Raw genomic sequence first — 72,089 nt, forward strand, 5'->3', positions numbered from 1 at the left:
TTCTTAAAGCACCTAGTGACCTGTCAAGTAATTGAATTAAAAACTAAGGTAACTTCTTAAAGCACCTAGTGACCTTTCAAGGTATTAAATTAAAAATTAAAGCGACCTTCTTAAAGCACGCAATAACCTTTAAAGACATTGAATTAAAAATTAAAGTGACATCTTAAAGCACCTAATAACTTTTCAAGGCACTGAATTAAAAATTAAGGTGACTTCTTAAAGCATATAGTGACTTTTCAAGGCACTAAATTAAAAATTAAGGTGACTTAACCTAGTGACCTTTCAAGGTACTGAATTAAAAAATAAGGTGACTTCTTAAAATACCTAGTGACTTTTCAAAGCACCGAATCAAATATCAACTAACTTCTTAGAGTACCTAGGGACCTTTGAAGGTACTAAGTTAAAAATTAAGGTAACTTGTTAAAGCACGCATCAATGACCTTTTAAGATACTAAATTAAGGTGATTTCTTAAAGTATAGAGTGACTTTTCAAAGCACTAAATTAAGATCGAGGTGACTCCTTAAAGCACCAATTCACCTTTCAATGGACTAAAACAAAACTTCGAATATCAATTATGAAAGAGGTTATTATTTTGGAAAGATCCTTTAGCCATAAGATTTTTTAAAGCTAAGGGGGACTGTGTAGTGATAGGCCAAAGGTTGATCTGTTGAAGAGCCCAAATGTCGATTGGGTTATTATTTAGGAAAGATCCTTTAGCCTTATGTTTTTTTCAAGTTAAGGCTGAGGGGACCCTTTCAAGTTAAGGCTGAGGGGACTATGTATTGATATGCCAAAAATCGCTCTGTTGAAGAGTCCAAATGTCGATTGGGTTTAGGATGATCATTGATGGAAAGGTTATGCTAGTATATTAGAGTAATAATTTAGAGATTTGAAGGAAATTTTTCAAGCAACTGGTTTGGGCATATTAGGGGGTACGAGTTAAATGGAGAAATTTAAGAAATTTAAGGTGAAGTGAAGGAAGATGATAGAATGTTGGGGGGGGGGGTCTGAAAAATAAAGGATAAAATGAACCTTGAGGGATAGGAAAAAGGACAGAACACAACTCTAAATGCTCTGAATAATCGGCCTCTTACCACAACTCTAAATATTTTTTGTTAGGGTTAGAGTTGGTTTAAAATTAGAATGAAAATTTTAAAAGTGGAGAATAACACTATTGATTTCAAAAATTAAGAGGTTTAAAACCACATAAAGTATTAAAAATCACATAAATATTATATTAAGCAGTTATATTACTTTATATTATTTTTAACTTCTTAAAAATTTTAACCAATTGTGTCATTTCCTACTTTTAAATTTTTCATTTCAATTTTAAGTCAATTATAACTCTAAATTTAAAATATTTAATAAAAATGTGAATTTTAATAAAAATATCAATATAATATTTATATAAAAATTAAATTTGATTTTAATTTGGAAAACAACAAAATTACTAAATTTTATAAAAAAATTGAAATCAAATCAATTAAAAGAGTCGAATATTAAGAACAAATTCAATATAAAAATTAAGACCAAATTAAATAAAAACAAAATATTATAACCAAATTAAAAAAATTATAAAAATATTATGATCAAAGCAATATTTAAGTCTAACTCTCAAAAATATTTATTCTATCTTCAAATTTCTGAATTAACTTTAGTACATATTTTAAATAATTTTATTATTTTTATTTTTATTTTAGATGTTACAACCAATGACATGAGTTGTTAAAGGAGAAGACTCTAGGATGATATGTAGAGAGAAGAGGAACACCAGGCGTGAGGACAGCCGGTGAGGACACGACGACACCACAATCCAAATTGAATGACATTAGTGATCAACGATGCACGATAATAACACAGATATCACAACCAGGGTGAACGAGAGCGGTGGTGGTTGGAGACAATAATAAAAATTTCCGATTTTTGAAATAAAACATGAAAATTAGTGATGGTTCTATTAATAATTAGGAAAATTACCTTTTGACAAACAAAATTGTGACAAACTTAAAAAATTCTTAAAAGTAGAATTAAAGTTGATTAATTTTTTATTTTTAATTAAAATAAAATAATAAAATAATATTTTTTACCTAAATAGGAAAGTTTGTCAAAACTTTGTTGAAAATACTTTGTTAACATATCATAGCTCTAATAATTATAATTGTCATCTCTTTACGTCTTTGTTTTTATGATGTGTTTAAATTGGGGTATGGATTTGAGGGAGTAAATTTTTGTTGATTTACAGATAAAGATAGGATTGTTTGGATTAAAGGGAAGATGATATGATTTAAGTGGAAAGTTTATGAAAGTTTATATATGACGTTATTCATAAAATTTAATAAATAATAATTTTTAATAGAATAAATTGTATTATTACTATTTTATCCTTTAATGTAAATAGAAAAAATAATATTCAAATAAAATTAAAAATGTTATTTAAAATTAAAAAATATAGTTTATTCATATTATAATTAATAACTTAAAATAATAATTATTATTCTCAATTATAACCTGAAATAATTTATAATATAGACCGTATAATTTTAACTCCATATTTATTTAAATATATTTTATTTTATAGAATTAATTTATTTATAAAGATATTTATTTGAATAATAATAATATTATTATATAATACTAATTTATAATAATTAAAATTAAAATTATATATATATATATATAAATAAAAGAGACAATAAAGTAATTTTAATATGATAATTTGATTTTTTCTGCACTTCTCTTCATTTTAGTGAGTGCCAAATTTTACAACTTACCTATAAATTTAGACTCTCAAATTAGCATAAATATACAAATTCAAACACGTTTTTAAATCAATTTTCATCTACATGAACGATACTCACGCAAATCCAAATATATTATTAACGATGGTTGTTTGTTATCTACAATCGTTGTCAATGAAATTTTGACTTTTTATGCCAATCACCATTGTTAGAAGAATAAATTTTTATATCGACCGTATTTCTTTTAATGATATTGGCTTTCCAATGGCATGTAAATACTTATTTTTCATAAATAATTTAAAAAATGAGATATAATTTATATTCATAATCCATTAATACAAAGATTATATATATTTTTATTTTAATAAAATAGTTATATACTTTTCATTTTATTTGTTTTTCCTTATTACAATTAATACATTTCTAAATTATTTGAAGATTTAAAACATACAATATAATTAATAACTAAGTAATTAATGTGATTTTAATTTTTTTATAATAAATTAATAATTTTTTTCAATTCCAACACGTAAAAGAAAATTAAGAGAGTAAGTTGCAGAAGTAAAAGTTGAAAATAAAGACAGATGTTGATATTCATTTTTGTTCTTTCTAGAAAAGCTAAGAATTCCCGTCTAATTGTGGTGGCCCCTGGAATCATGATTTTGGAACAGACCACGTAAAAAAAATGCTATAGCCATTTTAGGATATCATTTCGTGTCTAAGGCCAAATTAAATTATATATTTTAATGTCAATAACAATTTATGTTTATGCAGCGGAAAAAAGAAAGATTTCTTGTTAACTTCTTCTAAATTTTATTTTTGAGAGATATATACTAATTTTAATTTATAGAAAAAATCAATTTCAGTTTTTGTTATATATATTTTTGTGACATAACATTTATTGTGAACGCATTTGTAATATAAATGTGAATGTAGATATAATTTTTTTATTTCCAATAAATTAATCCATAAAAAAATAATAGCATATCTTTTTCAAGATATTTAGTTTATCATGTAGTGTTAAAAATGAGAAATGATATTGTAAAAATTTAAACATATTTGAAACTAACTCTTTCATGGATTGGATTTCTAATCTCTTCGTGTATAAGTTGAACTATGGACAGTAATGAATAGTAAAGCATAACGAATGAAAAAGATTCACTCAGAACGAAGTTTAAGTGGGTAAGTAAATACAAAATTATAAAATAAATAAATATTGAGAGTAAAATGGAGTTTAAGTGAGTACCTTTTTTATATACCATTATATAAATTTGTGAATTTAATTTTTAATATGCTACGTGATATCTCTTATCATATTATGTATTATATCATATCAATTTATTACAAGTGAAAAATATATTAGACTTAAAATCAATATGTTAATATGTTAAGTTTTATTTGTTGAGAATTGCTTGTTGAGAATTGCGACGACCTTAAAATTAAACTATTCTTTTGTATGGTTAAATATTTTTATTTTATTTTATTTTATGTTTTTTAATTAAATATTGACTTATTAGAAATTACACATATTTTTTTCATGTCACACTATATTATTTATATTTAACTTATTTTACAATCATGTATGTATATTATATTTTATGTCATTATATTTCTTACATTAAAAAGGGAGTGAGTATTATTTAGTTATATTTCCTTTTTTATATATTAGTTTTCAAGTGGTTGGAGAAAAAAAGTTATGAATAGAATTCACTTAGACCTTAGACAATTGAAATAGATGAAAAGTGACTCAAATTTGTTTTTCAATGATAATAAGTGCATTTGAAACGGTTAGGAAAGTGATGGTAAACTTTCTTGTTCTTTGAAAAGTTACTCTTAGAGATATCATATATCTCCTAATTTTAATTTTATATATATATGTATATATATATAATATTTTATTCACTTGTATTATTATCAAATATTGATGTATTATGAAGATTAATATTAGGTTTTATTTTTTTCCCTTATATTATGGGATATTCTATTCTATATATTGGACAAGTTTCAAATAGATCAAAATGAAAACTATAAACTATATTTTAGTTGTTTTTCATCAAACACTTCTTCTTCATATTTTTTTTTTCTTCTCATAACTTATACATATTTAATATGGTATCAGAGTCATAGTTAAAAAGTTTATCCTAGCAAAATATTTTTTTTTTTTACATATAGTTCCACTCGTTATCTTGAGCCGCTAACAGACCATCCATTTCTAGTCTCACGCACAAGATGAATATATCTTGACATGAGGAGATGTGTTGGAAGTCCCATATTGACTAGAGATAAGACAATTTTTCATAGTATATAAGTGAGGTGCAAACCTCATCTTACAAATTAATTTTGTGAGATTGAGTTAGAATTAAAGTGCACTTATAATATGGTATCAAGCAAAAACACCTTCTATTGATGGAGATAAAATATATTTTATTCTCTTGTATTATTATTGAATATCGATGTATTATGATGATATATTAGATTTTATTTTTTCTCTTATCTCTAAAACATTTATATCGGTCCATGTTTGTAATGTTAGACTATTCTCTTGTTTGTTAACTATACCCTACCCTATTATGCTCCACTTATTCTATCTTTTCACTTCCTCCTCTTCATCTCTTTCTCTCTTCTTTTTTTCATAACCTTTGGTATTTATATTAGTAAATTAAATCATTGCATTTGATTTAAATTAAACCAAATTTTAAATAACTATTTTTCGTTTAGTTGGATATGGATTGTTTTTAGAAGACTTCTTTTTTTTCTGATCACCACAGTAAAAAAGATAAAGTATGTCCCCCTTATGTAAACAGTGACATCACTTTGGTATTTATTACCTTTATTACTTAATAATAATAATAATAATTTATATGTGAATTTTAACCCTTATACAGAATACTTAGGCACAGAAAATATTCCTTGCATTTAACGCAAGTTATCTTCTAGGATTTAAGCTGAAACTTCAATATATTTTTTTTATATTCATGGATATTAGATGCAGAAATTTCTAAATACTTATCACTTGGTACGGAGAGATTAGTTTCATTAATTTTTTATAATGTATTTATATAATGGTTAACACTAAATTATTAATTATTTATTTAGATATATGGATTATTAATATTCTTATTATTTTTTTACTAAACTTTAATTACTATTATTAATTTCTTTAGTAAAAGAAACATTATCTTTAATTAATTAACTAATACGTATTTTTTTTTTGTAAAATAATAAAGATATAAATAACATAATTTTAATACATTGTATATGAAAAATAATGTATCATAAAATTTTAGGTGTTACTATACTGAAATCATTGTATTATAAAATTGTGATGTTACAAGAATAATATAACCGATTTTATATAAATAATAACTTAATTATAACGTACAAATTTAAGACGAAAAAACAAAATATCTTAGATAACATTACATATACAATATTCTAAAGCTCGTAATCTGTATAAAATATGAATCAAACATATGAATAATTTGTTATAGTTGAAATTTTAAAGAAAATGAAAGAGCTTTGAACAATATTTGTAGTCCCTGTGTTGTATAGTTAAATATAATATTCGAATTAAGTGAAACTTAACACAGTGATAAATTCTATATGTGGTTTGGACATGTTTATAAACGAATTTTGCATTTTACTTATTATTTTTTTTATATTTATTTTAGAGTCAAGAATGTTTGATATAATATCAAATTTTATTGATAAAATATTATTTTCATTATAAAAATAATAAGACTATTGATTATGTTTTTTCAGAAATTAACGTAAAATATCATTTCTCTTATTGATCAAGTCTTTACAAGAAAAATTAAGTTGAACCAAAATATGTATACTTAAGACTTAAAAAATCTTAAGCACTAATCATAGAAGCGGCTGAAAAATCAAGTTGAATGACAAAAACTTTGATCAATACTTAAATATATTTAAAGAAAAATGCTTGGAAATTTATTTATTTAATAACTATATTATCCCCGTTGCAATCGCTGCCTATTAAGCCTACTACTACACATGTACTAAGAATAAAATAAATATATAATTTGTAAATACTTTTGCTAAAATAGTCTTAGATTTTTCATAAATGATTACTATAAATAATAAATAATTAATTTAAAATATATGGTAGAAAAAAAATTGTGGTGTTGTTTGAAGAGAGAATTTTAGAAGAAAATTGATGAATTTAAAAGGATGAAGAAAAGATTATGACATAGTTTGGGTTAAGAAAAAATATAATATAATTCAAGATAAAAGTTTGTGTATGTGATTGATATGATAGATTATAAAACATATTTTAATAGATAGAATTAAATAATAATCATTTTATTTTGAGGATAAATTAATATAAATTTTAATATAAATAATAAAATTTATAAAAAGTGAATTGAAGTTGTTAAATATAATAATAATTAAGTTAAATTACTCTTTTTAGTCATCTTATTTATTATTAAGTTTCAAAATGGTCCTCTAAATATCTGGTGTCTCAATTTATGTACCAATTCTTAAAACCTAGCGGTTGAGAAAGTTTGTTGACAAACATACTTGTTGTGTGTTGTTGGGAGTTTAACAATGTCTAATCATTGCAGAGTGGTTAAGATTAAATTGAGTAAATCTTAAAAATTAGAGAACTAAATTGAGACACGAATATAGGACCCTTTTGAAACTTAACAACAAATAAGAAGACTAAAACAATAATGTAGCTTAATAATTATTATTACTGTAATTTTTTTAAAATCACTGAATTTTTTTTAAACATTCACAGATTCATCCTCAGACTTTCTCTTCATCTTCTGTCGTGTTATATCCCGAAATAAACTGTGTAAGTTAGTTTTAAACTAGGTTAAATCATTCCATAGGTCCCCAAATTTGTAGCAAATTCTCAAGTAGGTCCCCCAATTTTCATTTGACTCAATTGGGTCCCTAATTTTGAAAAACTGCAACAATTCAGTCATAACCGTTAAAGTGGCGTAAACGACGTTTTTAGATGATGAAGTGGACAAGTAAAACGGATACGTGTCACTGGTATTTAAAATTAACTATAGCCTACGTGTCAAATGTCAAATAAATCCATTAAAACCCTAAATGGATTCATCTTCTCCTCAACATCTTCTCCGCTGAAGTCGTCTTCTTCCTTGGAGTTATCTTCTTCGAACTGGTGCATTTCTTTCTTCATCCTCAAATGTCGCTTTGCCATTCTTGTTCCTCTTGCACTTGTAATGGTTGGGGGAAGAAGAACCCTAGTTTATCTTCACATGGTGTTGGAGGATCGAGGAGTTTGGGTTCACAACCCCTTTGCTACTGTGGAGAGAAAGCAATTTTAAGAACTGCTAAAATAGTAAAGAACAAGGGAAAACAATTTTGGGGTTGTTCAAAATATAAGGTGAGAGAGGTTGAAGGTATTTTTTTGTGTTTTTAAATGGTATATTGGATAACTATTTCTGTAATTTTGTCGCAGAATGGAAATGAAGATGGTGGATGCAATTACTTTAAATGGTGGACTGAAGATGCCATTGAAGAGATTGGTAACAATGAGAATTGCGAAGGAAGGGGTGAAATTGTGGTGAAGACTGAAGAAAGTGATGGTGATAGGAAAACGATTACTAACTTGGAGAAATCAATTGCCATATTTGAGAAATGGATGAAGTTGTTGATTGGGATGGTTATCTTTGTTTGTGTGGTTAATGTAATAGTGTTGTCAGTGCTGATAAAGAATGCGTGATTAGTTGTTGTAGTGTCCCTTAGTGGTTATAACTAGGTATCTAATTTGGAATGGTTATTTCCAGTACTGTATTTATGTTTGAGTATCAATAAAATTGGAAGTTATTTCCTTTACTGTTTTAAGTGTATCCACATATGGTAATTTTAAATCTGATTCTACATACAGTGAATGAAAAGCATGAAACTTGTAATTCATAATAGATTTCATATCAAGAGGTAATTCATAATAGATTCCATATCAAGAGGTCATGAATTAACACAAAGTACATCAAAAAGGTGGTCCTCCCACTAAGTAGCAATATTAAATTACATAACAAAAGTGGTCCACCGACTGAATAGTAATATTAAAAGATGTGTTCATGGAAGTAAAGAAATTCAAAAGTTCCAAAGTGACCTTAAAGGTTCACAACTGTTACAAAACAATATCACAAAAAAAACAAGACATGCAGCTTCATGCCATTCGACCCCTTCTAGCATTCAGTTTGACTCTGGCATTTAATGCACCTCGTGATGGTTGGTGTGATGGTTGTGGTGGAGGTGGCTGCTGAGATGGTTGAGGTGGAGGTGGTTGCTGGTATGCTTGAGGTGGAGGTGGCTGTTGGGTTGCTTGTGGTGCAGTTGGTTGTTGGGTTGCTTGTGTTGGAGTTGGCTGCTGGGATGCTTGTGGTGGAGTTGGCTGCTGGGAAGGTTGAGGTGGAGGTGGCTGCTGGGATGCTTGAGATGAAGGAGGCTGCTGGGATGTTGAGGTGGAGGTGGCTGTTGGGTTGCTTGTGGTTGTTGTTCAGATGCATCAGTGAGTGGGGTCTACTGGGATCCTTCACTTGGACGACGCTGTTGGGCTTCCCTTAATTCAGCCATATGAATTTCAATAGCTTTCAGACAAGCCCTTTTGTTGTGCCCAATTTGCTTACATAGACGACAAGTTTTACGTAAACCACCTTTTCTCAGTCTTGTCTCATCTCTTCTGATCTCCAATTGCTCCAATCTTCTTTTTTTCTTCGGTCTGCCTGGTAAAATTCTCTTCGAGGGGGGCAAGACATCAGGGTATGGAGTTTTCTCTCACAAACTCTGGCCATTGATGGGAAATATTATGGAAGTGTATATCTCTTCATAAGTGGACTTCCTAAAGACTGCTGGGATGAAGTCTTCTCCATTGAGGTTTAGAAACTTTATTGCAAACAGTGAATGACAGAATACCAGTTATACTCCATTTCCTGCATGTGCAGGATTGTTCATCTATATTGACAAAGAACCTCTCCCTTAACTACGAGATGTGCCTAACTTCAAATAATTTTTCTGCTGATCAGCTGCAATTGTTGCAGTTTTTCAAAATTAGGAACCCAATTGAGTCAAATGAAAATTGGAGGACCTACTTGAGAATTCGCTACAAATTTGGGAACCTGTGAAATGATTTAACATTTAAATTATTATACTAATTTAAAGTGTGGTACTATTTTAAAGTAGAGATGATAATATCTCAATGTTTGCATTATTAAAACAATCAATATAACTAAAAAATGCCTACGACTATTATTACATTAAAAGTAATTAATAAAATAAAATGTTAAATTGTAATATAATATGCATGTATATAAAGAATAATTTATTTTTGTAGTCATTATTAAATTATACAATAAAATACTTTTAATTTCTTATCATCTTGTGGTTATTATTAATAGTTTATTTTCCTTATTGAAGCTAACAAATTAAGAATATAAAAGATAAAATAAATGAATAGTTTATAGTAAATTAAATTAAAAAATGTTAATGAAATCACATTGTTCATAAAAAAATAAAAAAATATTAACTATTTGTATTCTATTTAATAATATATTTTTTAAAAAAGTTTTTAATTTTAATTAATATCCGACTTTTAGTTATATCATCGTAATTGATCCTGGTATTTTTATTTTTTGTTTCAGAGAGAATATTAAGAAATTTAGTCAATACAGGTGATTGATTTCCTTAATTTTAGTTTGTCTATTTTATGTGATTTTTGAAAGAAAATAAAGGCATTATTAGGCATGCTTAATCAAGTATTTTACTTAATGGGGGTGAGACCAACAACTCCTCTTGCCTCCAAAATGTTGATGTATGACAAAACATAGTGACCCAGTGGCCAGGGTATAAAAACTTCTTCAAATCATCAAATCAATGGAGGAGAACTAAAAAGGCTCTAGTATTCCTTTTTTTTTTTTTGTTTAATTATACAACTAGATAGAGCTTTTACTTTTTCTAATTTCAAAATATTAAATTAGTTTATTCTACATTTTATTATATAAAATAGTAAAGTATCTTTATTCATTTTTCTCTAAATGGACGAGTCGTATTAAATCTTCAGTTTTTAGTAATAACTAATCACGTTTTACACTGCGGTGATTAGCGTATGAATTTTGAAAGCAGTAAAGGAATTCAAGGCCGAAAAGCGTATTGATTTAGTTTTCTGTTCTGCGCAGAATTCTTTTTTTCAAAAATACTTTAAGAGAAAAATAAACACAGAAATATATAAAATGTTCAGTAATAATAATTATATAGAAGATAAAAATATTAATTTAGGAAGTTGCATATTGAGTTTTTTATAAATTAGTTTTGTGCATACATTTTTTTATTAGTATGTTTAAACTATTTTTAATTTATGAGAAATTTCATTTTATTATTTTATTAATTATTTTCAAAAAGTTATTTATGAAAAAAATTGTCTCAAAACCAATCTATATAGAGATGACAATATGACAGGATGAAAACGAGTTTTGTTGTCCCATACCGTTAGATTTAATGCACTAATATTTTGGATGGATTGGTTTTCTCAAAATTTAGTTTGTTTTCTTACTTTAAAATGTTTTCAAAAGATCTTTAATCAATTGACATAGTGTATACAATAATACATAGTTTTGAACCTTTACATTTTAATAAGATATAAAAAAGATAAAATTGTCTCAAAACCAATCTATATATAGGAATGACAACAGGGTGGGACGAGGACGAGTTTTGTTATTCCCATACTCGTACCTATACTCATATCTATACTTGTACCTATACCTATATCTGTTTTCTTACTATTTCAATATCAATTAATTAATTTTTATAAAATAATAAAAAATTACAGTAAATATTATGAAATATTCAATATTAAAAGGAGTATTGTTTTTTCAATATTATATATATATATATAACTTTTTTTTCTTTAACTAAATATACTGAAGATAATTGGTATATTATTGAAAAAATTTAGGTCGAATCATGAACTGCTTTATTTTAAGAAATATGACGTCACTTCCAATTTAAAATTTTAATACAATATATTTATGTATTTTTTTTCCATACATTGTTTATCACACTCACTCAATATAAGATACCACCATACTTAAATTTATCATAATATTTATTGAAATATGAAGATTTATAAACCTCTCATATCACCTAAAAAATAAGGTGGTGGCAAAATTTCACTGTGCTTGGAATAAATATAAGATAAAATTAGTAATTCAAATAATGAGATGGTTGTTGACAAAAAAAAAATTGGAAAGAACACATTCAAACAAGATATTAAAGGTACTGATCTAAACCTGAAAATGGAGACATCACATCTATATATTTTTTATGACTATTTAGCCTATGTGAACAATCACATATATAATGCCTTTTTTAACAAGGTTACATGTTGATCCTACTAAGCCCATAATAACAGAGACATTACAACCTACACTTTTTGTGGCTATAATGATGTTTAGCCCCATATGAACAATGCCTTTTTTTTTAACAATGTTACATGTTGATCCTACTAACTCCATATGTAATGCTTTTTTTTAACAATGTACATAAAGTACTTAATACAAAATTATATAACTGAAGATTCCAATCTCTTTTAGATATTATTTCAGATTTTATATTATCCATATATTTATTAACTATTATGGCGGTTCTTGATGATTTTATGAAGGTAAAATATATGTATGCATGTTGATACTGGCTCGTACACCAAAAAACGAGTAGTTATAAATTCGTTCTCTACTTTGTTTGACAATCACATGCGATACTGTTGTGCATACTTACATTATGATGTTTCTTGATTGAGATGGAATATATAATCTCTGTATTTGTTGTCGGGGATAACATGATTATAAATAATAGTACTATTTTTCTTAAAATACAAATGTATGGAATTTGTATGTTGCCTTCTAAGATACTAATGTTGGATGTAATTATTTTTAAATGCATAAATTATTTTTAGTTTGATTTACAATATTATATTATGTATAAAGTATTTATAAACATATACGTAATTTTAAATCAATTCAATTTAATCTATGGTGGGTTTTTTTATGTGGTTGGAGTGTGAGGGAGTGAGTTGCTCAAATCTGAATAATTTTTGTAATATTATTGATTTTTTAATTTATTATGACTAGGGATGTCAATGGGACGGGTAAGGTACGGGTCCCCGTACCTTATCTATTGGATAAATATCCGTCCTGTATCTGTACCCATATCCGTTAGGTTTCCGTTATGTGGGTACCTGTCTATTTTTTTTCATATCTGCGGATATCCATGAGTATTCGCGGGTATTTACAAAATTATTTAAAAAAATATATTTCATCATAAATTTCAATAAAATAAAATAAAATATATCACTATCATAAATTTTAAATAAAGTTCAAATAAATTCAAGTTCATACAAGTCCAAATAATTATAAAAATAAATATAAAAAGACGTTTAACACAATGAAAACTTTTATTTTGATTTCATCATTTGACAACAAGCATACCATAAACGTCACTGTCTATATAGGGTTTGATGTATATGTCCAATTTCAAAGAAATGAGAGAGAAAAATTTCAGGAGATGTACCTGGAAGAAAACAATGTATCAATACTTGAAGCTGAAAGAATGAAGACAAAAGACAATATGTGTTGCTTGGAAAAATTTAGATAAGAATGTTTTTTACTAATACACACACACACACATATATATATATATATATATATATATATATATATATATATATATATATATATATATATATATATATATATATATAGAAATTTTTGTGAATTAAAGTTTAGCAGGTATGAGTATCCACAAGTACGTATACTATGATACACGTACCCGCCCCATTAACATACGGGTATCAAAAATACTTGTGTCTATAAGTAATAGATATCCATTTTTAATATTCGTTTCCTACCTATTGTGAATTTTATCCACAGATTCCTACAAATACAATTTTTTTTAACATTCCTAACTGTGACTAGAAAAAAAGAGCTAAATAATTTTGAAATGAAAAGGAAAAAGAAAGAGACATGATTATTTTGTATGAAAATTCAAAAGGAAATTGACTAATCTCATTATGAAATTATAGATTGATTACATCCTTTCATGTGGGTCAATTCCTTCTTTGTCTCCATTTTTTTTCTGACTCAATAAACTTTACGAGTACCTGCGACCCTTCAATTATTGCACTCATGTCAAAACATAAATCAAATCAAATCATCACAAAGTAGCCATGTTTGAATCTCATGCTCTTTGGCTCCTTCTTCCCAAACTCTAGAAGAAGTTGTTTCACTGTGTAAATTATTTGAAAGGGTACAAACAAACAGCTTTCAAAACACATCTTTTGTCCCATCACCCATTCTTATATGTTACAAATATATGCAAATGTTAGAAATATATAATTTTATGTTACTAGTAAATTTTTACGATTTAAGAATATTTATTCGAGATAGATTTTAAACTTTCAATAACATTAGCACAAAATATATTTGATGATAAAAATATCAATATCCTTGTCTCGCTAACTTTGTCAATATATGTAAGGACTTATGTCAATTGTTGTGTTACATTTTTGTTTTGTTTTATCTCATTCTCGTATACTTTCGATCTTCAATTTTTTATTTTTTTTAAATTTAACAGTTAAGTTAAATCGTTATGTAGACTTTATATGAACATAAATTTTGAGAATAAAAAATAATTCTTGTAAAATTAATTATTCGTCTTATTATTAGATATGACAAATAAACTCGTTTCAGTTAATATTGTCCGAACTCGTTCATGTTTTGACAGAGAATTTCCGTATTAACTAATTATGGGTATGAGTATGAATATGGAGAATCTCCGACTTTTTTAAATGGGTATGAGGATAAGTATGAGAATATACATATCCCGGCACAATACCCGTCTCCGCCACATCTCCCTCTCTATTTAAATTATTAAAATATTCATAATTAATTAAGTAACCATCATCATAATAATAATTATTCTATTAATTTTTTATTTAAAAACTAATTATCTAAATTTAACTTTAAATTAATTTTAATTAATTAGAATATATAAATTCAGGTTCTGTGAGGTCGATATCCAAGCCTAATGTTGTTTTCACTTGAAGGGATTTACTGTTGAAAGAGATTAGAGAGATATGATTTGAGCTTGAGTTTCGTGTTAACTTCTAAGTAGGGATGGCAATTAGGACCTGGCCCGCGGGCCCGCAGAAAAAACGCGGGGCGGGCCAGGGTAGTGAGCCCACAGGCCCACACGGGCCTGACCCGTATAGGCCTGTGGCCCGCTCAGGCCGCCCCGCAAGCCCACATAAAATTAAAAAAAAAAAAAACTTGCACTTGTGTATATTAATTACTTCTTTTATGAACTCTTGCATTAATATTTCAAATTCTTGTATAACTGGAAAAGATAAGTATTATGTAATTTTTAATGTACTAAAATTTAAAGAATACATTGTGTATGTCATAGTATGAATATGATGAAAATGTTGAATTATCAATTTATCATCTAATTCCCCAAAGTCTTTATTTAATTTTGTGAACTTTTTAAAGTTTCCCAATTTTTAAACATTGAAAGTTTTATCATAAAAATTAAAAAAAAAAAGCGGGGCAAGCCAGCCCGGCCTGCATTGCCACCCCCTACTTCTAAGAATTTGAGAGAGAGAGAAAAAGGAAGGAAGAGAGAGATTTCCTTATTTTCTGCATCTCTTCTCTTATGAGATGATTTGAGAAAAATTACCATTATGCTCTCAATTCATTTATCATTTTTCTTAATTCACATAAGTTTACTAACAATGTTGCATAGTTATAATAATGATGTAAAAATATTACTTTTAAAATTACATTTACAACCATAATTAATACCCCAAATGTCTAAATTATTTATTAAAAAAACGTTGAAGAAGTAAATATATTGTATTTTTATTATTATTTTATTAAAATATTTTTTTTAATTATTCATTTAAATGTTTTTTATAAAATAAATTTAATTCATCTAAATATAATTTTATATTATTTTCAACATCAAGGGTAATTTGATTTTTTTTCTATTAAACTTAATTTTTAATCTATCACACCAATCAAATTACTCATAAACTTTCATACACTATACTTTTAAATTCACTCACTTTCATCTTTAAATCCCTTCAAAAAAACAACATAAACTTCACCTTCCAATTCATTCAAATTCATCATCTACTTCTCTTTCTCAAGTGAATCTTCACATATAAACACATCTTAAATATCCATTGTACTCCAATTTATTTATCCAATATTATCTACTTATCTAATTTAACCCAATTATATATTCAAATTACTTTGATTTTCTTCATATTCAATCCGATATATTTTTTTCTCATATTTCTCAAGTCACGTATGATGTTAATTTAAAGTTAACAAATATAATTTTTTGGGACAAAAATATTGTGGACTTAGATAGTCCAACCGAGTGAAAAGTAAATTACATTAAACAGTTAAGCCAAAAATCTTTATATCACATCATTCGAAAAGACATTTACCTGTACACCATAAAGGAGACACAGTAAAGTCAATTGTTTATGTCTCTGTCGTTTTCCATGTACGCATGTTTATTCGTTTGAAGTTATATTTAAATGAATCCATGTTCAGGAATTAGTTTTAAAGTAAAACAAATTTTAACAATTTCTCTATTAGATAAAAAGATATATCAAATTTTGTCACTAACTGATTTTTGAAAGAAAAAACATAAATAACAATTTTTCTAATAATTTGGACCAAAATTAATTTTATAAAATCAAACTCAAACAAAGTGATTTTACATACCTATTTTTTTAATATGATCGAATTGGTAATTTAATTGTATTTTAATAGATGATATTTTGTATTTATTTATTGTGTGTATAATTATTTTTCATATTTTATTAACAAGATCAAGATTTAAAATAAAAGTTTATACATTCCTCACTGTCAAAAGAAAATTAAAGAGTTTTATTTGCTTATAAATCTTCATTTACTTGTTTTTAAGTTAATACATTTATATTAATGGGTCGTCACGCTCGATCCTGAGTTTTATCCGTCTCGTTTTTACCTTTTGATCCAATTCAACTATTAATCTTGATCCGTCAAGAGTCAAATTGATATTTCTAATAATTTTGTTTTAAAAAATATCGTGAATACATATTTGCCAAAATATAAAAGACACGTTTGTAATTATTAATATTATTATGTGAATTTATGCTTATTTTGGGCAAACTTTTTAGCTTAGATGTATAGGTTAAAATATTTTCTATATTTTATGTACTAATATTTTGGATGTAAATAACAAATGTAGTGAGAAGAATGAGTAAAATCATAGATCCTATATTTCAATCAAACTTATTTTTGTTAATTAAGTGGATACAACGCTAAAAATAACTACTGACACCTACATGCACCTACCAAAGCAATCATCTCGTGCATCCGTAAATTTCATGCACGTTTATTTCAATTTCCATCGTTCTTGACGAGGAAACACAAGATCCCAAAAAATATATAATTATCTAGTGAGAATGAAAGAAACATAATAAATAGTTTATTTTTTAAATTGTATTACAAATAAAGAATCAGATGTCTATTGTGAGTGAAACAGACTTGACCAGTTATGGTATAAAAATACAAAAGTACTAAATGCCATCTCAACCATCAATGTTTTAAATTGTCTTGAAGTTATTAAATTTATAGCTTAAGAAACTAATTACTTAAGTTTAATTTATATGTTTAACTAAATTTAGTTACAAAGTTAAGTTTCTTAAAAAATATTATTTTCTTTTCAGAAAGTTATTAATTTACTTTAGAAAACTAGTATTTTATAAAAATCCAATTCAATATAAACTAATAGAACCTAAAGTTCAAAATAAATGTACGAATATATCGATAAAAGATAATAAATCTTTTGAATATTCAATTTAATAAGCAAACTTGAATGAGTAATCCACAAGTCAATCCTAAATAATTCTCTCTCTATATATATATAGAGAGAGAAAATTAATAAATATTATTTATTTGTATGTTTATTTACTCTTTTAGACTTTGTTTGAATTGAGAAGTAAATTTGAGAGTGATTAAGTGAATGAATTTGAAAAGATGGAATCATGATATTGTTTGGATTAAGTGATTTGAAGGGATAGATAAAAGATGTTGAAAAGAAAGTTTTGAAAGAATTATAAATAATATGATATGTATAATAAATTAAATATATTTTTAAAAAATTTAATACTTTATAATTATTTTCAAAACTGGTTTTCATACACTCTTGTATAAGAAAGTGTGTGAACAAAAGTAAAATCTGAGAATGACGTTTTACATTTGTGAGTAAGTTTACAGAGCACAATAAAACAAAATTGCACAGTGCAGAACAATGGAATAAAAAAAAAATTATCTCATTTTTTTCTTTTTGTGAAAATGCATCGAATTTTTTAACTTTGATAGTAAATTTGCGCTCGACCATAATCAAGGGTGGATCTTGACCAGAAGTGTCGGAGGGACTAAAGTAATATAATTTTGAGATCATTAGATTCGATAATTAGTATAATGCTTCAAAAAATCACTTCTCTAACTGAACATTTTTTATTATTAGTATAATGTTTCAAAATATATGAAGAGATAGAATCTATCTTGTTTTAGTCAATAATTTACTTTTCATTACTCTTAAACTATTAATTTATTCTTCCATTCTTTATCAATATACCTTTTTTGTAAATAATACTAAAAAATAATTGATCATAATCTAATAAAAAATTAAGACACGTAATTATTAAAAGAAAAATATATTCATTATTATTAATACACAATACATTATTATTTTTTTCTATATTCATAAAAAAAATGAATATACAAAAAACTCATGAGATAAAAAAAATAATGTTTTCATTATCAAGTAAGACAAAAGACGGAAAAGGAAGAGGATAAATAAGAAATATAATGAGTTTATGTCTAACTTTTTAAAAAAACAAAAACAAAAAGATGAGATATGAGAGTGAGAGATTATTACAATTTGTGAAAAACTAAAAAGACAATGAAAAGGAAAATAAAAATTATGTTAATAACTATTTGATTTAATTACTTTTTTTTATTCATGCTTTCCTTTAAAATTTTTAAGTTGGTCTTCCAATTCTTTTTTAATCTCAAGTTGGTCTCGATTTTTGAAAAACTGATGTAATTCAATCTTTTACGATAAATCTCGTTAAATCCCTTTCAATGATCTTTTCATTAAAATTGAGACTTTTAATATGAATGATGTGTTTTGTTGGTGTAATTAACCTAATCCTAATGTCAATTTTTAAATAAAAACAAAAACCAAAAGAAAAATTAAACCTGAATATTTTTATTTTTTATTATATTTAATTTTATGTTTTATTATGTATTTACATTAAATATTATATTTAAATAAAAGAAATAAAAATAAACAAATTAATTTTTATTAATTTTTAATATATATTACCTACAATTTAAAAAATTATATATATATATATATATATATATATATATATATATATATATATATATATATATAACTCAAAATTTTTGGGGATCAGGGCTCCTCTCTGCCCCTAAAGAGGTCCGCCTCTGACCATAATCCATCATCAGATACAAACACTACCTTAAAATAAGACTAAATGTTGTTTTTAGTATTTTATGTTTTGATACTTTTATATTCTGGTATGTTAACTCTAAAAAAAATCTTAATATGGTACTTGATATTTTAAGAATGATTCATCTTTATCATTTTAACTAAAATGTTAGATAGGTTAACAAAATAACCTAAAATGTTTGTTAACATAGTTGCTTTAGAAAACGTTTATTGAAACAGTTTTTAACTAAAACTTTATAAAATGAAAATGACATTTTGTATTATATACTCTTCTAATTTTGTATCATACTCAATTCCCAAGTCTCGTTATTTTTTTTTTTTCATATATACATGGACTTAAACACAATAATTATCACATTTTTTTAATGTTGTAACATGAACGAGTAGTTAAAGCAACAAATATAACCTATTTTAGTGAAATAAACCAATTATCAATAATATTCAATTATTCTTTGCTTCATCAAAGCAAATTCGTTTTCCAACTTACCTAGGTTTAGTTGAGAGAAAGTAAAGGATGAATGGAGGTGGTTTGATTGAGAAAAACAAAAAGAACAAAATATAGGAAAAAAAATCCATGCTAAAATATAACACAAATTGTTTAAAATGTTAGTTTAACTATTTTTGTGTGTTTATAATTAATTATGTATGACTCAAAACTAATTAATAATGTTTTATTATTTTAATTTTTATAATAATAAATTATTAAAAACCAGCCAATAGTTTTATTAATAACAAGTTTTTCACTCATTTATTTTCAAATATATTTCTTGTACTTATTTTTTACTTTTTCTATTTTCTATGTTCTATTTCTCTCATGTCTCGAATGTCCTGCTGGTGGTTATATTCTGCAACCCTGGATATTGGTACTTCTGCATAAAATATGCAAAAGTAAAATTTAGAAAGAATGTTGAACGGTTGAACCCCTACTTTCCAACTATACCTGACTTTCACCGTTATGTTCTTACTGCTACACATTGAAATTTATGTATATACGTCTATTTATCGTAAAATTATTTTTTGATAATTTTTTTTAATGTCAACCTAATACTATCTCATTGGATGAAAAGAAAGATTTATACCGATCTAGATTTGGTCATAGTTGTTGGTTTATTTCACATTTATTTACATGTGTAATTGGTTGCAGAATCATTGATATATGTAGAAAGAAGGTCCATACATAGATGGACCCCCCAACAGTGATAAGAGTGGCAAAAAATTGTCTTGTCTCCATAACTGATTGGCCACCGATGAACATCAATATTGATGCTCAGAGATGTAACTGTCTTTGGAAAAGTGGATACAGACATTTAATGTATGTTCTCTTCATACCATGCTAGTTACTACACATATGCACTGCCATACACAATTATGATACCTCAATTCTATTGTAACTTTCAGCACCACACTCACCCTCTTCTTCTCCAACTGTAGCCAGAGATTATAAATGACTTCTCCATCCACCCTTTCTATTTTAATTGCATCATTGTACTGTGATTGAGATGGAACTATCAGTGTTCTAGTGCCCTCCATTTAAACTCTGAGCATCAATTCTCAAACATATAATTAATGTTCACAGCATTATGGATCCACCTTAATTAATTCTTTATTTAGAAGAGAGGCGATTGAAAAAAAAAATTCGGTTAATAAATAGATTTTAAGTTTAATCCAACTTTATAAATTGACTAAGATTATGAGGTTTCTATTCCGTTATAAACTATAAACTCACATTATATATGGTTGATGTGAGATTTCTAGCCCACCTCCTCATTGGGAGTAATATAAATCTTAAATGTGGAACTAGATATTAATTAGTGGTCTGATAGCGGGTAACACGACTACGGATGACAATGAGTCGGGTCGAATACGGATAATGTCTACCTGCGACCTGACCCGCAACAAAAAAACTCACCCGCTACCCACTTGTTTACCTACCGGGTACTTGTTTAAAAAATAACCATGGGTATTTTAAAACTTGCAGGTACATGTGGATACCGGCGAATATTTAAAAAAAGATATTTTGTATATTTTTTTAATAAATTATTAAAAATATATAAATTAAATTAAATACAAAAATTAAAATATAAATAAAATTTTATTTTTAATTAAATTAAATTTAATAAAAAATAAATTAAATTTTATTTTTTTTGCAGGTAACGGATAACCGTGAGTACAAATAGTATGATACTTGATACCGCATCCGATCCATTTATGAACGGGCATTGAAATACTCCATTTGCAGGTCACTTCAAGTTGAACTCAAAGGAGTGTCATACAAGTGAGAATGACAAAGAAGAAATGCAAAAGATTTCATACTCATGTTGTTAGTATTGTAAGTTGTTTCCTTGCTAATCTAATAAAAGAGCATTGATAAGTTGTGAAGTGGATACTTAGGTATCTCAAAGGTATTCTATAGTTTGTTTATGCTTTGGAAGTGGTAAGTGTGTGTTGAATGATTACACATATGCAGACATGGATAATGATGTGGATTATAGAAAATCTATTTCTGGTTATATGATGACTTTTGTAGGGGGAGTAGTGTCATGACAATCCAGATTACAAAAATATGTTGCTTTATCTTCTACAAAGGCATAATATATTGTTGCTACAAAAGCTGCTAAGGAGATATTGTGTACGCAGAAATTCTTACAAGAGTTGGGATTATCACAATAAAAATATGGTTTGTATTATGGTAGTCAAAGTGCAATTCATCTCAGCAAGAACTCAAATTTCCATTCAAGGTCAAAGCATATTGAAGTCCAATATCATTGGATACGGAATGCATTAGAGATGAAACAATTATCATTAGAAAAAATCCATACAAATAAGAATTGGTCAGATATAATGACAAGGATCTTACTTATAGGAAAATATGTTATCTGCAAGTAGAAAGCCAGGTTGACTAGGTACCGTGAATTTTTTCTTCATATTGAGGTTTTCCCACATTAAAATGTTTTGGTGTTTGCTGGTTCTTCCCTTCTCTATTATATGCATCTTAAATTTATTGCATGTTATTTGTTTAGGGAAGATTTGATATATGAGTTGTTGTGCTTCCGCTTGTTATTTAATATTTTTATTATCTTCCCAACAACTGGTATCAGATCCAAAGGCATCTTAGTGAGAGGCTCAAACAAGTTCCTATATTGAAAGTGGCCCACACTCGTGGCTTAAAAAGCTTCTCCTTTGAGAGGAAGTAATATTGTGAAGTGACTCACATTTGAGGGGGATATTTGTCAGGTGGGTCACCAATTTATTGGGCCCACACTGATTTAATTAAGAAAAATGTAAAAGAGGTATTTTCTTTATGGGCTTTCGGCCTATTATGCAATTTAAATATGCAACCCTCCACAAATTTGAGATTTGAGAAGATAGAAAATAGTGTGGGGAGACAATGAGACAGAAGTTGTGAGTGCCTCTGGTAAGAAAAGAAAAAAAAAAACATCAGAGAGAATGAAAATGAAGGAAATAACAACCATTTTATCTCATGCAAATCTGGACAGAGAAGCTACCTTCGAGAAAATGTTTCATTCTTCATCTCATTTATTGGGGTTTCCTTTGTTGTTTATTTAAAGTACCCATTAGGGTTTGTTATCCACTTTGTTGGCACCGACCAACCTTGGTGTTGATAGGAGAGCCACGGTTCCTCTAAATTTTTTTTGTTTTAATTTTTACATATATTTATATATGTTTTAAAATTATATTTATATATTTACATATTATTGATATTAAGTTTATATTATGGAAAATTATAAGAAAAAATTAAATAAAGATAAAATTAAAACTAACGGGATAAATACCTTGTTCAATAAGAGAAATTAGAGTTTTGTCTCTAGTTATAAGGTAAATCATCAAGAAAGTATGAGAAGAGAAAAAAAAAAGACAAGAAAATAGATTGAGGAACGGATATTGAAAAATAAAGATACTGAAAAATGTATTCTCACATGATCTCACATAGAGATTGAATAATACTTTCTCACACGATCTCTCACATAGAGATTGAATAACACATTCACATGATCTTTCTTAAATTAAGTTTTTTTCCATAGTAGTATCAATCATAATTATGATTTTAGGAATTTTTTATGAAATCGACATAAACCTTAATTATATATTGTTTTTCCAAATTAGTATAATCCTAAATTTTGAAATTTAGGGATTTTGTGTTTATTTTATGGTTATTTTATGATATAATAGTGAATGATAGTCATATTTTTCTTATTTTACTATCATGTGTATGATTTCTTTGAGTAGAGAAAAAATGGAGTGTCTTTTTTTAATTAAAAATAATAATTTATATATAAAAAATCTAATTTGGCACCCTTGGCATTTTTGTCGAAGTTTCGCCACTGCTTGTTGACAAGGAGAATAATACTCTGTTGATTCGTGGGAGCTCCAAGAGAACTTGGTGTTTGCTGTGTTCTATGCATCTTATTATTTTGCATATTATTTGTTTCGGGAAGATTTTATATGGGTTTTGCTTTCGCGTTATTTAATATTTTTATTATCTTTCCAACAACCGGTGTCAAAGCCAAAGGCATATTGGTGCAAGAACAAACAAGTTCCTATATCGAAAGTGGCCCACACTCGTGGTTTAAAATGCTTCTCCTCGTGGGGTAAGTAGCAATGTAAAGGGGCTCACACTTAAGTGGGTGATTTGTTAGGTAGGTCACCAACTTATTGGGCCCACACTGATTTAATTAAGAAAAATAAAAAATTTGTATTTTTTTTAATGTGTTTCAGGCCTATTATGCAATTTAAAATATGCAACCCTTGCATTAGATTTGAGAAGAGAGAAAAGAGGGAAAATAGGGTGGGGGAGACAAGGAGACAAAATTTGTGAGTGCCTCGGGTGAGAAAAGAAAAAAAGAACATTAGAGAGAATGAAGAATGAAGGAAATAGCAAACAATTTATCCCATGCAAGTCTGTATGGAGAAGCTACCTTCGTGAAAATGTTTTATTCCTCATCTGATTTATTGGGGTTTCCTTTGTTTATTTAAAGTACCCATTGGGGTTTGGTATCCACCTTGTTGGCACTAGCAGAGCTTGGTAATGATAGGGGAGCCACAGCTCCCCCAAAATTTTTGTTTTAATTTTTACATATATTTATATATTTTTAAAATTATATTTATATATTTACATATTATTTTTATTATTTTTATATTATGAAAAATTATAAGAAATAATTAAATAAAGATACAATAAAAACTAACGTGATAAATACCTTGTTCAATAAGAGAAATTAGAGTTTTGTCTCTAGTTATAAGGTAAACCATCAAGAAAGTGTGAGAAGAGAAAAAAAAGATAAAAATAGATTGAGGAACAAATATTGAAAAACAAAAATACTGAAAAATGTATTCTCACATAGAGATTGAATAACATATTCTTACATGATCTCTCATATAGGGATTGAATACGTTATCTCTCTTAAATTAAGTTTTTGCTCAGAGTAAAATCAATCATAATTATGATTTTAGGAGTTTTTTTATGAAATCGACATAAATCTTAATTATATATTGTTTTTCTCAAATTAGTATAATCCTAATTTTTTAAATTTAGGAATTTTGTATTTATTTTATGGTTATTTTATGATATGATAGTGAATGATAGTCATATTTTTATTATTTTACTATCATGTCTGAGTATAGAAAAAATGGAGTGTTTTATTTTTAATTAAAAATAATAATTTATATGTACAAAATCTAATTTGGCACCCTTGAAATTTGTGTCAAAGTTCTGTCAGTGCTTATTGGTGAAGAGAATAATGCTCTATTGATCCATGGGAGCTAAAAGAGAACTTATGTTTTTCCTTCATATTGAGGTTTTTCCACATTAAAAAGTTTTGGTGTTTGCTTTGTTATATGCATCTTATTATTTTGCATATTATTTGTTTAGGAAAGATTTTATATGGATTTTGCTTTCACTTGTTATTTAATATTTTTATTATCTTCCTAACAATTGATATCAAGGCCAAAGGCGTCTTGGTGACATGTTTAAACAAGTTCTTATATCGAAAGTGGCCCACACCCGTGGCTTGCTCATACTTGAGAGGAAGATTCTTGAGAATTCAAGTATGAGTCTAAGTCTTACATTGAATAAAAATGAAAAAGTTAAGCATCATACAAAAATGAAAACCTATAAACACATTTCTTAAGATTTTGGATTAAGAGTGGTGTTAATTCTTATGTGTGGGTTGGATTCATATCTTATTGAAATGTCTCCTCAATAATTCTCTCTAAATAGACCCAACAATTAATGTCTAGTCCCACGTTCAATAGCATATATTTCGACATAAGAAGAATGTGTTGAAAATCATTGACTAAATATAAAACCAAATTCCTGTATCTATTATGAAATCACTAAAGATAATAACTGACTTTGAGATAAACGACAATTCTGAGGCCCATTCTTTTAGGGAAAAAAAGGTTAGAATGTACACATGCGAAAACTAAAAGTTGCATAATTATTATATTATATATTCTTATTAGAAAAATTATAATAAGCCAATAATTGAGCAACAAAATAGTAATTTGTTATAAGTGTGTTTCCACTATTATATTCATTATTTTTCTAAAAATCTAGTCAACTTTAAATTATAGATATAATATAAATTTCTAAATCTGTTTTATTGTGAACAGAAACAAACCTTTAATTTATCTTTATCTCTTTTCTTTTAATTTTTTTTCCTTTATATTATATGTAACCTTTTTTCTTGCCAACCATTATTTAAATTTGTGACTTCTCTTATTTTTGTTGAAATCTCAATATTGAAAGAAGTATCGATGATTTTGAAGACAAAGTACTAAAAGAATAATATTTAAATTGTTATAATACCGTGGTTTAATAAGTCTGCTTATGACACTAAAAGTCTGATGGTAGACCCTGGACACTAAAGATATATTAATTACATCTAGTACAACTATTAATTTGTGCATTATTGGTTGTAATTTTCAACAATTATATGACCAATAATTTACTACTCTTTTATATTTTAAAAACAAATTCTACTCCATCTCGTGATTAATGTTATCATAACATTATACTGACCTCGTATATATAGTTTTATCTAAATAAAAAAAAAAACATATATGTACATATACTTTTATATGCATGCATAATTTAATGTTGGTAAGCCTAAAAAAACTTACAGCTACAACTCATTTAATGTATGTAAAATCTAAAAAAGAAAAAACTTATACGTAGATAAAAACATTTTTCATCTTACGCTCATCTTTCTGCTTGTTCAGTGTGTGCTCGTTTTATCTATTTGTCTGTGGGAACAAATAATTGTGGGAAAAATTATTGTAAGAAAAAGTAAACAAAGAGAAGAATTTTCTTTTCCAAATTTGCTGTATACACGTGAAAGTTTTACGTTGAGATTATTTTATTTAAAATGATATTTTGACATCTAACAAATTTTTACACTTATTTGATATTACTTCTTCTTCTTTTTTTTACTTTTTTGCCCTTTATTTTTTACTTTTTTGTCAAATTGCTTTTTTTTTTTTTTGTGTGTGTCCAATACTTTTTTTCCTATTTATTAGCTCAGGTTTTTACACCTCATTGGCAACCATGGACGCTTCATAATCTTTCTCAAGAAGAGAAGTAAACCCTTTTAATTCCTCATCTCTCTTTTTTTCCGGAAATTGAAAAAAAAAAGTAAAAAATACTGATAAATGTGTGCATAAAATATTTCTCCTTTTACTCATGTAGTGATGAATTTCTCTCTTCTTGCTCTTATGTTCTTGATCATAAATTTTATTTGTTTTTTATATAAGCTAGGTAGTCTCCGGAACATTTTTATTTTTTGACAATGGTTGTGAGTATGAATTTATTTGTTATTTCTATCCATAAACATAACTTTAAAATATGTAAGAACAACTTTTCTTTAATTATGTATTGAAAATAAGAAAAATTAAAATTAATTTATAAATAGTGTGCTTTATATGAACTCTTTTATATAATTATTCTAGTTTATTTTTTTACTTGAGAATAAGTTAATTTTAACTTATAGAATTTTTTTCAAAAGTCTTTATCAAAAGTTTGTTGAAATATTCTTAGTAAAATATAGAATATGTAATGGGCCGTCATGGAAGTGCGGTCTACCATATTCATAAAATCATGCAACCTCCATATATTTCTTCTTGCACCTTTATGTAAAGAAAAATCTCATTTAATAATTTTCAATTGTCCATTATGAAAGTTAAAAATACTTCAAATTACGTAATATGGAAGACCTTTTTTGTTAAAAAAAATGATTGCACAATCTAATACAATTTGGAAGCCAAATAATTTCGAATCCGGAAGTTATATTTTTTTTACCCTCTCCGACTTCTTAAAGTGACTTTCGGTTTTTGAATTGCATAATTCATAAGTTATTTATTTTTTAGAAAACATATTTCTAGACTGTATAATTTATATGTCAAAAGTAAAATTTAGATTGTGCAATCTGAAAAACTTATTAATTGTATAATTTAAAAGTCAATTTTTATTTTCAGCAATTCAAAAAAAAATGAAGGAAAGATTTTTTTGTACGAGGGTGAAAAAAAAAACATATAGGTACAGAAAAAATGGCAATATAATGTTTTAGGATGGCCTTTCATAGCCCAAAGTTATTTATTATTGGTATAATGTTTCCTAATTTTGATTTTATTCTTCTTTATTATGGTTCTATTTAATCCTCCAATTATCTAAACATATTTAATTTGATCATCTTGATGAAGTTGGAGTTAACATAGTATTCGTACATGTGTCAAGCTAGGCAATTTTTAATTCTTTTTTAATTATTTATTTATTTTTTCTAAAAATATATAAAGGGTCACGTGTTACTGTCGTGTCACGTGACAATTTACAGTTGTGACACGTGACAATTTACAGTCGTGACACGTGACAATGGTGGTAGTTGTTTTTAATTTAGTCCCCTATTTAAATTTTTTGTTCAATTTAGTACTCTATTTTTAAAATGATTTAATTTTGTCATCTCCAATTTGAGACCAAACTAGTAAATAAACTTAATTATAACTTATATATACATGTTAAAACATTTTTTTTAAATTTATATATCAAATCACTACACCTAAATATTCAAATTATTTTATTTTTTACAAATGTAAAAACTTTCAAGTGTAAAATTACAAGGATAAAAATCTAAAAAATAAAATAATTTGAGTATTTAGGTGAAGTGATTTTATGTATAAATTCAAAAAATTTATTTTATCATATACATATAAGTTATAATTAAGCTTATTTATTAATTTTGTCTCATATTGGAAAGGACAAAATTAGATCATTTTAACAAATATATGGACTAAATTGAACAAAAAATTTAAACAAAAAACTAAATTGAAAACAACTTTACCACTGTCATGTGTCACAACGGAAAACTGCCACGTGGCATAAATGTATCTTGACATGTGGTAATTTATATATTTTTAGAGAAAAAAATTAAAAAAAAATAAAAAAATTCACAGATTAACACGTGTCATGTATGAACATTGTATTAACTTCAACCTGACGAAAAAGATCAGATTAAATCTTTTAAAATAATTGAAAGACTAAATTGAACAAACAAATAATAAGGGGACTAAATTAAGTCAAACAAAAATATTAAGAAATTAAATCGGTAATTATACCTTTATTATTTTTTCTAGGATGTATAGAGGAAAAAACATTAATAATGGATGTGTTCCTAGTCCTAATTATAGATCTGGATCCGTTCCATGCATGAGTGTTTTCTTAGAAGTGTATCATCAATATTTATTAAGGAGTATAGTTGTATTTTAAACTCTAGATGCTGTCATCAATAAAAGAAAAAAGCGAGCAAATTTTAGTAGAAATTTAATAGGTGATTATTAATACAAAACTATCGTATTAAAGTATCACGTAGCACTTCGTTGTCATAAATATACATATATTGAATCGTACATATTTTCTAGCTGCAAATATTCAAATCTAATTGGTTTGGTTTGGTTTATTAGGGTAACTATGTTATGCATTTCTTTTATGGTCAACAACTTTCACTTACTACTAACGAAAACAATGGGCGGTGTGGCGTTCGAGTGTTGACAATTTTTAAACTTTAAAATCATTCCAAATTATTATTAAATACAATGTTATAAAAAATAATTTTTAAATATATTTTAATTTGTCTTTTTTGTTTATTCAATGTATGATATATTGAAAAATAAAGTTGGATACGTTCATGGCAAGAAAGTCAACAATTATGTGAAGTATTAATTGTTTTATTTACTTTTCTAATTTTGAATGTGTGGATTGTGAGAATTTAGTTTGATTAGATGTTGTACTTTAAGTTTAAATTTTGATTTTTCAAAAGTCGTTGTATGTTCTTTTGTGTATTGACTTTAATGTTTTAAAAAAGAATGTTATTTTATGTTTTATGGGTTATTTGTGAATGTCGAATCGTTATCTTATTTGTTTTTTGACCATTTTATTGTTATGTACTTGTCGAAATGGTTGAAGGGACTTTTTCAAGACTTGCAATGCACTTATTTGAATGTTTTGAAGGACGAGAAACTTTAGTAGATTTCAAGTTTTAATTGTTTTTTCTGTTGCTATTTTTAAAATTAAAGAGTTTGTGCAAATGACAAAAAATAAATCTCATGCATGTGAGTAATATTGTCTTTGGTTTTTGTATGCTAAAATTTTTCAATATTCAAACTAGGGAGGGTATTTTTAAATTAATAAGGGTCTCTAATCTCATTTACGGATTTTACATGGCAACTTCCATCTACGAATTAGCTTAAGGTGAATACTGGTAGCGCGCAACTAGGTGGTGTCCTAGTTTAGGTACATGTAGTGGTGTTTTTAGAGGAAGGTAAGGTGAGTATGTCAGTAGTTTTTCAACTTTTTTAGGAGAGCTAACTTCTATTAATATTGAGTTTATGTGGTCCATTTATGTTTTGAAACTAACTTGGAGGGGGAACTTTTTGAGGCTTTGGTTGAAGAGTGATTCTTTTTTACTTTGTCATGATTTTCTAGATCAATGAGTAATTCTTTGGAGTCTTGGAGGAAAATGACATTTCATGCTTACACTTTGTAGTTCAAAGTTTCTCATAGAAAAATCATTGCATTAAGAAGTTAACAGTTCCTAATTTGACTTTTATTTATATGGAACAAGACAATTGATTTAATATTTTATCTTTGTGTATTTATTTTATCACAATGAGTATAATTTATTTTCTTTGTATGTTATTATGAGTTTTGTCTGGTGTCCCATACTTTATATTTTTTCTTTTCTTTTATTCAATTTTTATGTAATGACTAATGATTCATCGATTTCAAGACATCAATATAATCTAAGATGTCAAGAGATTCATAATAATATGTAACATAAAAATATTTTATTTTATTTTTTATACTAAATATCCATTACATGATGTTAAATTTACATGATGTTAAATTAGGTGTCCACTTCCTATTTTTATTCGAAACAAAATTATAACAAGAAAAACAGAGAGTATATTAGGGAAGTGTAAATGCTACACTAAGTTTATGTACTAAAATATGATGCATATCTTATTGGTTTCTATGCTAATAAGTAGACTTTTACAAGATTACAAGTTTAACGAAGTCGTGTGAGAGGTACAATTTCAAATTAAAGTTGTTATGGGTAAAACAACTTTCATTTTAAATAAATTCATTCATGTTGTTCTATATGAAGTCATGCCAAGATATATGACTTCAATTTAGTTGATTTTTTTTTTTATTATGAAAATCGTGTTTGGAAACACGATTTTTTTTATTAAGAATTATTTTTTTCTGTCATAAGCTGAAGTCGTAATAAAAAATACATTAAATTTTTTGTTTTCTTTATTGCTGGTTCCAAAAATCGTGTTTGTAAACCACAAAATTATAGTAAAGTATTTATTAAAACTATTTTAGTGAAGTAAGGTATTCATTAAAATTATTCAATTCAATAAAATTTTAAAGTATTTATATAAACATTCCACCTAAAAATTTTAAAAAATAGTAATGATGTCAAAAAACACGAGTTCGAAAAAAAAAATAATAAATTGAATTATTGAGCAGAACTTTAGTTAATGACAGAAAAAAAAAATCATTCTCAAGAAAAATCGTTTTTCCAAACACAATCTTCACATAGGACCAACAAAAAAAAAAAAAAACTGGTAACTTATTTGGTTCAAAATCGTATCCCTCACATAACTTAACCAAAGTTATATTTTTCTAAAATCTGCTTATTCATATAAAAAAACAATAAAATCTTCACCATTGAATACATTAACCACGTCATTATCATACATACGAAGGGTAAATGGGAGGTCGATGATCAAATAGTTGGCGGGCTTTAGTCTGTTATAGAACACTCTGTTGTCTTTATTTAACTGCTTTCACTCATCAATTCCTATTCATGCATCTTATTCAAATTACGAATACGGAGAACCCCTTCTACCTTTTTTTTCTTCCTTAGAATCCCTTCTCACCATTAAGCTTTCTTATCGCTCCTAATTATTATTATAAAGAATGTAAACCTACTATAATTGTGTTTGTTTTTATTCCCAAAAAATATTTTAAAATTTTGAACTTCTAACTTTCTAATAACTATTTATAAGTTTTTATGGTTAATTGTATTTCGTTAAACATTTATGACATTAAATATAGAAGTATTAGAGAAAGTTGGAGCAAGTTGTGGTGATATTGTTTAAATGTTGTTGACCATAATCAAAAATTGGCATTTGTGATGTCTTAATTTGAGATTATAAGAATATAAAAAATGGTAGAAAAGAAGGGGGCAAGAAAAAGAGACAGAATAGAAGCATTAGTAGAGTAGGTTATGAACAGGAAAAGGGCCCACCCATGCATAGAAGAAAGCCTCTTTCGTGGCCACGAAGACACACTCTCCCTCTCTCTCCTCTTCAAAGGGCGCCATTTGCCTTTGCTTCTCTCATTTTAAAAACTTTTCCACCACACTACCTCCTACCTTCAAAACCCCATTCGTTCATTCGTTTCATTCCTCTGCAACCAAAACCCTAAACCGCGCCATGCACCCTCACTCCTCCTACACCGATTCCCTCTCCAAATCGCAGGAACTATCATCCGCCATCCAATCAGCCAACAACCCTGCTCAAATAGCATCTGCCTGCGCCTCCATCGACTCCTTCCTGCACTCTCACTCACCCGACCAATCCCGCCACTTCTTCTCCATCGCCTTCCCAACCCTAATCTCCAAGCTCTTCGGCTTCGACGACCCCGCTTCCGCCAATGCCTGGATCCACCACCGCCACTCCCACGACCTCGCCCCTACCCTCTTCTCCCTCCTCTCCCCCACCGGCACCCTCGCCGCCGCTATCGCCGCTGTGGACCGCCTCTCCCTCGTTAAATACGTCTTCCCCGCCGAACGACTCCCTCAATGGACCCGCTCCCTCCTCCTCAACAAAAACAACGCCGCCGATTCTCGCCCTCTCTCCGATCTCTGCCCCTCCCTTTTCAAGCCCTCCCCTTCCCCCTCCCAAATCCAGCTCAACGTCTTCGAATACTTCTTCTTCTGGTTCGCCTACTACCCCGTTTCCAAGGCCAAAAACGACAATCCCAATGCCGCTTCGCTTAAACGTCCTAAGAAATTTAGGTTAGAGGATTGGACTTGGACCTCCTCCTTTCCTTGCTTCTCCGCCTCCAAACCCTCCCTCGAGGGAAAACCTCAGTGTGATTTGTACACGCGTCTCCTCTGCGAGTATCTACGCGCTTATGTCCCGTCCTACGATCTCAACGCCCACCAGCCCTACCGCTCCTCCATTCTCCACTACGGCTCCGGCTACGATGCCTCCGTTGTGGCGCGGGCTGAGTTTGTGGTCAACACCTTCATCCATTTCTGGCTCGTGGACAACGACTTCTCGCCGTTGCCGGTGAGTCTTTGCCGGAATCTTGGGGTGTCTTTTCCGGCCGGGGAGGCGCCTCCTGCGCCGGGGCTGGGAGAGGTGGTGAGGCTGTTCGTGAGCTACTTAAGTTTGAGCACTGTGGCGGCGTTTAGCGAGAGTGGTGGTGAGAGTGGAAGTCCCAGGTGGAGGGCTGTGGAGGGTGCCAAGAGCAAGGATTTGGGGTCTGTGCGGTCTCTTTGTTGCTGGAACTTCTCCGTGCAGAGGCCTCTGTATAGGTTCTTGTTGAGGACGTTTTTGTTTTGCCCTATGGCTGCTTCGGTTAAGAATGTGTCGCAAGTGTTGTCGGTTTGGATTGGTTACTTGGAGCCTTGGTCAGTGAATGGGAACGAGTTTTTGAAATTAGATGCAATTAACGGTGAGAAAAAGGATAATCCCGTGCCTGCAAGTGTGGGTGGCGGATTCTCGCATCAGTGGCGGGACTATGTTCTCTCTAATTATCTATACTACAGTTCCTTGGTCATGCATTTCATTGGCTTCGCTCACAGGTTTCTTCATAGCGATGTTGAAGTTATAGTCCAGATGGTTCTCAAGGTGTGTTTCCTATCCGTGGTTTGAAATCACTATTTTGTACACGCATAGTTTTTTTTTTTTTTTGGTAGTTTAAGAGTTTATCCGGTGAGATTTATATTGGGGGCTGCTCTATGCTGTATGTTAGTCTGCGACTTGACATATCGTAGTTAGACAACTCGCTTTACAGGATAAAGTAGGTGATCTAGGTCAATATTCCGTGCATGTGTGTGATCATGAACTGTTCGTTTTTTTCTCATCAATGCCACTGACTACTTAGGTTATGTAGTGGAAACTGAAAGTGTACATGATTGATTGCAATTCTTGGATTCTTGTACACATGAACGTTGTGAAAAAACATAGGAACATTGTGAGCAGTGAAATGTGTCTATTTGAATGAGGTATGTAAAAACAAGTCAAATACACCAAAGAAGGATGCGTTTGCCCTTGTAAAGAGAGATGCGTGCATAAATGTTCTTCATGCAACATAGGGGTTGTATAAGACAGATGCTCTATGTAGGGAAGCTTTTCAGAGGCATATTGTAGCTTTAACACACTCATTGAGATATTTGATGTTGACCTATCTTACCTGATCCTCTTGGTGGTAAGACGAAAGAACATTCTCTACATAAACATATAAACATACAAACATAGTATAAACATTTATAAGTTTTGAGTTGTATTATGTTATACTGAAGTCTACATATCTTATTGTCTCTCTAAACACAAGTTTATGAGATAAAAATAAATTGCGAGCTATTTGCATATATGGTTATCAGATGGGAACAATTGCATCTGTCGAGATTTGATACTTAAGCATATATGCATTATAAAACACTTGATGAAAATCACTTAGGGTAATGATAGGTTTGTTGGAAAAAAGAAAGGATCTAACAATGTCAATGTCTTTTAAATTTTTCTTTCTTTATTGTTTTGATGGTGTAACGTACTAGCAATGGCATGCACTTGAAAACCTGGCCTTTTTGCCTAGGAATTCACTCTTTAAGGAAAAAGATTCAAACCAAAAGAAAATACTTGTATTGGTGCCTTTATGTAATTTTTGCTTCCAGATAATCTCTAACTGTATGGATTATTCATACTTGCGTGATTTGCATCAATGGAATTTGTTAAGCCTAAATTGATCATGAGCTTTTGGCACACTGTTCTGATAAATGCAAATCAAATTCACGTGTATACATTTTCGTGTTTTGTTCATAGATGTCTGAAAAATTTGCACTGATTGCTCAACTGCTGTAAAAGATATTGGGATTTGCTGGAAGATTTTTAACTTTATCAAACATTTGAGGTTTAGCTGAATGAATATTGACTTTCTAACCTGCATTTACAGGTGTTAGATACCTTGACATCATCAAAAGAGCTCGTCGACCTTTTGAAGACTGTGGATTCCTATTTCCATTCTAAACAGGCTGGATCAGGCAAACCGATTTTGAATAACTTGTACAGATATGTTCCTACTATCCGTGAACAGTTGCAGGTGATTTGTTATTTCTCTTCTGCTTTTGCTGTGGTTCTAATTTCATTGATTTGTCGCATTTGTTTTTAATTTTTTGCATTTTAATATGCATCTGCACCCTTAAAGTTGATCCTATACCAACTATTAGGTTTCCATCTTGATCTTTTTATGTTAAGTTAGAAATGAGTACAAAATCATTCATGTGTCTTCGCCTGCTACTTAATCTTTTGTGGTATCTGTATTGGCACATTGGTATTAGAGCCTCTATGAAGAAATGGTCTATAGTAGGATCCTTGCTGCCCCACCTTCTGTTAGTACCGAGTTGAACTTTAGCACAATGCAGGTGAACCCACGCTTTAAGTGCTAAAGGCTTTTACATGGGAGGGTGTGTTACTTATTAATACATATAATTATTTATGTGTGTCTTCACCCAATAAAATGCTTTTATGATTGTTTGTTCATAACAATCTTTTTTTTTTTTTTTGTGATTATTGATGTTTCATGTCTTGATTCTTTTACAATTGTTGATTAATTTGTTTCATAGTTATCAATCTGGGTTATGGTAGTTGAAGAATTGGAGAGCCAATGCTTTGTATTGCGAATTGTTTCGTAACGTGAATAGTACGATTCATCAACATTTACAAAATATAACATACAAGATATACAAACATGTAAAGTGTAATTAATGGTAATAAGTACATTAAGAAAGTAGTTATATAAAAATAAATCAAGTTAATATTATAATATTGTGACTCAACTCCTTTGTTAAATGAAAAAAAAATATATGGGTTGATAGATATTTGACTCAAAAAATAATTTTTTGGGTGCAATTACTATTTCCATAGTCCCATTTTTTTTTTCTTTTGGTGCATTAGTAATTTTAGAAGTTTCCATTTACTAATTGCATTTTAAATATTTTAAACTAAACGAGTTAAAATTTTAAGTTAAAAACAGGCCCAATTATAACCCACTAAAGAAAACCTTAGGATTATCAATTCACTCATGTAGTGACACAGCTGCCATGTAAAATTAACTCTAAAATCAGAAACACTCCCATTACAGAACAAAAGAAACCTCCCTGCCCATAACAGAGGACCACCACACTGCCGCACCACTTGTATTGCACGATTCAACTACGATTCGGGAGCAAAAATGATACACCTAACCATCCGTATCGTGGAGGAGTTGAATCGTTTCGTATTGTACGATTCGTAACGTCGTACAATGTGTATCGTGAATTGTACAACACTGACTACCATGATCTGGATAGTAGCATGGATCATTAGGCCCGTAAAATGGGGTATCCTGATGATTGTACATATAAGAAGTCTATCAAAAAAATGAGAACTCTCTTATTATGATTTAAGAAAAATGAGTACTATAATATATAAACCATTTGATGATATTTGCAATCTAAATATTAGAAAAGTGTGCATAGTTCTCCAAATAATGAGTGTTCTTACATGACATGTCCCATGTATATTTGTGTTTATAAGCTCAAAAGCTAAATAAATTGCACAATTCGTGAATCATTCATAATTGTCAGAATTGCTTAACCTATGTGAAGGGGGTTAGCTGTTTAGAATAGGTTAACTGATCTTTTGTATTGCCTATCTGGCACATATAGATCATCATATATTTTGTATTTTACTGATGTAATAAGAACCCATATAAAAGCATGTATCAGTTTTTAGAGATAATTAAGCTCTTTTGGACATTTTTTTTATTTCTATTCTTAATCATCTTAAGTATAATCATGAAACTCCGTACTAAAACCAAATAAGCAATTAGATAGCAACAAAAGTCGAGGGAGATAGTAACTTTTTAAATAAAAGTTACTTTTACCTGCAGCTATGATTTTACTTTGCAGTTTTACTTCTGAGTGGGCTTTTAAAATTGGGCTTGTTAGGTTAGAAATTTAGGGTTTTGGCAAAGCTTAGTGTTGCCGCTGCCGCCCTTGCAAAGCTTACTGATGCCGCTGCAAAGCCTACTGTTGCTGATGCCGCTGTGATGCAGAGTTGGTGCCGTTGCCGCAATGCGAAGCTCGTGCCGTTGCCGCTACGGGTTGTAAAGCTGGTGGTGCTGCTGCGATTAGCACCGTCGTGATTGGAAGGGACTGTGTCGCCGGAATCGCCGCTCCCAGCCGAGTTGCGATTTACAACGGCGATCCAACACGATCCTTGAAGATTGCGTATTTTAAGTGGAGCGGGATCGGAGAGGATGCAGAAGATCGTAGACTCATACGATCTTACGTTTTGGGTCGCGATTTTGACAACCATGTTAGAAAGAGGAGGGGACAATCTGGAGACTTGTTGGGAGGAAGCATGAAACTGCTGAAAATGTGTAACTAAACTGTGGAGGGTGGTTTCCTGATGTGAAGACTTACAAGGAAAATCCTGAAATGACCCCAAGTCCCCTTTAGTAACGAGATTATAATTTTAAGCATAATTAGGGTTCATCTTCAATGTTGTTTCTTCTTTATTGTGAAACAGCTTTGATAACGGTTGTGAATCTGCTTCTGGATTGCAGCTTCACCTTCTATCTAAGATGGATTTGAAGGTCACTGCAGCACAGGGGCCGAAATGTGCTACTGTGTCACTACAGCAGCACGATTTTTCAATAGCTACGTTGATTTGTTTCATAGCTGGGTTAGGGCTTGATTAAATGCATCTGTTCTGTGCCTAACAAGTCCGTGGCATGATCTAACATCTGTATATTTTAACACTGTTGGTTATTTCAGGACTGGGAGGATGGTTTATGCGAGACCGATGCTGATGGCTCCTTTTTGCATGAGAATTGGAACAAAGATTTGCGACTGTTTGCAGATGGGGAGGATGGTGGACAACAGCTCCTTCAGGTTTATATTTTTTAAATTTTTATTGTAAATTAATTATAGTATAAATAGACGATCAATCATTTGTCTTGTTGTGACAGTTTTAGACTTACCCCCTTGTCTAGATGGGCTTGCGATCCTAGAAACTAAGACTTGGATGCTTTAGAATAGTAGCTGATTCATGTTGTATATGTTTCGGAGACACCCATGTCAGACACATCACAAAACACTTGAAATATTTCTAGTTGTATTGAACAGCTTTTTGCTTCTTTTTATAAATATTGAGCTTTTATGCTAATGCAGCCTGGAATTTCACAGTAATTAAAATTCTATCCATATTAACTTGTATTCAATTTTAAAGCATCGGTTCTTGATTTTTTATTTATGTATGTTACTATTTCTAAGCTTTATTATGCACAATTTTTAGAATCTGTCAGATCCACAACTTCATACATATCATATCCATATGTCCTGTTTGGTATCATGCTTCCTAACTGTAGTAATTGTCAGTATGTTGTATGAATTATTTTCTTATCATTTCATTGTGTTATTGCAGTTGTTTATAATGCGTGCAGAAGCTGAGTTACAAGCTATATCTGGTGATAATATTATACCCAGCCTTCAGTGCATAGATTCATTGAAGGCAAGATTGGGGAGCTTATTTGATGGAAAGACTGTGAATTTATCACCATCTTGTCATGAACCAGTGCCACATCAGCAATCTCGTTATGACATTTTTAAGCCTAGAATAGCTGGTAATCATGTATATGCAGATGTTAAATACAAAGGTGACTGGATGAGACGTCCCATTTCCAATGATGAAATTGCATGGCTTGCAAAAGTGCTTATTAGGTTGTCTGATTGGTTGAATAAGAATCTTGGACTGAATCAGGCAGAGAGCAGTCAAATAAGCTCACCAGTCTCTTATGTGGAGGTATCAGCTGATGTTGCCCATGTATGTGGACTTTCGGAGGCTCTGAAGGTCTTCTTTTGTACCATTGGTTCTTGGTTTCTCTTTTTGGGTGCAGCATCTTTGGGTTTCATGCGAAAATATGACCTGAGGGTGAACCTAAGGATACTGGCATCCAAGAAGGTAGTAATGGTTTTTGTTTTGTATGTTGTTTTTGGCATATTGAAGAAACTCGTTAGAGCATTCCATAACTCCTATTGAAGATTATAGATTGAATATACCAAGTGTATAGAGATGTGAAAAGTACAAAGAATTATTTTTGTATCAAGTTACTGTGCATAAGATATTTCTGCTTCTGTAATTACGAGTATTAGTTCGCCATTCTGCTCACATGCATTAGTAGAAATAGATATTGCAAACACTCTGCCTTCATTCCCAACAAGGTCTAACCTCTGGTCAGCTAGTGAGTAATTTCTGGTTTCATATTATAGCTGCAATGAAAAATTTTAGTGTATCAATTTCTGATTTCAACAATTTCCTTTGTTGCTTATCTGGCATCGATAAATTTAGAACTAAAAGTAAAAGTTGAAAGTTCGATTATTAAATTGGTAATTTGGTACACGGAACTGTATATAATTCCTTTGTTATTCTTTTGTATTCATTTTCCTTTACGTGCAGCCTTAGTCGTGAACCATAATTTATGTGCGGTCGTGACTCTGAATTAGAGTTTGTAATGGCAATTTGATGTATTTGAAGTATGTGTCTTGGTTGTTCTATTTCTGTTTTCTTCTTGTTCCTTTTCTTCCACTGTTAGAGTATGTTTGATGTAGAAAAATAAGTTGATAGGTGAATAATATAATTGAAAAATTATCTGTTTAGAGTGTTTTTGAAAGGTTTACAATTTAATCATTTCGATAAAAAATGATTTGAAAGTTTAGTTGTGTAAAGTAATTGATCTGATGAAAATTTTGGAAGTTGTACATGTAAACTAATGAAAAAAATAAAGAAAAAGATAGAGAAATAATTAAAATTTATAGTTAAATATATTTTTTCTTTTTTTGAGAAAGACCAAATTAAGGTTGTTTCTTTATTTTATGTATGACATGAATCTTAGATGGTCATTATAATATTGTCCAACTTACAGCATACATTAATATTTAGTAATTTCATTGGCTGTAATGCATTTGACTTTGTCAAGTTTTTCCAAAAACAAAAAGCCAACATTTCCTTACCTCTGACTTCTAAAATCCTATCGACAAAAGGCTTCAATTTTACAAATGAAGTTTGTTTGAAAAAGGATTAAGTGGGTTTTGTTTCATGTTGTGAACTAAGTTTTTATATGAAGTTTTGTACATAAATCCTGAACAATTATAATATATCTATAATACGAACAACATAAATAACACATTGAATACACGTTTAAAATGTTGATAGTTATTGTATTAAAAATATAAAAAATTGACGTGGACTTTACTTTTCAACATCTATAACAAAAAAGTCGAATCGAAATATAATTTTTAACAACAAATAGAATACTTCATCCCAAAGTACATATTTTAATTCACTTAATTCAACTTGTTATTTTCAAAAGTTTTGCACATTATTCTCATTTAACTATTCTTAAGTGTAAGATGCATGCTTTGTGAATAATATTGAAATGATTGAAAAATGACAAAGTCATACTAGGCTCTTCTACAAAAAGTGTCTAAGTCACTATAATAGTTAACTTTATATGATAAGGTATCACTAGCTCCTCTAACCACTAACATAAACTAAATTAGATGTTGTTGAAGATATCGTTTTCATCATCATCTTGAATCACTTTATTTATAACTTCATCTTATTCCAACACAATATATTTAAAAGATTTTATAGTTTCATATATTAATGATTAGTGAAAGAATATATGGTACATAACTCTTATTAAATTGGGAACAAGATTCAATTTTAAATATTCTTGACAAATATGAAGATGAGATAAAATGCACCAAGTCACTTTTTCCTTTAAATCACAAAAAAAAAAAAAATCACAAGCAATTTTCAAGAATTTGTGTAAGGTATTTTTTTATTGTATATTTTATTTATACACGGTACAGTGTTTTTTTTTTCTTAATCCCGAACCATTATTATTATTTTTAATGCATTTTGACGTGAATCATAAATAGTAACCAAAACAAGCTCTAAAAAAGAAAAACAAAAGAACAAACACAGGAATATAGGATGAAGTTAGATAATCAGTGTTGTAGTTTATTATTACGTACTTTCAAAATTGACGTATCTACTTTAGTCCTTTTATATGATACTTATTTATTAACCATTCGTTGTTTATTCATTAATGAATGAATAGATGCGAAATTAAACTCACTATCTATATAACTATTTATCTACTACTATTATAACCTTTTTTTGTTTTGAAAACATATTTTTGTGTGCATAGAATCATATGAAAGTGAACCAACTAATGAGTAGGTGAGAGAGTTAGAAGAAGACACCAAATGATCAAAACACGTGGCAATAATTAATTAGTAAAAACCAAATGTTAATTAAACCCACCAAAACATTTTCCTAAGCATGGGTACGAAGATTCTACTTTCCATTCTCGTAGGAATAAGTGTCTGTAACCGGTGGTTGGAGCTTCCCATTTTTTCTGACCTATCCATGATCCTATCCGAAGGGCAGATACATATAAACACACTCATTCACTCACCGACACTTCAACCTTAACAACACTCATTCACCTTTGTTTCAACATTGTTAATTTTCACATCATATAAACCCCATGTATATTCATTCATTTATGTCCTCAACAACACAAAAACATTATCTATTCTCATGGCACCAAGGATCAATGATGCCACACACAACAGATCAGCAATGAACAGAGGTTCATGGACCCCAGAAGAAGACACAAAGCTTGCCCAGTGCATTGAAATTCATGGTGCAAAGAGGTGGAAGACTATTGCAGTTAAATCAGGTTATAGTTAGTTAGTTACTACTGAAAGTTAGTTACTTATATAAGTTAACTTAGTTTTTGAGGTGCTTAATCTGCATGGTTTGGTAGGTTTGAATAGATGTGGGAAGAGTTGCAGGCTGAGATGGTTAAACTATCTGAGACCTAATATCAAGAGGGGAAACATATCACATGAAGAAGAAGATTTGATTCTTAGGCTTCACAGACTCTTGGGAAACAGGTCTGTAATAATAAACCATTACTCAAAAAGAAAAAAAAAATATTATGACTACTAAATTTGGACAATTTTATAATTTTATGTGTTATTTTTTAAGTGATTTTTTATTTTTTTCTCTGTATTCCAAAATCATCTAGAAAATGACATCTTATATTATAAGAGAAAGTTGTCAAAATTTAGTAATCAAAATATTATTTTTCAAACAAAAATTTCATGTAACTAAATGCAAATGCTGATGCAGATAATAAGAGTGAGATTGTGGGGATTTTGGTGTTTTTAGGTGGTCTTTGATAGCCGGTAGGCTTCCGGGACGAACAGACAATGAAATAAAGAATTATTGGAATTCTCATTTGTGCAAAAAGGTGAATCAGAGAGAGGAGAGACCAGAATCTTCAACAACACACGAAATTGTTTTGCAGAATGAGAATGGTGGGGACAAAGTTGCAGTGTCAGAGAAGGAGGTTGGAAGCAACGAAAGTGGTAACTTAGATGTCACTTTCGACATTGACGAGTTTTTCAACTTCTCTGAGGAATCGTGTGGGTTAGATTGGCTGAACAAGTACTTGGAACTTGACCACATTCCTCATACCACCACACACTCTTAATTACCACACCTTTTTGTTTACACCATTTCCAGCTAACAACTCCATTTTATTTTTTTTAATACTTCTTTAATAATATTTACACTTTCTATAAAATCTCGTCACATCTTTTTTATTTTATGCAACTCCATCAAATTCTTTTTTCACCATTAAGAAATTCACTAATATTTTTAAACACATCTTTCTTCAATTAAATATCATTTTTTGTATGAATCGTATCAGCTGCTGCAACAAACAACTCCCTGGACTTTGATTCATGGGATTGGAAATTAGTTCATGATTGTCAATAAACTTTACCAACAAATGAACAAATCTGTTGATAAATAAATTTGAAGATATTTTGGTTATTAACCGATATGACACACACAAAAGAATACTTAGTATATGTGTATATAAAATTGTTTACACTAATAATATATACAAGTTAAATTATTAAAATGAATATATTGCGGGATTTTGGTCTGTAACCGATATAAAAGTGGAACCGGGAGAGCACTGCGGTTTTGTTTCATCGAATATTTAAAACTAATAAAAATAATATGTAATGAGATTTTGGTCCATGTAAACATTTCGATAAATTAAAAAATAAACTATATACCATTTTTAATTTCAACTTGTAAATGATGAGACTCTTTGGTGGTCCAACTGATAAAATGTGTAAATAATATTTATGTTATATATAAGAAAATAATATTTTCTATTGTCATTTAAATATACATTTTTATTTTAATTGAATTTATTGACTTTTATAATAATTGTTTAAAAAGTTATAGGTGTTTACATTTTTAATTAGTTTAGTAAATAATGTATTATAGTACTAAAATTTCATAACAAAATGTCAGTTTATAAAAATTGATTTGGAAATAGTTAATATTTGTAGAAGAAAAATGGTTTGAAAGGAGAATACGAAAGTATGCATAAAACAGTTGAGATAGCATACCTAAAATAGATCACAGTTCAGATTTCCATGTAACCTCTTATTCGGCTCATGATTTTCCAAAGCAGAGAAAATCTTGTCACGTGTGAGTGTGTACGACGTCTGTTCACCACGACTAAAATAATATAAATAAATGATAATAATAATATATAAAATATATATATATATATATATATATATTAATTTTATTCTTTTAATTATTAATTTTTAAATTTATATAATTATTATAATAAAAATATTATTTTATTATTTTTGAAATTAATTTTTTAATATAAATAATTAACTTATTATAAAATAATTATTTATCTTTTTATTATTTTAGTAACTATATTTTGAAATTTAAATAATTATTCATAATATTATTTATGCAAAATTATTTTTAATATTTTTTATTTCAATAATTAAAATTTATTTTATCTATAATTATATATTTATAATTGTATAACTTTTTATTTTTTTAAGTTTATTCTTTTAAATACTATTTTTAGAATTGAAATAATTTATAGATATTTAAAAAAATATTAATCTATAACAATGTATAAAAATATTAATTTATATTTATATAGTTTTATCTTTAATTATTTTTTTAAAAATTAATTATTTTATAAATATTTTATTTTTAATTGTTATTCTAATTTTTTTATCTTTAAAAATTATTTTAAAAATTAATAATTTTATAAATAATTTATTTTTAATTATTATTCTAACTTTTTTTACTGTTATTTCATTTAATAATTATTTTAAAAGTTAATTAAATATTTTAAAAACAAATATTAATCATTAATCAAATTTTTATGAAAATTAAAAAATACATGTACCTATATTTTCGCTGATAACAATAAAAAGAATAATAATAATACAATACATGCCTCATTAACATTTGCACATGCAACATACCGTAGTGAATCTTAGCCTATGAAAAGAAGCTGGCCACTATGGTTTGTTTCAGATTATACACCGTTTGTATTTTTCGGTTGGGTTAAATTCTGATTTTTTTTTTCCTTTACATTAAAGATTAGATACGAAAAAAAATTCACTACTTTAATATTATGTTCGATCTTTCTCTTAAATACGTGATATTTTGTTTTGTAAAAATTATTAATAATTTTATATCTAGGAAGTGTTTACAAATAATTTTGTTCAAATAGACTTCTAAAACTTAGACGTTAATAACTTTTTTTTTTTTAAGTGATGGACATAAGGGGAGAGATTTTTAAGGTTTAAATGATGGATTACATTAATTGTCTATGAATGATTTATGAATGATTTTTATTGCAATATCACTATAGGATTTTAATGGTGAAGTCCTTGTTAATCATCCGATTTATGTATGAAGTAAAAAAAATAATATCTTTTTTTAAGATGTTGATGAAAAGTAAACTTTAAATTTAACTCAATTTTATAATCAAGTTATAAGATAAAATTTGTATTTATGTAAATATATGTGGTAGTCTGATGACATATGAAATAATACACACAATAAATAACAAATTTTAATAAGTTAAACTTTACTATAACTTTGATATATCTTAAGAAGAAGATTTTTAAGTTTAACTCAACTCTACAAAATCAACTTGTAATGTGAGACGTACACCTACTTATACACTATAATATAGTTTTATCCTTAATCAGCATGAGATTTTCAATAAATTTCTCTACCATAGCATGAGTTTAATGGTGAAACTTGGTGTGACATCTGAAACACTTATCCTTGCATCGATCCTCATTTTATAGCCTTATGTTTAGATAAGGGATTTCAACAATTCCAAGAAATTGAAATACCTAGAAATTTCATTACTTACAATTGAATTCTCTTCATTTTTTAAATAATTAGTTTAGAGGAAGTAATTGAAACATTTTAGATTTCAATTTTTTTTTTTGGATAAAGCAATTTAATTTTTATTTTACAACAAACTCAACTCCGCCTTTAAGTTTAACTTAACTTAGTTCAACTTTCAATTTGGTATGACTCATCTTGATTTTTGATTCAAGTTGACTCGAGTCGATTTGATCTCAATTGGTTTGACCTAGGTCATTCAAATCGATTCAACCTCAACACAATTTAAGTCGATTCGGCCTGAGTTGACTCAACTCAACATTCATCTAGTGTAGATTGGTTTAAACTTTATGTATAGGCCAACTCGATCTTCAGCTAGAGCCGACTCGGTTCAAAGCTATCTTGTCTCGACCTTCGACCAAGACCAACTTGGTTCGACCTTCAATCTAGACGACTCGACTCTCCTTCGACTTTGGTCAACTCATCTTGACTTGGGTCAAGCCTGCTCAGCTTGACATTCGGTCTAGGCCAAATTGGCTTGACCTTCGACTCAAACCGACTTGGCTCGACCTTCGCTCAAGCTTACTAGTCTCGACCTTGGTCTAGATCCACTCGGCTCGATTTTCAACCGGAGCGACTTGGCTTAACTTGCTACCCGGACCAACTCGGCTTAACTTACTGCCTTCGTCGACCTCACTTGAGCTTCAACCCGAGCTGACTCGACTTATAGCCATCTCATCTTGACCTTCAGTCAAAGGTCGACCTTCAGCCTAAGTTGGCTTGACTTAACCTTAGTCTCGAGCCTACTCAATTCGACCTTTGACTTGAGTCAGTTCATCTCACTCTTTAGTCCAAACCAACAACTCATCTTGACATGCTTCCCAACCCAACTCTATTTTTTGAACCTATAGAAATTTTTGTCCTAATCAATGAACAATTTCACAACTTGAAAATTTTCAATTTCCTACATTTTTAAGTGAATTTCAAATTCTACTATTTTATTTATTTGAAATACCTTTTTAAAATTACTTGATTTCATTTTCTTTTTAATTTCTTTATTCAAACATTTTTATTTTTTTTTTAAACAAATCAAATTCTCTAAATAACTGAATTTCTCTCTTAAATTCACTCGTTCAAACACAACTCAAACACAACGGCATGTTAAATTTCCGTTTGAACCTGTTTGAATGAGAAAATTCCAATTTCCAATACATCTAAGAGAAGAAACACTCTTATTACTTTTACTAAAAAGCTAGTTACGTTTAACGTAGCTTTATCCCAAACATGCACTGTATTGTTTATCAGCACGAAAAGAAGCTTAATTAAGAGAAAAAGAGTTTTAGCTCCCATTTATATTTTCCTTTCCACGTTCTCTAATTTTTTTTACTAAACATAAAATTAAAAAGTCTATCATCTCTCTCCTCACCAACCCTCAACTTCCCGTGAACCAATCACACCATCAAACATGATACCTAGCCATAATCAACATCTATTATAGTTCGCCCAATTAATACATTAAATGAATCAATGCTTTTATGCAGGACAACTCCGTCCATAAGATACAAAGGTTTGAACTGCTGCATTATACCATCAATATGACCTCATTCAAACAAGATTCGTGCAATCAAATTAAACAACTCTTACCGAAATGACTTCTATATTTGCTAAGTTTGAATCTGGCTCAGCTTGTTAAACCATATTGAATGCAAAATCATGTGAAACAGATCATATCTTATTGGTCTAGGATTCCAAAGGAAATGCTTCTGAAGCATCTTCACGTTGTTTTGCATTGTAAGATATTTTCTTATGGGGATGGACAATAAAATTTCCTTCAGCCTGGGAATATCCTTCTCGGCCACCACCACAGAAAAAGCACTCCAGTCCAGAACTTCACTAAAAGGAAGGACAAAATTATCTGCAATGATAACAGGAACACACTCGTAATATATGGCTTCAACTATCCTAGGGCTATTAACTTCAAAGCCCATTGGACATACACAATATTTACTTGATTTCATGTGCTGAATATAAGTCATCCTTTGGGAAACTCTTAGAGGTAAACGCTTGTAGATTTTCATGTCTTCATCTTTTCCAACCCCCCAATACTTAAGGAGAGTAGGGCGCACTCTACCATGCATGCTTCCAGCAAAGAAAGCAAGGATTGGACGTAGTGATGGTCTATTCCCACCAAGATTTCTCAGAGGTTTTCTTGGTACCCTTATGGTAGTTTCTGGTAGGGAAACATCTCTTCCTGCAACAAAAATTCTTTCAGACAAATCAGCATTACATAGAGCTTTTATGGCGTTTTTTGCTAGCTCCTTGTGTCCAGTTACAGTGTAAGGACCCTGCACATATCAGTTTTGAAAAGACGACATTAAAAAAGCCAGTGACTTTAACGCAGTAAATTCATAAACGAAATTGATCAGCAGACTATACTGCAAAAGAGACACATATATAATAGCAATCAGTGCATTTGAAATCACCAATAACATTCGTGGGTATATGCATAATAAAGAGATATCTTTGTAAAACTTCCGAGAATAAAGACATAAGATGCAGACTGTAATGTTCGAAACGTGCATTATTATATGTTTCAACTTTCAAGTATCAGAATACTATAAAAAAAGAAGATATATTGTTTTAGGGTAATTGGAATATCCAGAAGGGATTTGACCAACTGCAGGAAGAATGCAAAAAAATAGCTGGTGAAGGCATCCAGTAGGAATGTTTGCTTCGATTTTTTTTTTTATATTAAAAAGCCACTAAGGAGGAAATATAGATTAAATTATAATAAATAGGTGGAAACATTGAGAAAAGAACTGTTCGTCAGCCATGTAAAACACACGTACAATTGAAAGTGTCATGCTGTGCACTCATAGTAGCCGAATCTTTCATACCGTAGTTATGTTTTTATCTATTTATCATGATCACCATTAATATATGCATACATCCTTTTTTTATCGAAGTTACTTCAAAGTTAATTTTGCTAAAGAGTTTCATTTTCACTTTTCTATCAAATCAAAGTAAAGCATGCAGACATGAAAATATAAGAATTAGAAATACTAATACTTGAGCAGCTATCAAGTTAGTAAAATCAAATTATCAGAATCAATCAATTCAACTGAAAACAGATACAAGCCCCATACCCAGTCATGGCAAGCAACAAGGAAATGGTCCGAACCATGTGTGCGATTCCAAAAGGGATACTTTGCAGCAATCATGTTCACATAGTCCCTTAGAAAGTTTGATAATGGCTTTAAATCGTGTGACCCAGCCACATAGAGTGCCAACCCCATTTGGCGTGCACTGTATGGAAGGTAAAATAAGTGAGCCTTTTCAGGATCCCTGGTGACAAATTGCTTATTTTCCTCCATTAACTTCATAAACCATCCTTCAGAAGCATAAATTCCCTTAAGGGGTGGTTTGTGAAAAATAGGCCTTGATCCATCACGGTATATATATACTTTAAGAGTCATTTCCATCAATTCATAGCTCCTGAAGTTGAGACACAATATTGTTTCAAGATGGTTTTCGATACAGTAGATGATGCTTTTCACATACCAAAGGTACAGTACAACCAAAGACAATCCATTCATCAACAATCACTGAGCTTCATGTAATTTTGATAACGAAGAGCTGTGAAGATCATAGTATCAAATGCTTATTTTACCAGGTAAAGGGATTATTTTTTTATATATAAGGAAGCAATATCCATTTGCATATGCATGATGCCATCAGAAAATTACCGAAAGACAAGTTACAGCCATCAAATTGTTAAACTAGTTGTCCAAGTCTTCATTCAATCTTCACTTAAAGATAGCAAACTTAGTGGAAATAGTCCTAACCGAATCCAACAGTTTAAACCTGCTTTAAAAGATATTAAAATTTTAGAAATGGTCAACCAAAATATTTACCAGACAATTAGAGTTGACTATAGTCATTAATGTTACAATCACCTCTCAAACTTCCAATTTCAAAGGATTTATAATTATTAACTACAATTGTGATAAAAATTAGGCTAAGTGGTTCTTTGACAAGGTAGTTGATGTAGTATTCTAACTCTAAAGTCAAAGCCTTGTTACCACAGTCTTCAGAATCTGTGATGAATTTATGCCTTTCTATACTTTTCTTTCTATCTATGGTTTCAATACATTGCAGAAACATCAAGCTGAGCTTAGATTTAAGTTTTTTAATCTCTTACTGGTTCTCGTTCTTGAGTTTTACAGACTTGAAGATGCCTTTGAAGAAGAAGAAGAAGAAAACATTACCATACAAAGGGCAAATGGTCAGTGTGATGTGATTTGATTTCAATGTTCATTCTTGGCCTGATATCTCTGTTTTTGTCACTTGGCAAAGTTAAAATTATGGTCCATGTTTGACTTTAGTCTTCTTTAAAGGGTTTCAGTTCTTTATGAAAAGCATTAGTTTGCAGCTTAAGAGGGATTTGATGGAAGATTTTGCCCATGGTAGTTAAGTTTGAAATATTTATTTCGGTCTTGGGCGGTTAGTCCTCATATTTTTCGTATGCAATTAATTGTTTCTAGTATATGGTTAAGCATGGGTAGCTTCTGCCTAGTTAAGCCTTACAGTGTACTTGAGCTTGGTAGCTAAGCTTTATTCCTCAAATTTACATTGTTCTTTGCAGACTTATAGAGCCCAATTTGAAGGAGCTTTTTATTGATGTGGGTGGTGGCAAGTTGACCCCTCTCAAATTGTTAATTTTCAAATAATTCATTTACAATGTACTTCTGTTCATTTTTCCTTAGACAATTTCATTACAATTCTTCTTGTTAGGATGTATGGTATTGTTCATCGCAAACTCTAAAAGCTAATTCGCATATAATTAGTTGGGAATTAGTTATTAGTTGGTTAGTAGTTAGTTACTAGTTGATTACTTTTTTACCTCGTAAATAAGGCATACAAATGTTTTCTGTATTAAGAACACTTATGCTCAATCTATTACTAACAACTAGTAATATTCAAATTTTGTTGATGCCCTGGTTAATGTTAGCAAAGTTGAAAAATATATAAATTGTGATTTACAACCATACAAAACATTATTATTTTTTAACTGTTTTTGAAATATTGGTCTTCATATTCAATTACACTTTTAACGTGTAGTTATTTATAATATGTTTGAAGTGAAAATATAAATTATGGAATTTCTATTATAATAGAAAATCAGAGAACAACGAGAAAAAAAGGCATTGTAGATACCCCTTCAATATATAATAACGTTCATAAGCAAATACATGCGATTTAAAGACAATTGAGCATTTTATCCAAACATGCTTGGGTGAAGTCTATAAAGGAGAACATGATGGAACCACTCTCATAGAAAGGGAGGAAGCTGCTATATTCCAATTCCATGGAGAATGTGAAAGGCAATATAAGCTGGAAAAAAACAAGTGGAATATACTTAAAGAAAAAAATGTGAAATATAGCACAAGTTGTGCCAAAGAGATATGTCTGGGAGGAGATGGTGCAAAATAATATAGACGAACTAGATGAATGATAGGGAGAAAAACAATTGATGCAATGTTTCTAATGTGAAGCTGTAAGTTCTACAATCCTTTGGTTTGTGTTGATAAATTGTATTTACATAAATAAAAAAAATCCCACCTGAAAAATGCAAGCATTAACTGCAGATATTTAATTTTTTCTTGCTAGAGAACATATGACATGTACAACTCCTCTTCTATTTTATGAGCAAACCGCTGAACCGTATACTCTACTTTAGATACTATAATGTCCTTGGCTGCATGTCAAGTTTCATATACATGTGCTTGTCTCTTAACTCTTCACGTAGTTTTGTTAGACCTAGATTTTATAAGCTATGTACAAGGGATTTGCAAGAAATGGTTATGTAAGTTGAAGACATGGCTGTTAATACATGGCTTTGCTGAATTCTCCACATTTTCAGTCCTCCAATAATTGATGGAAAAATAGGTAGCATCATCCACTCAAGAATATCCACATAGCCCTAACATTTACAATAGACCCCCCTTCATTTTATTTTGTCTCAATCAGTACGTGAAATCTAATGACCAAGTACTAAAATGTCAGAGTTTTAATCAAGTTTGAACACTTTTTCAACCACTAGCACTATTAACCCGCTTAAAGATTACTTATAATTCCCTGTAACTTCATCTAGATGTATACAACCACTCTCAAATCGTGGATTGCAACAGCCTTCAGTCATAATTTTCATCTATGCTCACTGTGAAAAAAAACGAGACATTTCGCTAGAATATCATCATAATGGTCGGTGAAAAATGATATGGCAAACCAATTTTTTTTTAAAAAAATGTCAAACCAAAAGGAAATCAAGCCAAACCATTTTTAAGCTCAGAGTTGTCTTAGATTATGCGTAATGACTCTTGAACCCTTCTCTCAAAAAATGGTTCAACCTTTTATCAATTGAAGAATAAGTCTGTATCTCACTGGTTTTTGGGAATTTAACATCTGCATTTGTTTATATAGTAGTCGCAGTACAAAACAAGAAAGCGGGAATTTCTTGCTTCAACCCCAACCCACACTAGACACATGAATTGCGTTGAGAGTGAGCCAACAAGAATTCATTCAAACAAAAATCACACTAGTGTTTGGGTGCAGGAGACATCCATTTGTAATGAAAAACAATAAATGGAAACACTATTAAGTCAAGCAGTTCTCTAACACAGACAAGGTGGTATATGGAAGAAGGTTTTATACAAGTCTAGTAGTTTCTTTTCTTTATTTTTTTCTTTGATGGAGTAATTTAATTAACAGTTTTGTATGGCATCTACAGTCAAACAACAACAGTCATCAATCAAAAGTGTAAAATTTAAGGATCTTTAAAGGGAATATGAAAGGTGTCTCCCTCAAAATGTAGAAGAGAAAACTATGTTGAACGAATTGGATTACATTCTCCCAGTTTAATAAAAACAACATCTAGTTTCTAAATTGTAAAAGCTTATTTTGATGAACAATATTTGCTCAAGCATGTATTGCAATCTTTCTTAGGTGTATCGGCCAGAAATCAATTGATGAGTTAAGATAATAAAGCACTTTGGATTAAATTAAGGTTGTAAACACCCTTGCTCACTTTAGAGCACATTTTCCATTTTTATTCAATCCTCTGGAGAAATTCAGATAAATCAATGGACAGCACCAATTCATGACAAAACTGAGTAACAAGAAGGTGAATAAGTATGCATAGTAAAAAGATCTAAGTACCTTTTGAAAACAGAAATATTCCTAAAAATAGGAGCATAAAGATCAGGATCTTCATTAACCGAAGGGGCATGATCGATCTCTCTCTTTGCTAGCACAAGGGCCTCGTTAGGTGGCAACAGCCATATGTGTTTCTGAAATATATATACATACATATACATTCAGAAAATTGTTGGTGGTTTCTCTCCTCATCATACTTTAAAATCAAAAAGTTAGTTTTCAGTCTCATCAACTTCTACCTGCTTAGGAGGAACATGCCTTGGAGGGGATAAAGACACTGCAGCTTTCGTCACATCAGCCAGATTTCTCTCCTTTTTACTCGCAATTCCAGAAATCTTCTTTTGAACTGGGGGTTCTAGTTTTGTATTCTCTTGCTCAACTGAGAATGATTCGACTAACTTGTTAGACTCCTCAGGTGAAATAAAGGAGTTAGTAGGAGTGAGGTGAACCTTTTGAGGTGTCCCCCCCTTGTAAAATTCCTCGGATGGAAGGGAACTACTAGAGGATTGGAAAAATGAATAATCAGTTCGTTGATGAGAACCGAAGGGTCTGTCAGGTAGAACTAAATAAGTATGCACAAGCGTCTGAAACCCAAAAGCAGATACAGTCAAAACAGCCACCAGAACAAAGAATCTTCGCCAAATACTTTTGTTCCCAGAGCAACGCCACAAGGACTCTAGAATCCGGATGAAGGTAGTTTGTTGGAAGACCTTCTTCATCTCATTCCTCAATGCTTTCACGAATGGCACCACCAATACCAAATTCTAATCCCTGTTTCACTCGAAGGAATAAACAAGATAAATTCATAATTAATAACAATAATGATAATATCAACAACAATAACAATAATAATTACCCGTGAAGAATCAAGTAATACTTACTAACCGATAATATTTCCCTTTTAAGCATGCAAGGCGAAGTGGAAACAGGTGAATATGGAGAATAATGCATGGAGTGAAGTGGTGTGAAGCTAATTAATATAAGAACGCGCGGTTTAAATGGATGCAGTTGGTAGAACGTAATGTTTACCTAATTCAGACGGTGGATCGGAATCTGGTAAACTCCGGCGCCGATCTCAGGGTACATTGACGGGAATACCCAACAACTGCGAACGGCACCGCTTTGGCTGACGAACTGTTACGATTTTCCACGGTGCTGATTGCCGAATCGTGGCAAGAACAAAGCTTTCTTGTTCCATTTGTAGTCAACTACTATTTTCCCTGACTTTTATATTTTAATTTAAGAAAGAAGAGCGCATTCTGTAAGAACTCTTTTTTGTGATGAAATGAAAGTTAAATTCTCTTACTAAATAAGGTGAGGTGAGGTGAGACCCACCTTGCATTATGTGAGTTAAAATTCTTTCTTATTTTTTGTGGAAGAAAAATAATCATTTGTTTATATATTTATTTAAATGTTTTTGTTTTTTTAGGTGGAATCAAATTTGACCATCCGTTATATTTAAAAAGTTTTTGTTTCATTCTATAAATTTAAATTAGTATCATTGTGTTTAAAAACTGTCATTATTGTATTTAAATTAATTATTCTAAAATTAATTATACGATCATATGACGATAGAATGTTTTTTCTAAAATCTCGATTCCGTATAATCTTGTTGGAAGAGGTGTTGTAAAAATATTTATTGTTAAGATTTAATAATATCTTTTCAATGAATTGTATTAATTCTTTTACTTTAAATATACATCTACATTAATGAGTTTCAAATCAATTAGAGTATATTTTATAAAAATTAATAGTATATATCAAATCAATATAATAGTATTGTGAATAATCGATAAAATTAAAGACCTGGTAATAATGAAAACACGGATATAAAGTGGCAAAAAGAATAGGAATGGGAGAGTGATGTTTTTGTTCAATAATGATAAACATAGAGCAAATCATATCTTTTATATTTGCTTCCAATTTTGTAGATGTTGAGTTTTTTAAAACTTAATTTGGAAAAATGAAAGGCTTTTGAGGAAAGTTGGATAAAGTGCTTAGTTGGAGGGGATGTTAAATTCATTTGAGTTGCTATATTTTATATATTAAACAATAATTAGTTTTTTCTTCAGTAGTGCAGTGAAACTTTAAAACAAAAAAAACAAAAAAATAAATACCTTTTTAGACCATAGTAGTGGATTGTGTGATTATTCGTATATATTTTCATTAGGAGATAGAGTATAAAATCTTATTATAACTTAATAAGTTGATTTAAAAAAAAATAGAAGAACAAAATGTTTGTGCTATTTTTAAAAGACAATATTTAAATGAGATTGAATTTAATTATTTTAATCTTTTTTGTAAAATTTAGAATTATAATTTTATTCAAACATTCAATTGCGAGTTGCTTTCAATTTTATGTATAGAGTCAATATTACAAAAATATTAATAGCAAAATAATAAAGAGAGGGACAAAAATGTACATGATTGAAAATGTTTTAAAATTTGTGTTTTAACATGTCAACTTTACTTATTTATTAAATTAATCAATTGACCCGTCTTAAGACATGAGAGTTTAAATTCTTTATAGAGATAGAGTGATTTTAATTTATTAAAATTTTGTTGATGATTTTAAAATTTTTAATGGTTATAAGTGATTGAAACAATAAACTTGACTAAAATGTTTCTTCTAATCATTTTATACCAAGTCTTAATATTTGTTATTGTAACAATCCGATTATAGCATTATTAAGACATTTACATGATTATATTAAAAAAACATTAGTATAAATTTCATAACATAATGTACAGTACAAAATTTAAGTATATTTTAAAATAAGATCAAAGAAATAACTAATATATCTGCATATACTATGATTTACACACATAACTTTTTTTAATTAACCTCAAAGCTACCCCTCTCCAACACCTACATTATTATATGCTCGCATGAGATATACAGTCTCGTATGAAATACATAGTCATAACAAACAAATAACAATATCAAACATACAATATAACACACAATGTAATCCATAAGTAATTTAAAATTTATAAATTTCAAATATAAAAATAATATACTAAAAATTCAAAAAAATAAATAACTACGTGCATATTTCACATCATACCATCAAACATTCAAATATAATGCTCTCACAACCCCTTCATACATCAATAACCCATACACATCATTCGAAGGAATGTTGTATTAGCACCCTTAGACCATGTATCTCATTGCTCAATCACTCATGTTTCTTAGGAGAACTATAAGATGTTTAGACTTCTCCCGATCAATTCCATTCATATTCATTGTCATCAATATACACCTCACACAAAACCAACTCATTGTAAACCCTAGGAATAACTACCTCATTATTCCATTCATATTCATCTTAATTCAAAATAAACATTCCAAAATAGTAAGTCCAGCCACAAAGAAAGTAGCAAAAACACAAAATACTATGCAAATACATGTTACCACCAAGTGATGCTGAAAGGGTGTCCAACACTCTCAACTTAGGGATTCACTGTCAAGTGCCCTACCAGTGTCCAACGTTAGGATCCATATAGCTCACTGTCCAACGTTAGGATCCATATAACTCACTGGAAGATGAGAGCCTAGCGATCAGTGGTGGAACTTGGAAAAAATATTTAGGGGTGCCAAATTAAATTTGTTACATATAATTTTTTTTAGTTAGAAAAAAAAGTTTTTCATTTTTTCTTTTCATTTCTCTGCTTAAAACAAACACACATAATAGTATAATTCAAAAAAAATATTACTATTATTTGCTATTATATCTTGCTATTATATCATGATACCAAACCATGAATATTATTTTAGATAAGCTCTTTGTACCTCATCAATTTAATTTGGTGGGTATTGTCAAATTTGAAGACATTTTTCCCGGATTGCATTCTAATGAATTTTTAAATTCATTATGTATAACTCTAGAAACTGTAGAGATTTGATTTTCATTGTCTTGAATTCTTGGTTCTCATAAAAAGTTTAGTTAACATATATGCCTTTTTTTTCATCTTTATCACAAACCTTCTAAAAAAAAAGAATCAATTCTTTTACTCTTTATCATACTCTTTTTAATATAAATTTATCACATCTCACCTATTTAGAAAAAAAGATAAAATTTATATTCAAAAATCACAATTATCACAATGCAAGACATAATTAAACTCATACCACTTTAATTAAATATGCAACTCGGTATAAATTCAAAACTTAAAAAAAAATACCATAGGCAGCAGAAAACACAAAATCCCTAAATTTCATAATTAAGTGTTATAATAATTTGGGAAAAAGTATAATTAGGGTTCATACCAATTTCATAAAAGAATTTCTAAAATCATAATTATGTTTATACTAATTTGGGATAAACTTAATTTAGAGAAACATCCTAAAAAGAATCATAAATCTAGCATACATAAATCACAATAAGATACTAACCTTCATCTGTGAGAGATCATGCGAGAATTACTTCAATCTCAATCTATGTGTTCCCAACATCTGTTTTTCAATCTATCTCTTTGTATTTATTTATCGGGTTTAGTTAGTCGGATGGTACCCACTTTTGTTTGGATGTGTCCGTTTAGTACCCGCTTTTAAAAATGTGTCAATCTAGTCTCAACTTTTGAAAAAGTGTCTTAATTAGGTCCCTTTCAGACAAAAATTACTATAGCGTTAACGGTATTGATATTTAAAATGACTTACCAAATTAAGTGTTGATATTTATATCAAAATTTAAGACCTAATAATTTTTTGCTGAAAAGGACCTAGGCATCTTTTAAAAAGTTGGGATTCAATTGATACCTTTTTAAAAACGGATATCAAACTGACACATCTAACTTAAAGTGTGAATACCACCCGACTGATTAAACCTTATTTCTCCTCACACACTTTCATGCTAATTTACATGGTGAAAAAATGCTATAACAAAAAAAATCATAATCTCTTTTATAATTTTATTTTATCTTTTATTATAATTTCCATAATATAAATTTAATATAAATAATATATAAATATAATTTTAAAAAATATATAAATACAAATATATATATATATATATATAATAAATTCAAAAAAAAATTGGGAGAGTCGTGACTCCCTTCTGTCAACTCATAGTTCTGCCATTGCTAGTGATGCTCAGTCCGTTCCTCATTATTCAACCCCATGATAAATATGAATGAAAAATGTGCATATCAATTTTTGTAATTCACTATACCTTTATGCTTTTTGAAACACCTTAGTAAATTGATGAGTTCAAATTTTTGCCCTCATTTAATATTTAAATTTGGGGATTTAATTGATTTTTCTGTGCTTAAAGATTGATTTAATTAGGATTTGTGATTATTGGATTTATTGAGTAAGTTTGGTAAAAGTGGCGTAAAAATTGATTTTAGTTGCATAAAATATTATTGGATATTCTAACGTTTGTTAATGCAGCTGAAATTTATTTTTGGTCAATTAATAGTGTGATTTTAAATATTCAAAGTTACAAAATAAGTCCAAAATCAAGAAATTCTGAAAAAGAATAAATCAGGAGCTAAATGCACCCCCAGTTTTCATTTGCACACTCCTCCCTCAAGTAGACCACAAAAACATGTTCTGCACCCCCAGTTTTCACTAAGTTGCACCCCTCCTACCACTTAAACTCCACTAAACCAGATCATGCCATGTGGCAATCCCCACCTCTTAAAATTAGCCAACCATAAGCCGCCACGTGTCATAATCCTACCCTCACCAAATTAACCAATCAGATTCTGCCACGTCATCACCTTCATCTCCCAAAACCCTAACCCTAATTTCAGCCACCATGACCACCCTCCACACAGCCGCCGCCGCCAATCTCGCCGGCCACCGCGGCGCGCCACCACCAGAGGAGAAGAGAAGCTGCAACCACCACGAATCTGCACCTTGCGCCACCTTCATCTTCTCCGCGCAACCGCGAGCTAGAAGCAGAAACCTCGCGCCTCCGTCTTCTCCGCATCTCCGTTCACGCACCGCACCTGCAACCTCACTTCGCCGAAGCACCACCGCAACAGCAACGCCATCTTCTTCTCGCGTCCTGCATCTCTGCGAGCACACAGCCTTCGCACCACCATCTGCGCAGCTTCACGCCACCTCCATGAACACCATCGCGCACCACCATGGCAGCTCTGCAGCGCACACGAACAACCTCCGCGAAGCTTCTCCGCAGCTCCGTCGCGCCTCCGACAACCACCACTGCACTTGCAACGCGTCGCGAGTTCTTCCATCTTCTCGCAACACCACCGCGAGCTCGCCGGAGCAGCCACACGTCGGAGCAGCCGCCGTCACGAGGGAGGGAGAAGAGTGTGAGAGTGAAACCCTAATCTGCACTGCCACGTGTCAGCGTCTGATAGGACAGTCAAACTGGTCAACTGGTCAACTCTGGTCAACTGGTCAAAGTCAGCAATCAACATTGGTCAAAACTGCAAATATGGTTAAATGAGAGGGGCAGAATTGGAAATTGGACAGGAATTAAGTTGCTAATTAATTAAATAAAAATAAAAGATTTTAGCAACTGACAGATAAAGCCCAAAGTCCAGTTGAAGCCTATATAAAGAGACTTAAGGGAGCAGAAACGAGAACTGACAATATTTTACAGCTGATAGCTTAGACACTTAGAACTCTCTGGTTTTGGCAGATACCGTCTCCACCACATCTCTCATTCTTTCTTTTATTTTCTTTCTTTCATATCATCATGTATTCCAGGGCTAAGCTTTAAGGGTTGATTCCACTGTAATTTCTTAAATGGATTCTGAGGTTAGATGAATTTATATGTTTTGCTATTTTGATTATTGTTGTGGTTTTTGTTTATCTATGTCCTTTGCTTCTTAATCGAATAGAAAATAATGATTTAAAATCTACATGCATGCTAATCATATGAGTTAAAAGGTTTTTAAATTAAATTGAGACTTTACTTTGATTTTGTTTAGAAACTTTCATTTGATTAAATAAGTTTTTGCCAATAATTAAGACTTTAATTTGATTAGAGGTAATTACTTTAACTAAAATTAGTCAAGACTTTACTTTGATCAATTAAGTTTTCTATTTGGTAAAGAAACAAAGGAATAGACATGATTATGCATAGTAAAATTACTATGGATAATCTAATAATTCTCACTTTTAATTGAGACTGTACTTTGATTAAAAGTGAGGATGTCAACAAATCAATTGAGTCTTTACATTGATTTATTTGTAAATCAACAACAATAATTAATTTAACAATAATCTCTAGATAACCAATGAAGAATCTTATTTAGAAAAAGCAGTGGAATTGACCTATTTACTATTACTGTGTTTACAATCTTCCGTGTCATTTTCTTTGCATATCAAAACCTCCCTATTTTTATAGTTGCTAGTTTTAAAGTACATTTTTTGAGAATCAAATATTTGAGATCAATTCCGTATTCGTTGTGAGACGACTCAGGGTTATCTTAACCCTAACTATTTTCTTCACTACAAACTGGCAATACTGAAGTTGCTAAAGTAGTGGTAATTTGATCGCCTAACGACAGCGATATCAAATTTGTATACCAATAAAATTTTAACAAACACTATTACAATCCATTACCCAAACCCAAATCCAAATACTCGTTCTCCATTCAGTTTTCCAGATCACCAATCAACATAAAAATAAAGTTCTATGATATACTGACAACATTTCAAATACCAATTCACAGGTGTAATTCATCAATTCAACTTTCAAATCACAAATGTCAAACAAACAATTCAAACAATATGAATAAGAATATAAATGTCAAAACTAGTTTTCCTTACCTCTTTTAGAGTTCACTGCTCTAATTTGTTATAAACTCTATGTCTTATAGGATGCTTTAAAACACAAAGAAAGCTTATATTGATGATCTAAGCACATCCTTAGGATCACATCATAACAAAGATTCCTAACGAATTCCATAATACCATATGAAAGACCAATAAGTTTACATATATTCCGATCAAAATTTGACTTTAAAATAAGAAAAAATTTGAACTTACTTGTGAAAGACCAAAAATTCCACATGCATCCTAGCCAAAAATTAACCCTATGATATGAAAAAAAAATATGAACTTCCTCTATTTGAGAAACCTTTTAGCTAGAGATGTTGCCCATGACACTAGGAACATATAAGAGTATATAAGAGTATGCTTGAATCTTGAAAGAGATTAAAGGTGAGGTTAAAAATTTAAAGAGAGGGTAGAGAGATTATAAAGAAAAAGGTTATAGAAAGTATAGGTTATTTATAAAATGAAGTTATTTCTAATAAAATTTTATTTATAAGAAATTCCGTTTAATGATAAAATGTTCAAGTTTTCATTTTATAAAATAACACTTAAATATATACTATTTTTAAAATAAATTTATTTCTAATAGAATTTTTTTTATACGTAATTTCATCCAATAATAAAATATTAAGTGTTTATTTTATAAATGATTTTTCTTATTCTTAACAATTCTACAGATCTCAGAGTTATAAGCGGAGGAAAAAAACAATTTTTAAGTTAGTTAATATAATCTGGTGCACACTAATGTATTTTATAAAAATTACAAACTTTCATCCCGAAATTTATAACTATAAATTAGGCTTGAATAAAGCAATACAAATTGAAAAAAAAAACACAATGATACATATATAGTTTAATTTTGTTTACACTCATTACACATGTATATTAAATGTTGATGCACATTTTTAATGTCCATAATTTCTTTTTTTCCAAAAGTTAAAAATGATAATTTGCAATAATAATTACCAAAGAAATGTATTTAAAAAGTCAAAAGTTTTGATAGTATGAAATTCTGCTTATAAATTATTAAAAGTTTGTCGTAGTTAATTTTAGCCAGAGATTACTTATTTTTTGTATAGAGATGGTGTGATTATATATATATATATATATATATATATATATATATATATATATATATATATTAATTTTTTTTACACTCATTACACATGTATATTAAATGTTGATGCACATTTTTAATGCCCATAATTTTTTTTTCCAAAAAAAATTAAAAATTATAATTTGCAATAATGATTACCAAAGAAATGTGTTTGATAGTATGAAATTCTGCTTATAAATTATTAAAAGTTTGTCATAATAAATTTTTGGGAAGAGATTACTTATTTTGTGTAGATATGGTGTGATTATATATATAAAATCAAATAATAATAATATTATTATTTAATAAAAAGTAAACAGAAACTTAGTCATGAAAAAAAATTAATCTTTTGTATGAATCATATAGATAATAAAATATACACATTAAACTTATCCAACTAAATTACTTGTTTAACAACTAACATTTTATTTTTTTTTAATCATAAGTCATTTAAAATTTTAAAAAATCAATTACGACTTATGGGATTTAATTGATTTTTTTCTCAAAATATATTAATGGGATTCTTAATTCCATAAACAATTATGAAATTACCCTAAGTCATCAAATTACCCGGTAAAAAAACAGTGCATCTTCTGATAACATAAATTGATCACGCTAACCAATAGGAATTGATCTTACTTTAAGATTGACCACTCTAGGCAATAGAAACAAGCCACGTCAGCATGAAAGACACGTGTATCCCAGAAATTGTAACATTACAGTCACAAGCAGAGGAGAAAAAGGTCTTTCTCCTTCTAGATTGAAGCAAAGGGAAAATAAATGCATACACAGCAGAATCCCCCATAAGGCAATGTATATCATGCTTCTCTGAATCAAACTCGCTTGTTCAAGGGAATCAATTGATCAGCCAGATCTGAGACGGTGTTCGGTTGGGTCAAACTATTATTCAGTAAGTTGTTTCGCAAGAAAAATTTTAATTTGAGATTTATCTGTACAATATTCAATTGCATATATTGTTCTTCATTTTTTAGTTCCTCCATTGACTATTAGGTTCAATGGGTTTTTTGTTTTATACTTTTACAATTCTTGTTTCAAGGATTTAATTGAGAGTAGGTCTTCCATATAAAGGTGCTGCAGCTACTGCTGTGGCACAACATTGGGTTTTTCTTTCATTGGTCTTGTTGAATTAGGTGCATCCTTTGTTTCCGGTGTATAGGTTTTGTTATGTTTTAGGGTTTAATTTTTTTTTTCACCCAAAGGAGAAGTATGTGAAAGTTCTGTATCTAAACGGGTACTTCTTAATTATTGTGGGTTTATTTATCTGGTTAGTTCTGGAGTAACAATTATCAGGGAAGGAAGTTTGATGAAAATGCTCAAGTGGATGGATCAGTGGACTAGATCATCTAATTGAAATGCACTTGTAGGGAAGTGGTCTGGGGATTCGGGGTTCTCACTTGTCCACAGGGCTTGTTCATGATATTACTAGATTTGACTGGGTGCTGTTGGCAATCGTGCTTGATGTGGTTTAAGTGGCCAGTGGAGTGGGGATGCGTCACTTGATGCAGTCTGCAATTTAAAATCTTGCCAAGGTTTTGAATTTCAGTGATTATTTGGTTATGTTCCCCTGTGTCCTTCCTAACTTCAGGTCTTTACTGCAGTGCTTTGCAATTGAAGTGATACTTTACATTTTTATATGTCAATAATTCAACAATAAGTTGTGATTATTTCACCTTTGGAGGAAAAATCAGAGCCCGTTTTTGTATTGTTTAGTCTTGAAGAATAAGAACCAAGCGTAAGATGTTTGTTTGGGTTGCAAAAGCTAATGCAGAGGGAGTAATAAGGAGGATAGGTTTTGGCTATTTATTGAATATTTTAAATAGAAAAATGACGATTGTCATCATCAACGTTGTCAAATTTGGGTGTTAATTTGTAGGATCGTACAAGTTTATGATCCAATCAGCCTCCAACGAGCCAAAACGCTCCTAGAATTGTTTCTTCTGTACAGGCTCAGTTGGACTTGTGATTTTCAGGAGCTATTTCACCACTTGAAAATGGCACTACAGCTTTGTTCCAAAATGTCACCTTGTCACTCTGTTTTAAGGCACACAAAATCAGAAACTTAGGTTTGCAATCTTCCTTAAAAGCCATCCATGTCATCAGCCAAGCACACGCGCTCAATTGAAGCTGTCATTTGAAAATTGAAGACAAGGTACAACATGACGGGTTGAAGTTAGTTCCTCTCACGATTTCACCTATTCTTGTATAATGTTCGTCAAGATCACCTATTTGGAATTTCAAGACCATGTTCACAATTTCTAGATCATCTCCCTTACGATTCGTGATTTCACCTTTACGCCCATCTCTGTCTTTCAGGGCCCATTCTGTCTTGTTCAAAATGAGTGGTTTTTCTCTGTGTTGGCTGTGTTCTCTGTTTTAGTATATTTTTCAGTTATATTTTGTTGGTTGTGTTCTCTATTATAATATAATGTGGTTTTTCTCATTATTTTGTTTGCTGTTACTTAGAAATATATTATTCTGTTCTCTGTTATAGTATATTTTTCTAGCATTGAATTATTATTTTGTAAGAGGTTTATGTTCCTGCATATATGTCATCATGCGGTTCTTCAATATTATTCTTTTGTTAGGTAGACTCAAATAAACTCTTGTGAGTTTGCAAGTTAAGTTTCTGATTTAAATTTAGCGAACTCTTTAAGTTCTTTAGTTTGACAACCTTGGTCATTATGATTAAACCTGACTACTCATTTATAAATTTATCAAATAACATTAAGATGAATGCCTAGCTTGTAATATTGAATTTTCAAGTGTTGAGTTGAACCTTGTATGTCATAAACTTGTATCTCCCAGACATGAGAATTATTGCATGATAGAATTCAAATAAGTTATTAAATAAAATCAATTGATTTTTTCCTGAATATGTTTCCAGTTGGCTGTCTTTGTCTCCAGTGACTTCAAAGTAACCCCTGTGCCCTAGCCATGGCTGCACCGTTTTTCTCAACACCTTTTCAGCCTTATGTTTATCAGGTAGTTGCATCAATTCTTGTCCTTAATATATATATATATATATATATATATATATATATATATATATATATATATATATATATATATATATATATATATATATATATATATATATTTAAGCTTCCCTTGTTTTCAATCAATTGATTTCTGTTAGTCTTGATTCTAGAACAGATTGAATTATAAATTAATCTGTTAGATGCATTGATGATGACTTCTCAACTAGAGTTGTAATTTGTGAAATTGGAGTACTCTTGAAGATCAATTTGTATCTTCAAATATTGCTATATTTTTGCAATTGAGGTTGCTATTTAGTTAATTTGATATGATGGATGCATTATATGATTGACAAAATTTTGTTGAGTCCTGGATCATAATAGTTTACTCCTTTGGTCTGTGCGCCTTTGAACTAACATAGCTCCTCTGGAACATGCAAAATGATATTATATAAAAAAACCTTTGCTTTGATGTTTGGTGTACTTTTAAGGAATGTAAAATGCTTTTATTATCATGCATACTGTTTTCAGTAAGATGGCTGAGTATAAGAAGTTAACCACACAAAAAACCTGCATTACTGATGCTAGAAAATGGAAAAGCTTAGTAGATATTCTAACACACAAATATAAGAAAAAGGAAGGTTTCTCAGTATATTTATTCATATATTTTGTTTGTAAGCATTTATCAAGGGTGTTTTCTTTTCATGTTTTTCTGTTTAGAGCCCGCAAGATGCAATTATACCTTTTCAGATTTTAGGGGGTGAAGCTCAAGTGGTTCAGGTATGTGTGACAATCTAAAGTTTAAAATACCGATGTTTTGGAAACTATTTATTGTCTATTTACTGTATTATAATTCTTCATCTGGTTTTTGCAAATGTAGATAATGTTGAAGCCACAGGAAAGAATCATCGCAAAGCCTGGTAAGTTGTTGGGAACTTTTATTCATTGGTTTTGAATTTTTACTTGATGATCTTTCTTCTCAAAGTATCGCATTTGAATTGCTAATTATTAAGTGCATGCTCTTGAATATGAAACTGACACAAACATGATTTATGGATAATAATGAACATTGCCGTGGAAGGTGAATCTTGGTGCAACACTAAGGTTGCTGCCTTATGACTTGGAGGTCATGGGTTTAGATCCTGGAAACAACCTTTTATTAGGGGATAGGCCGTGTATATTTAACAACCCCACCCTCAACTGGTCAGGACTCTTAAACAACTGTGGATGAAATAACCTATATATTTTGTTTGCAAATATTTAATCATATTTTTTGTCTAAATTTTTTGTTTTAGATTCGTTAAAATATTTAGTACTAGCAGTACACCCTTTTACATATTTTTTTATTATTAACTAAAATTTGTTGAAAAACTATAATATTAGGAGTGAGGTTCATTAAATAAGAAGTTACCCACATAATCTATGATTTGTAATAAATTTTGGCTAATAGTAAATCATGTGCGTTAGCATTTCTCAAAAATAGTTTGAGTAAGTACCTGATAAATGTCATACTGAAAGTCGTTTTGAAAAATGAATAATTGAATCCCTTGCTCTTAAATATTTCTTTATGACCTGTTGGTTGCCAATAAGCATGTTTGTGACTGTTTTATCTCTCCTTAATTCTTCCAAAGGGAAGTATATCATCACGTAGGGTGTTACCAAGAAGTAAATTTTTGTGGGAGTGGAGCTGTGCAGATAATTTTCTGTTATTTTGTTTTCCTAGTACTCCTCATTTTAATATTTTTTAATGCATATTGATACCAATATGGCAATAAATTCACCCACATCTGTATCTGTATAACTTGATAAAGTTAGAATTTGTGGATCACACCTGTCAATGTTTTAATGGAACCTGTATGCTATTTACTTGTAGGTTCCATGTGCTTTATGTCTGGATCCATTGAAATGGAAAATGCCTACCTTCCCGAAAATGAAGTGGGTGTATGGCAGTGGTTATTTGGAAAAACAATAACTAGCATTGTTCTTCACAATTCTGGACCAAGCGAAGGATTCGTTGGAATTGCTGCACCATATTTCGCAAGAATTCTTCCGGTTTGTACTTATGTGCCTTTTAAAACTATTGTTACCCTTGTTTTAAGTCTCAATATTCATCATCTGAAATAAATATTGGTATACATATGACTGGACTTCTCTTTATATGTATATGCTTATGTGTCTGTTATTCAAATACAGATTGATTTGGCAATGTTCAATGGAGAGATTTTGTGTCAGGTATAACCAATTCGTTTGCAGTTGTTGTTAAATTTGATTTTAGATTTTCAAATTTGATCTATAGGTTTACTGGTTGTTGAATTTTCTTTTAAATCTGAGAAACAGATTACAAAATAACCTTGTTTTGAATTTTCTGCACTCTGTAGCCAGATGCTTTTCTTTGCTCTGTCAATGATGTGAAGGTTAGCAACATAGTAGATCAGAGGGGACGAAATATTGTTGCTAGTGCTGAGGTGAGATATTTTGGATGTTTCCCACTATTATTAGTCTTTGTTACTAACTTGGTATCAATTGCATGGCTGACCACGTAGTTTTCCTTTTTCAGTATTATTTTCTTTTGATACATTACAAAATCGGACATTTTTTTGAACTCCAAGATGTACAGCATATGTACGCTGTAATGCTACATTGAATTTTTGTACCAAAACATATAATCAACAATGACAAGACATGTCCGTAGGATGCATTACTTGTCTGTTGACGGATCTTCTTGCGATCGATACTCAATTTCTTGTTCACAATCGATATTTTTAGGTTGCATTTGCATTCATTGAAGAGTTTACTATATCTATGGTATGGAGAAGAAAACCAATAAATTAGTCAATTTATGATTTTACCCCCCTGCTTCGTTATTGTGTGGTACCACCAGTTATTGTTTGAGAATTTTTTAATGATTTCCCTTAAAGTTCCTAAAATTTACAGTTTTGTTTGTATCAGCCCTTAGGACATAAATGAATTTTTGTGTTTCCAATGTAATAAATGTTTCCTTTCTCAATAAGAATTTCCCACTTTTATCTTAACTTCAGCCTAAAATTTATTCACCACTTTTCGTTCCGTGAAAATTGTTGATGTTATGGGAATAAAAATAAAGTTTATATTGAAAAAAAAAAAGGAAATACATGACGTTTGTGTTTAGAATGTAGTAAATGTTATCTTTCCCAATAATAACTCTCCAAATTTATCTTCTTTAACATAAGCCCTGAAACTTATTATAACCATATTCCATTCATATTAGAGGTGTTCTGTTGGAGAAGAAATTTCGAAGAAGTTAGGAGTTCTTTTAATTTGAGAAAACATTTTTTGTTTTCAGTTTCAGTTTTCGCTAATAATAATTACAAAAAATGGCGTTGTGAAAATAGGCGAAGAATTTTTGTCAAAACAATTGGGCTGGCCTCCTTGTCATGCATGCCTCCATATCATTTCTCTAAGACCATGCTCTTTTTGTAGGGATTCTTGAGGCAGAAGCTATCTGGCCAAGGGCTTGCTTTCATATTAGCGGGTGGATCTGGTATTCTTTTCTTCTAAACATTATAAAGTCTTTCTCTTGTTCCATTTGCAACTCTCAGCTCCTCCCGAATTCATCATTGTACTTTTTAATGTCAAATTTATTAAGTTTTTGCTTTGAATTTTTTTCTCATTCTTTTCCACCATACTCTTCTGTTATTTCTCATTGGGACGCTCTATTGGATTCTGTCCTCTTGTTAGTTGTACAGAAAAATCTTGAGATCGGTGAAGTTCTAGCTGTTGATGTTTCTTCCATTGTTGCTGTTACAAGTACGGTCAATATCCAAATAAAATACAATGGTCCTGCACGAAGGACAATGTTTGGGGTAAGTAGCTTTTAAAAGCTCAAGCATTTTATAAACATCGCAATTCTCTTTGCATATATGCTGGCAATAATTGAGAGTTTGCATTGCTAAACCAATCAAGTCTCTTTAAAGTGAGGTGTAGTTTAAACCCCTCACAAGATCAAGGGAATAAATTTTGCATAACCATAATTTTTTTCTATTTAGGAAACACAATGGGTCTAACCTTTCCTATGACCCGAAGCATACTAGGAGTTTTATAGAACCGTACTACCCTTTGTAATGCCATTCCCTTAACCAGCAAATGATAGGGATCCAACCCATTTATAAAATTGTAATACACATCGATCAACAGGATCCTCGGTAGCAGGCAATTATGCTGTAATGACAAAGATGATAATGTAGTAGCATTTTCATCACGGTGACCATAATGCTACCTTGGTTGGATGTTCATGCATTACTTTCTTATAACATGATTCTTCTAACACCCATAACTTTTTCTAGAATGTGTTATATATGATCGTGATATCGAAAATTGCAGGGTGACAATGCGGTCACAGCTCTTCTAACAGGACCAGGCATTGTGTTCATACAAAGTTTACCATTTCATCGACTCTCCCAACGAATTGCTAGGTAACGTTGTGGTCGAGTTCAAAAACTGTCATGTACCTGTCTTCTACTTCTGCTTGGACATGCTCTCATGCTTTTATTTTTTACCCGCGTCAACTTTTGAACGATGTTGTAATAGAATTCAATTTCTGCTTTTCAGGGCGGTGACTTCACCAAACATGAGGGAAAATCCCAAGTTTTTCATACAGATTGCAGTTTTCTTTTTTCTGGCGTACGTTGTCATTGTATCTTCGTTAATATTAACAGATGTATGAAATTCACCTTGTATTTTTTTGTTTGTAATTTTTACTTTTCTTTTGTTTTACCAATTAACATATAGATTCAGGAATGAAGGAGGGGGATTTCTTATTGGCAGATCCACTAGTCCCATTAAAAAAAAAAAAAAAAACTAGTAATATGATTATTATGAAAATTGTTTGTTAGAGTAGTTAATTTGAACAGCATTTTTGTCCTTGTGATGTTGTGTATTATTCTCAGTTTTTTTATTTTATTGTTTGAAGGATTAAAAACAATGAGACGTGACTTTTGTTTATGTACAACAATCAATCAATCAATCAATCAGGTGTAACAGAAAGTTTAGAACCGATCCGATGTATTAAATGACACGATAACAGAATAACTTTCAAGATTTGACAGGCAAGTCTTGCCAAATTTCTAATATTATTTAACCAAAATGTATAATAATCATCATTATTATTCTTATAAAAGTGACGAATTTAATATATTTAATATTGGATGATGGTTTGATTGTTTTAAGGTGTGTTTGATACTTGATAAAATGACTTTTGAACGAAAGTAATACAATTTTCAATCGAATAAAACAATGTGTTAGATTGAGTTGAAAATGAGTTCAATTAAATGAAAAATATCTGATCGCATATTAATTGTTCTATTTCTTGAGATTGGAAATTTGGCAATCAATCTAATTACTGAAATATTTCTCAATTACTCTAAATTCTTCCTTTATTATACAAGAAATCTAGTTCACACTCCGCAAATTCATATGGATTAAGGTAGTGTTTGGTTTGGATTGAGGAGAGGATTTGAGGAAGAGTGAGTGGATGAATTTGAGTTGATGAAGAGGGGATTGTGGTGTTGTTTGGATTAAGGTTGTGTTTGTTTGAGATTAAACGGAATTGGTAAGATGGATTACAAAGTGATTTTTCCGTTCGTTTGTGGTTAATTAAGACCAAGTGAATGCACTGATTAGCGAGATGTATCACTTTTAACATCTTGTGTAATGGGAGGTGATTTGAAATGATTAATTGAGCAAATACACGTTTATTCTTTGTATAATATTTCTGTGTGTGTGGCTGAGATCTGGAAATAGAAAATAATAGAGTTGGTGTAGATCTACTGAGGTATACAACATTCACTAAAGAAGGGATCCAATCCTGCTATAGTTGGACATGACGTGAGTGAAGGATCCAATTCTAGCAAAATTGGAACCAATCCAGGGCATGGCGTGAGAGAAGGGATTCGATCCCATATCACTTGGATCCAATTTAGAGACCAATTATAATTTTTTGAAACTATTTTAGTTGCCAATAATTTTTAGTTTATAAGTTGCTACCTAAATTGGTTACTATATAGCGACTAATTGCTTCTTGTCATTAAAATTAATCATTATTCAAATATTTTCTTGTAGTGTACTACGACTTTATAAATTAAATATTTCATTGATAAGTATCGATAAAGTATCCTAAAATATCGGATACGGATATGTGATCCCAGTTGAAGTATCGGTGCATCATTACATAAACAATTAGGTAATTTGGTTATCTTTATCTCTCCTCCACATAAACACACATGTTATCTCACTCTCTCACACAATAATCCCACCACTCACTCATACCAAAAGCAAAAAAGAAAAACTCACATCTTTGACACATGAATCGAGTGGGGATAATACGATAAAAACGTATTCAATCCCTGCAAATCTTCTCAATTTGGTGAGATGAAAATCCTACTTGTTTGTGCCTTCACCCTCTCGCAAATCCATCTAAAAGAACACACTTCATCATCGCAAATTGTCACACTAAAATCCATCCGATTACTAAATCAGCTGAAGCAAACATGGCCTAAGATATTATTAGTGAAAGAATGGTAACACATGACTAAGATATTATTAGTGAAAGAAATAAGGATTTGGAGTTAAGTTTTGAACATAATCAATATAAAAAATTATTTATAGTTTTAGAAAGTCAAATATGACTATATATAAATAGTACTTTGTAAAAATACAAAGAATAAAACACGTGCAAAAATAGAGAAGATTCTCTAAAAATATAAAGGATGTATAAAAATATGTAAAGTAGACTCGCTAAAAATAAAAATCAATGTAAAATAGATTAGTCTAATGTGTATTGATAAACTCATCTAATCATTACATTGACAAGCTCGTCTAATATATCTTGCTAAACTCATCTAATTAGTATATGAACACACTTGTTTAATGTGTTTTGTTATACTCGTCTAATTAATATATGGACAAATTTGTCTAATGTATATTACAAAACTCATAGTCAGAGAATGGATAAAGTCGTATAATGTATATTAATATATTTGTCTAATATGTGTATAAACAAACTCGTCTAATGTGTGTTTAAAGACTTGTCTGATTAATGCTTGTCTAATGTGTATTCTTAAAATATTATAATGCTGAACTCTTTTAATCAATATATCGACATACTCATCTAATTTGTATCATTAGGCTTGTATAATCAATATATGAATGTGTATTGCAAAACTCATCTTTAGTCAATGAGCGGACAAACTCGCCTAATCTATATTAATAGACTCGTCAAAACTGTGTATAAATAAACTTGTCTAGTGTATATTGTTATACTTGTGTAATCAATGTATAGACATACTCGTACAATGTTTATCTCTATACTCATTTAATTAGTGTATGGGCATAGTCGTCTAACCAATGCATGTGCAAACTCTTTTAATGTGTATTGTAAGTCCCGTTTAACTAGTGAATGGACATATCATATGGTGTGAATTAATAGACTCATATAATTTGCTATGGATAGACTTATGTAATGTGTACACTACAAAAAAAAATGTTATTTTGTAGAGGTTATTTTGCAGAGGTTATTAAA

The 72,089-nt window shown here is 29.9% G+C and overlaps 4 protein-coding genes across 5 annotated transcripts; 3 read left to right on the top strand and 1 right to left on the bottom strand.

The window, feature by feature from the left end:
• Window positions 1-32,229: 32,229 nt before the first annotated feature.
• On the top strand, window positions 32,230-39,325 carry LOC114175710 (sphingomyelin phosphodiesterase). The gene is made up of 4 exons (XM_028060496.2): window positions 32,230-33,771; window positions 35,096-35,242; window positions 37,962-38,078; window positions 38,611-39,325. The coding sequence occupies exons 1-4, from the start codon at window positions 32,347-32,349 to the stop codon at window positions 39,223-39,225; spliced, it is 2,304 nt and encodes a 767-aa protein (XP_027916297.2). The 5' UTR covers window positions 32,230-32,346; the 3' UTR covers window positions 39,226-39,325.
• Window positions 39,326-41,631: 2,306 nt separating this feature from the next.
• LOC114175713 (transcription factor MYB114-like) lies at window positions 41,632-43,288 on the top strand. Its single transcript, XM_028060498.2, has 3 exons — window positions 41,632-41,938; window positions 42,026-42,155; window positions 42,433-43,288. Exons 1-3 carry the CDS (start codon window positions 41,797-41,799, stop codon window positions 42,755-42,757), a joined length of 597 nt encoding a protein of 198 aa, XP_027916299.1. The 5' UTR covers window positions 41,632-41,796; the 3' UTR covers window positions 42,758-43,288.
• Window positions 43,289-46,975: 3,687 nt separating this feature from the next.
• Window positions 46,976-53,966, bottom strand: LOC114175711 (Exostosin family protein). 2 transcript variants are annotated; one of them, XM_085670860.1, is made up of 6 exons: window positions 53,713-53,966; window positions 52,923-53,454; window positions 52,687-52,817; window positions 48,615-48,963; window positions 47,477-47,813; window positions 46,976-47,383 (listed from the first exon to the last, which is right to left on the bottom strand). In XM_085670860.1, the coding sequence occupies exons 2-6, from the start codon at window positions 53,400-53,402 to the stop codon at window positions 47,133-47,135; spliced, it is 1,548 nt and encodes a 515-aa protein (XP_085526986.1). In that variant the 5' UTR covers window positions 53,403-53,454; window positions 53,713-53,966; the 3' UTR covers window positions 46,976-47,132. The 2 variants fall into 2 exon arrangements, with proteins under 2 accessions (XP_085526986.1, XP_027916298.1); XM_028060497.2 differs by having other exon boundaries at window positions 46,976-47,813.
• Window positions 53,967-62,294: 8,328 nt separating this feature from the next.
• On the top strand, window positions 62,295-69,440 carry LOC114176235 (uncharacterized). The gene is made up of 11 exons (XM_028061198.2): window positions 62,295-62,448; window positions 64,444-64,541; window positions 65,255-65,314; window positions 65,415-65,454; window positions 66,408-66,586; window positions 66,728-66,766; window positions 66,913-66,999; window positions 67,994-68,054; window positions 68,252-68,376; window positions 68,894-68,985; window positions 69,122-69,440. Exons 2-11 carry the CDS (start codon window positions 64,494-64,496, stop codon window positions 69,234-69,236), a joined length of 846 nt encoding a protein of 281 aa, XP_027916999.1. The 5' UTR covers window positions 62,295-62,448; window positions 64,444-64,493; the 3' UTR covers window positions 69,237-69,440.
• Window positions 69,441-72,089: the final 2,649 nt, after the last annotated feature.

The sequence above is a fragment of the Vigna unguiculata genome, chromosome 3 (assembly GCF_037176805.1).
Source record: "Vigna unguiculata cultivar grain cowpea cultivar isolate G323 ecotype 2 chromosome 3, ASM3717680v1, whole genome shotgun sequence".
In the NCBI taxonomy this organism is placed as follows: Eukaryota; Viridiplantae; Streptophyta; class Magnoliopsida; order Fabales; family Fabaceae; genus Vigna; species Vigna unguiculata.

What these genes read in the sequence shown, in the direction of transcription:
- LOC114175711 (XM_028060497.2), bottom strand. Translation starts at nt 53,402, where the DNA reads ATGAAGAAGGTCTTCCAACAAACTACCTTCATCCGGATTCTAGAGTCC. An exon ending in AATATTTCTGTTTTCAAAAG is followed by an intron (nt 48,964 to 52,686) that starts GTACTTAGATCT and finishes TCTCAACTTCAG; the next exon opens with GAGCTATGAATTGATGGAAA. An exon ending in TTGTTGCTTGCCATGACTGG is followed by an intron (nt 47,814 to 48,614) that starts GTATGGGGCTTG and finishes TGATATGTGCAG; the next exon opens with GGTCCTTACACTGTAACTGG.
- LOC114175710 (XM_028060496.2), top strand. Translation starts at nt 32,347, where the DNA reads ATGCACCCTCACTCCTCCTACACCGATTCCCTCTCCAAATCGCAGGAA. An exon ending in TAGTCCAGATGGTTCTCAAG is followed by an intron (nt 33,772 to 35,095) that starts GTGTGTTTCCTA and finishes CTGCATTTACAG; the next exon opens with GTGTTAGATACCTTGACATC. An exon ending in CTATCCGTGAACAGTTGCAG is followed by an intron (nt 35,243 to 37,961) that starts GTGATTTGTTAT and finishes TGGTTATTTCAG; the next exon opens with GACTGGGAGGATGGTTTATG.
- LOC114176235 (XM_028061198.2), top strand. Translation starts at nt 64,494, where the DNA reads ATGGCTGCACCGTTTTTCTCAACACCTTTTCAGCCTTATGTTTATCAG. An exon ending in ATGGAGAGATTTTGTGTCAG is followed by an intron (nt 66,767 to 66,912) that starts GTATAACCAATT and finishes TGCACTCTGTAG; the next exon opens with CCAGATGCTTTTCTTTGCTC. An exon ending in ATATTGTTGCTAGTGCTGAG is followed by an intron (nt 67,000 to 67,993) that starts GTGAGATATTTT and finishes CTCTTTTTGTAG; the next exon opens with GGATTCTTGAGGCAGAAGCT.
- LOC114175713 (XM_028060498.2), top strand. Translation starts at nt 41,797, where the DNA reads ATGGCACCAAGGATCAATGATGCCACACACAACAGATCAGCAATGAAC. An exon ending in GACTATTGCAGTTAAATCAG is followed by an intron (nt 41,939 to 42,025) that starts GTTATAGTTAGT and finishes ATGGTTTGGTAG; the next exon opens with GTTTGAATAGATGTGGGAAG. An exon ending in CACAGACTCTTGGGAAACAG is followed by an intron (nt 42,156 to 42,432) that starts GTCTGTAATAAT and finishes TGGTGTTTTTAG; the next exon opens with GTGGTCTTTGATAGCCGGTA.